The 72089-nt window shown below is 38.5% G+C and overlaps 2 protein-coding genes across 3 annotated transcripts in view; both read left to right on the top strand.

Moving 5' to 3' along the window:
* The first annotated feature begins 29072 nt into the window (after positions 1-29072).
* TUT7 (terminal uridylyl transferase 7) lies at positions 29073-66360 on the top strand. 2 transcript variants are annotated; one of them, XM_026703876.2, is made up of 29 exons: positions 29073-29264; positions 32163-32669; positions 34004-34182; positions 35164-35280; positions 38477-38654; positions 38958-39046; positions 40447-40498; positions 42624-42693; positions 45192-45318; positions 46591-46710; positions 48144-48275; positions 50988-51168; positions 52124-53223; positions 53957-54107; positions 54503-54589; positions 54817-54917; positions 55897-55954; positions 58599-58702; positions 59202-59291; positions 59371-59484; positions 59581-59658; positions 60044-60221; positions 61222-61269; positions 61369-61460; positions 62097-62212; positions 62703-63028; positions 63957-64030; positions 64215-64278; positions 65371-66360. In XM_026703876.2, exons 2-29 carry the CDS (start codon positions 32186-32188, stop codon positions 65436-65438), a joined length of 4578 nt encoding a protein of 1525 aa, XP_026559661.2. In that variant the 5' UTR covers positions 29073-29264; positions 32163-32185; the 3' UTR covers positions 65439-66360. The 2 variants fall into 2 exon arrangements, with proteins under 2 accessions (XP_026559661.2, XP_087782927.1); XM_087926801.1 differs by lacking the exon at positions 64215-64278 and having other exon boundaries at positions 29074-29264.
* A 3172-nt stretch (positions 66361-69532) lies between these two features.
* Positions 69533-72089, top strand: part of ISCA1 (iron-sulfur cluster assembly 1) — a 6759-nt gene continuing 4202 nt past the window's right edge. Inside the window, exon 1 of the mRNA XM_026703875.2 lies at positions 69533-69724. Coding sequence (XP_026559660.1) covers positions 69644-69724 — 81 coding nt within the window. The 5' untranslated portion in view covers positions 69533-69643. The remainder of the gene's footprint in view (positions 69725-72089) is intronic.

The following is a 72089-nucleotide window of genomic DNA, read 5'->3' as shown; positions in this document are numbered from 1 at the left end:
AACGTATGAGAAAGAAACCGAAGAAGGAGCCTAGAGGTGATTGACATTGTCTTGCAGCTAGACTCAAGCCATTCCTGCTGCAGTGCTGCAATCCATGGATTATTTTCTACCAGCTGGTGGCGGCCAGAAAGGGAAGGACAGCAAAACCAACTGCTTTGCTTATAAAACTGCACATGTACAGTATAATTAGAATGGCATCATTTGGCAGTGGCCTGGAATAAAGGGCAAGACAGGGATGAACTATAAGAGTGCTAACAACCAGATGACTGCAAGCAATATAAATCCTTCCATCCTCCACCATTCAGACCAGTGGTGGGATTCAAAAAATTTTACTACCGGTTTTGTGGGCGTGGCTTGGTGGGTGTGGCAGGGGAAGGATACTGTAAGATCTCCAGTCACAGGTGGTATTTGCCGGTTCTCCAAACTATTCAAAATTTCTGCTACCGGTTCTCCAGAACTAGTCAGAACCTGCTGAATACCATCTCTGATTCAGACAGATCTGAAGAAGTTTCTTGGATGAGAAGTGAAATGACTTCAAGGAAAAACAGTTGCCTCTCGAAAAAACACCTTTGAGATCTTTTCTCTATAGTATAAATCAGCAATTTGAGGGATTTGTTCTGTCTAAGATATTTGAAACCACTGATAATTCAGGAAACTGTAATCTCATAGATGTGGAAGGTATCAAGATGAGATAGACTATTAAAGAGTACATACTACCAAAGAGATTCTCAAGTGCAATTAGTCTCAGGTAAAAGCAGGTGCCATCATTTAACATCCCAGCAGAATAGAATAGAATAGAATAGAATAGAATAGAATAGAATAGAATAGAATAGAATAGAATTCTTTACTGGCCAAGAGTGATTGGACACACAAGGAATTTGTCTTCAGTGCATAAGCTCTCAGTGTACATAAAACTACATTCATAAAGAATCATAAGATACATCACTTAGTGATAGTCATAGGATACTAAAAAAGCAATCAAATCATATGAGGAAACTAAATAAAACAATATAAATTGTGAAGATACAAGCAACAAGGTTATAGTGATAAGTAGGAGACAGATAATAAGAAGGATGAGAAGAGCAATAGTAATACAGTCTTAGTAAATAGTTTGACAGTGTTGTGGGAATTAGTTGTTTAGCACCGTGATTGCATGCAGGGGAAAACTCTGCTTGTGCAACTGGTACCTTACTATGCGCTACTGGTAGAGTATAAAGCATGTTCATATAGTAGCTAGTTTGATAGAAGCTATGTGGCTTTTCATAGCATCCAGTTTCATCCTGGACACCCCACAGACTGGAAACCATTACTAATAAAATCAGCTACAGTACAATTATAGACATTTAAGTTTACTTTCCTGCTGTTTACCCAGGACAATAATTCCTCCCACTTTCAGTCATTTCTGCCTAGTTAATTGCTTGTTAGATTTCTTGTAAACTTAGAAAATATTACTATCTGCCACATGTCATCTGACTTGGAATTTTCTTGACAATCAACAAATGAAAACTAGATCTTTCAGAAATAAGTTTTTAATCAAGACACAAGCATAGAGGGGAAATGGCTATTTACTTTGACCAGGAATTCAGCCCATATTCCAAGCATGTCAATATCATAAACAGGGAAAAAAAACCACAAAAATCCTTAGTCTAATTGCAGATTATACTTAAGGTTGCTGTGAAAATGTATTTGCTTGTGGCTACATACACAAACATAAGTTATTGGCCTGGGCCCTGGGCATTAGAATTTGGTGCCAGAAAAATATGAAGTGACTGCCAAAGTCAGTGCAATACTTTTTCATTAAGCTACCCAGGGTTAAAAGCTCCTATGCATATTTCATTACATAGTTAAACACAGGCTACTTTTAAAAGGCACAAATTCAGATCAGTTTTAGCTGATCATGATATTGAATCAGCCGCAGAGTGCAATAGATTTAATTCTTGCTTAGCAAGTCATCTGCTTGGCTGAAAAACCTTGACAGTTTTCTTATTGTTCTCTAAGAAATGAGACAAAAAACCCCCAGAATACTTCTCATGGCACTTTGCCACACATGCTTAGGGTAACTGCTCAGTCCCCTTGCCTTCCATGTTTATGGATGCAGAATGTTGGGTTTTCATTGTTACAGAATTAGGTGCTGTAGTAGATGTTGGAAGATCAAACATCATTCCTCTTCCTCTACTCTATAAAAATGTTTAATCCATTGAAAAGTTGATAACATAGAAGTTGGTTTGGCTCAGGAGTCTCTTACTTTCTTTAGCAAGACCAAAATCATTGGAATGAAGTGACATCTAGTTCTGAGTTCAAGTTCTGCCTTAGTCATAAAAGCCATCTGGCTGATATTGGGCCAGTCACACTCTCACAGGCCAATCCACCTCATAGGGTTGTTGTTGTAGGAAAAATAGGAGCAAGGTATGTTGCATATGTTTATTTCTTGAGTTATTTGTAAAAATAATAAAGGCAGGATATAAACCTTGGATTAACTGGTATTCCAGTCATCTTTTTTGAGAAGTGAACCTAAAATTTAAGAGACTGCAATGACACAATGCATTTACTAGAGGAATAAAAGCTTCTAAAAGAGGATTGGGCACTTAATACACCTGACCACTAGATGTAGGTATTGGAGGATAAATCAAATAGACCAATGAGACATGAAAGGTGTTAACTATCTGGCTTGAAGGGAAAAAAGCACAAATTCTGTTAGCGTTTGAAGGGAATAGATCCTATGACTTCATGTTGGTGGGCAAAATCTGAAACTGATGGCTTTGGCAGAAGTGGTTTAATTGACGTGGGTGAACATGGTACTTCAGGAAGGAGGTCATGTTACCGTGTGCATAATTCAAGACCCAATAAAGTGGCAGAATTCAAGAGGAATGTGTGTAAGGGCAGAATGCATAATGATTTCCCTCATTAAACATTGGGCTATCCTAAACGTGATGAATTTCCCTATCAGGTCATTGGTGCCCAACACACCATTGACTTACACTTAAAAAGCAGGACAGCAAAAAAAATGTCTATCGAAGAAATACTACCTTTAAAGAAATTGGTAGCAGTGAAATTAGAGATGGTTGTTGGGTAGAGAGAAAATTGAGATGTTGCAGCTAAAATTGGAGCGTTTATCTTTGTTTTTTATTTGGTTGAAATCAGCAAGCTTCTTAAAAGATTGAACTTGTAACTGTGTTAATAATCATATAGCAGAGAGCTGAGGATTAATTAAAATTTTTGGAGAATTTGACTGATCCCTTAAAGATAAATTAACTTAAATTCAAATAGCCATTGTTTAATTTGGGTTTATGATAGGAGACTTTGAAGAAGATGAGAGGGGACATAAAGTCCAACATCTTTAGAGATTGCTTTCAAAAGAGTGGTTTGCAAACAAAAACAATTGTGTCAAGTCTGTTTAGTATAGTCCTGAATGATAATGTTTACAAGAACTGATTGTGTAAACTTCACTACAGCCAATAAAACAATAGTGGTGATTTGCCCAAGGCTATCAGTTAACTTCATGTCTCAGCAAGGATATGAACCAATTTTATTTTCTGGGCTAAAGACCAACAATCTGACAGCTACAATACACTGACTCTCAATTATAGATTGATTAACAGTGATGGATTATTTACCAACTATTTCTACCTTATATAGTAATGAGTCATTAAATGTTTATTAATTATTAATGGTACCATTAATAAATGCAGAAATGGAATGCAAAATAGGTGAGGAACAAAATTATCTACCGGCTGCCTAAACTATTTAGTTATTACTCTTACAAACCCTTGAAAATAATAGCAAGTGAAGAATAGTCCTTCAGTTTCTATGTCTAAAGTGACAACATAATTGTGTGAAATAATGAGAATGTTTTTCTAAATATTCTTTTCTTTACAATTATTGAGTTACATTAGAAAAATTTGCTGAAAAGGGTTCTTTGCCACATACCCCAAATATGAAGCTCATAGGGAATTGCTTGACTTCATTTTAAACTCTGCCAAACCACAAATTGTGTGAAGGTTCCATTTGAAGCCATGAACCAGTCCTGGTTTGTTCAAAATTACTCCTAATATCCCTTACAACATTTTTCAAGATTTAACCTTTCAACAAATTTTTTATAAATCTTGCATCTCTTACAAAATATAAAGTCATATACGTAACAGATGGATTAAGCTTTTTTGCTTGCAGTATTTCCTAATAGTTGAGGAGTATAGGTAATTCTTGCCTTAGAGCCATTCATTTAGTGACCATTTGAAGTCACAATGGCACTAAAAGAATTGACTTATGAACATTTTTCACACTGTTGTGGCATCTCCATCAAGTGATCAAAATTAGGCAACGAGCATGTATTTATGATTGTTGCAGTATCCGATCATCTTTTGCAATGTTCTCCAAATGCTTCAACAGATTGCCTGTACGAGAGTGACAATAAGTAATAAGCTAAACATGATATATGGAAGTAAAAGTTTTATGGTCGGCTTCCAAGTAAGATTCAGCTATTCTATTGCATATACAATTTGAAGTAGTCAATAAGGAATATTTATCTTTGTGAGATACACACACACACACACACACACACACATACACACACACATACACACAATTATTGAAAAGAAGGTTAAGCAAGTTAAAAAGAGGTGAAGAGGTGAAACTAGTTTGTGGCTATTATACTTCTAAAACGCAGCACTTATGTCCAGAATACTGAACGGAGAATTTTGAACAGGCTCTAATTCCCAACAGCATTTACTACCAATGCCACTTTTTAATATACTTACTAAAGTCTGCACCAACCTATAAAATCACTTTGACCACAATGGGATAAGAGTCACTCTGCAGATATCAGGTATGCAATTACATCCAAAAACTGCCTCTAATGATCTGAGAAGATATAATTTGCAAACATTAAAATGTGCAATTCTGGTACTGCTGCTACTAATAGTAATATTATAGAAATTATATAGAAATATAGAATTTTATATATATATAATAGTAATATTATAGAAAAATATTATACAAAGAGTCATCAAACTATATGTACCAATAACAACTCCAAAAAACAGAAAAAAACCCCAGATTACCCATAACAATAAGGAAGCTTCAATTCAAAAAGAAATCACTTTGGCAGAAAAACAAATCTGGTCACGTTGCCAACTTCAAAAGCCAATACAAAAATGTATGCCAGATAAAGACTGAATGCACCAATTATCACATTAAACAAGAAGAAAACCTTCTACGCACCAATTCCACCCGCGCTTTCTACAATTTTGTAAACAACAAACTAAAAGACTCAAGGTCCATCCCATCCCTGAAAGGACCTAATGGTAAAGACTGCAATGACGACACTATTAAAGCCAACCTCTTTAACACATTCTTTGGCTCAGTATTTGTAAACAGCAATGGATCAAGCCCAGTATTTCCTAGTCGAACCACAGACAACTACAATGATATAATACATATCAATTTTACAGTAGACAATGTTGAAAAAGCACTACGCAATCTAAAACCAGACGGAATACGTGCCTACTTCTTAAAAAAGCTATCCACTGCCATAGCCGAACCTCTAACCATAATCTTTGAAAAATCTTTCAGGACCAGCTCCTTGCCTAACCTATGGTCACAAGCCACGGTCATCCCCATCTTCAAAAAGGAAGACCCCAGCCTAGTTGAAAATTACAGACCAATCTCTTTATGCTGCATCATCTGTAAAGTCATGGAATCAATTATTAACCAATCCATTATCCTCCACTTAGAGACAAACAACCTACTCTCTAATAAACAATTTGGGTTCAGAAAAAAACTATCCTGCAATCTGCAACTCTTACACTGCAAAAACATATGGACTACACAACTTGATCAGGGCAAAGCAATAGATACAATCTACACAGACTTCTGTAAAGCCTTTGATTCAGTGGTACATGACAAACTACTCCTAAAACTAAAATCTTATGGTATCTCTGGACACCTGCAAAACTGGATAGAAGCATTCCTGTCAAACAGACAACAAATGGTCAAAATTGGGAGTGTCCTATCAAATTCTGTACCTGTCAACAGTGATGTCCCCCAAGGCAGTGTTCTAGGACCAACTCTCTTCATACTCTACATAAATGACCTCTGTGATCATATTAAGAGCAACTGCGTTCTCTTCGCTGACGGTGTAAAGCTATTCAATACCACAGACAATACTGCTACCCTTCAAAAAGACCTCAGCTATATATCAGAATGGTCAAACAAATGGCAACTTCAAATCTCAACAAATAAATGCTCTGCCTTACATATTGGCAAAAAAAAAATCAGAAAATAAAATACAGTCTGAATAGCCAAGACCTTGTTGATGATCCAAACTCTGTCAAGGATCTTGGAGTACTCATCTCTAATGATCTAAGTGCTAGAGCCCACTGTAACTACATAGCCAAAAAGGCATTAAGAGTTGTTAACCTAATCTTATGTAGCTTTTTCTCTGGTAATATTACACTACTAACTAGAGGATACAAAACATTTGCTAGACCAATACTCGAATACAGCTCATCAGTCTAGAACCCACATCACATATCTGATATTAACACAGTTGAGAAAGTCCAGAAATATTTCACAAGAAGAGTTCTCTACTCCTCTACTCGTTGCAGAGTATCTTATGCCACCAGACTTGAAATTCTAGACCTAGAAAACTAGAACTACGCCACCTTTAGTCCGTATACTATAGTATAGAATATAAAATATAGTATAGTATATAAAATCATACATTGCAATCTCCTACCTGTCAATGAATACTTCAGTTTCAGTCATAACAACACTAGAGCAAACAATACTCAAGGTTAATCGCACCAAACTTGATTGCAGGAAATACGACTTCAGCAGCAGAGTGGTCAATATCTAGAATCTTCTACCTGACTCTATGGTTTCTTCCCCAAACCCCAAAAACTTTACCCTTAGACTGTCTACTATTGACCTCACCCCTTTCCTAAGAGGTCTGTGGGGGCGTGCATAAGCGCACCAATGTGCCTACTATCCCTGTCCTATTGTTTCTTTTATTTTTCTTACATGTATCCATGTATTCAGAACTATGTTTTTACTTATACCTATTATCTTATAAGCAATTGACAAACCAAATAAAATAAAAAATAAATAAAATATATTTACATTTAGTATCACAAAAAACAAACAGCAAAATTCCAGATCAATTCTCAACGTGCTTAAGTCAATGTCCTGAGGAAACACTAGGTAAACAAGCTGCTATTTCAAAAATGACCTTATGTCTTAAAAATAAAAAGTATCATTAGGTTTAATTTACCAGAATTTCCATTGCTACCATGGAAATGAATTACATTAGCACATGGCATAAAATGCTTTGCTCTTTGTGTTCAGCTTGATTTTCTGAGCTCTCTAAAGCATACACATTAAAATTTTATTGGGTTTTAGTTTCATATACTTAGTCTATAGAACCAAACCCAGATTTCCTCATGTTACATACCACACCAGAAAGCATGTGGGCTAAAATATATCTGCAGTACACAATCCCCAAAGAGGTCTAAATTTACTCTTTTTCCCCAGATGTCTAGTCCATTTTTTTTTCTTTTTCCACTTACATTCAGACCATTTCTTAATTTACTTGTCAGAGTATTGAATTAGAATGTAAAGAAAAACTCTCAAAGGGTAGCTTAATATTTTTGATGGCCAGTGAAAAACAGAAGGGTGACAAACAGATTTAACAGATAATCAGAGTTGGAAGGGACCTTGTAGGTCATCTAGTCCAACCCCCCCGCCCAAGCAGGAAACCCTACACCATTTCTGACAAAGGGCAGTCCAATCTCTTCTTGAAAGTCTCAAGTGATGGCACTCCCACAACTTCCAAGGGCAAACTGTTCCATTGGTTGATTGTTCTCACTGTCAGAAAGTTTCTCCTTATTTCCAGGTTAAATCTCTCCTTGTTCAGTTTCCATCCATTATTCCGTGTCTGGCTTACAGGAGCTTTAGAAAATAGGTTGACCCCTTCCTCCTCCCTGTGGCAGCCCCTCAAATATTGGAAGACCACTATCATGTCTCCCCTGGTTCTTCTCTTTACTAGACTAGCCAAGACCAGTTCCTGCAACCATTCATTGTATGTTTTAGCCTCCAGTCCCCTAATCATCCTGGTTGCTCTTCTCTGTACTTTTTCTGGAGTCTCAACATCTTTTTTATAATGTGGTGACCAAAACTGGATGCAGTACTCTAGGTGTGGTCTTACTAAGGCTTTATAGAGTGGTATTAGTACTTCCCTTGATCTTGATTGTATCCCTCTGTTAATACAATTTAGGATTGCATTAGCTTTTTTGGCTGCTGCTGCACACTGCTGGCTCATATTTAGCTGGTTGTCCACTAAGACTCCAAGATCCCTCTCACAGTTACTGCTATTGAGCCTGGTTTCACCCAATCTATATGTGTACTTTTGGTTTTTCTTGCCTAAGTGTAGGACTTTACTTTTCTCTACATTGAATTTCATTTTGTTAGATATGGCCCAGTGTTCTAGTCTGTCAAGATCCATCTGGATCTTGAGCCTATCTTCTTGGGTGTTAGCTATTCTTGCCAGCTTAGTATCATCTGCAAATTTGGTAAGTTTCCCTTCTATTCCCTCATCTAAGTTGTTAATGAAAATATTGAAGACTACTGGGCCTAAGAAAGAACTTTGTGGCACCCCACTGCTTACTTCCCTCAATGTAGACTTAGACTCATTAAGGACTACTTGTTGAGTATGTTTTGCCAGCCAGTTGCAAGTCCATCTAGTGGTGGTGCTATCTATTCCACTTTTTTCTAGCTTACTAAGAAGTAGGTTCTGGTCTACTTTGTCAAATGCTTTGCTGAAATCTAAATATATTATGTCCACAGTATTTTGGTGGTCTACTAATTTAGTCACTGTGTTGAAGAATGAAATAAGATTGGTTTGTCATGATCTGTTGTTCTTAACAAACCAGTGCTGACTGCTAGTTATTACTTGACTTGTTTCTAGATGTTGGCAGATCTGTTTTTTATTATCTTTTCCAGTATCTTCCTGGGTATTGATGTTAGGCTGATTGGTCTATAGTTTCCTGGGTCTGTTTTTTTCCTTTTTTGAAGATGGGAACCACATCAGCTCTTTTCTCTTTTCGTCTGGTAGTTCCCCCGTGTTTCAGGATTTTTGAAAGATATGGTGCAGTGGTTCTGAGATGTCCTCTGCCAGCTCCTTTAAAACTCTGGGATGTAATCAATAAGGCCCTGGTGATTTGTTTTCATCAAGATCAGACAGGTGTTCTCTTACTAACATACATACACGATATACAGTTTCAAAGCTAGTTGCTTATCTATTACCAAAAATGATAATAAAGGTTTACATAATATATATATCAATTAATTGATACACAAACATTAATCTTTATAATTTAAATAGATTAATTCCATTGTTATATTTTTAATGACAAATTAATAGTTTTAATAATATCTCTCCAATGTAAAGATTATAGGAAACATGAAGCAGGAATAACCAAATGCCAGTGTAGCACTTTCATATACAGAAAAAAATATGTAAAAATAAGTCAAAATAATAGAGGACATTCTAGAGGAAGTCTAAGGAATAACCTCAGGCACTTGTCTTCTAATAAATGTTTTGTGATATTCCACCATAGCCATTTCTTGGAAAGGGCCGACAAGATGGTTTCAGAGATGCCCATCCTTGCAAAAAATTGAGCATCCCAGTTATGGAAGAAACACTGAAACACCCTTAATCTGAAGGAGCGCTCCCAATCTGGTGCTTGTTTTGAAGAACGATGGAACATTATGGATTCTTTCATGGAAACTTTTTCCTCCATATCACTGTTTCTGGTAAAATTCTTGTAGAAAACACTATGCAATGACTTGTCATTTACACAGCCTTTTGTGGAGAAAACATTTTAAAAGGTGTTCTAGACTAGGGGTGTCAAACTAGATTTCTTCGAGGGCCGGATCAGCACTGTAGTTATCCTCCATGGGCCTGCTGGTGGGGGGAGGAGATGGGGCCTGTGCCCCTTTTTGGCCGCCAGGCTGCTGCAGTAGGCCATCCAGGCTGAAAATGGGACACATGGGGGCCTCCCACAGCCCCTTGTGGCCCATTTTCGCTAGCAGAGGTACCACAGGCCAATCCTTTGCTATTTCCAGGCCAGCCCATGGACTGGATCTAAGCACCCCACAGGCCTTGAGTTTGACACCCCTGTTCTTGACAGAGCTTCCTATCTGGTAATGCATGCTCTAATGCCTGATATCATTTAGCAACTAACAAGAAAGTATAGTCTGGTCTGTGTGGTAGAAATATAGTCCAGCTAAATCTCAATCTGCGTAATGGTACAGATGGCATCAATGTTTACAATCTCTATAGGCCATCAAAGACCTGTGAAACAAGAAAAGTAATAGAACATGAAACTCATGAAGCAGAGGTGCTAATTCTATCCAGGAGAGCAATTTAGCAAGAGCAGCAAAAAAAAATCACCTGGTTTTTTTTTTCTTTTAAGCACCTTTCAATAATTGGACTGATACATTGCAATCAACCACTGTCTGTTTAATCAAAGTTTGTTATAAAACATCTGATTGGATGGGTACATACATTTCACAAAGAGTTTATAGTTGGATTCTTACAACTTGCTAAGCAAAAACAATATACATTACAATCATAACTATAGCTTACAACCATAAAAAGCCTGTAATGAATATATCAATTACTTTATACAGTATTATTTAATGTTATACTGTTTCTTATATTAAGAAAAACAGATTGTAGTGAACAATAAATAATATCAGTGCTAGTGTTGTTTATTAACACATGTACTATAGATCAGGGCTTATTCATAGGACAATGAGTACCAAATTATAATATGAATTGTCTAAAAATTTCCCAAAACAGGTGTACATCCAGCTAAATATTAAAGATGACAAGCATCATTACAAAAAAAAAATCATTCACGTACATTTTCAAAAATGAAAGTCTTGGTGTCCTTGTTTCAGAAATATTGTTTTATTTATGTGAAACAGAAGTTCATATCAATAAAATGGTTAAGGTTATTTAATTGAGTTATAGCTCTAGGTTTAGATTCATTATGAGGGACACAGAACACAGAATCTTAAAGCTAAGTGGGTGGATAATGGAAGGTTCCAAACAGCTGACACAATATTTATTTCCAGCTTAGAAGAAATTAGATGCAAACTAAAATGAAAAATAAATGTGTTATGAAATATAATCCTTTCCATGCTTACTCAGGACTAAATCTATCAAAAACCAGTAAAGGTTTCTCTCAAAATTGTCTGCATAAATTTCAGGCTCAATGTACTTTTTAAAACTAACTTTGATCTTAGTGGAGCATAAGTCAAAGTAATATGTATAACTATCTTCCCCTACTCTCTTCAAACCATGCTGATTGCAAGTTCTGGGAATTAGAGTTCAAACACATTAGCAATCTTCCACTAAATTTTTCAAAAGTCTTATGTTTAACTGCTATAGTTTGGGGGAGAACTAGGTAGCCTAGCAACTAGCAGAAAACTCAAGGGCTGTGAATAATTGTAAGAAAATAAAATAGTAATAAATTATGACATCTAACTTACGCATGTGGGTTTAAATCAGATGGGTGGATGGAACTGTTACTGTAAGTTTTCCATAACAGATTCAACGTCTCTTAAATATGATGGCTGCTACAAGAGGAACAAGCTAGCTTTTAATAGAAAGAACATGTATCTTGAAATTTATATCATTGGCACGGTTAAAAAAAACCTTCAATCTCTGTGTTAATCAAAAATCATCGCCTGTTTGTTCAGCATATGGAACAATATAAACTTTGACATATACAGGTAGTCCTCAATTTACAATAGTTCATTTAGTGACCATTCAAAGTTACAACAGCATTGAAAAAAGTGACTTATAACCGTTTTTCAGACTTATGACCGTTACAGCAACCCCACGGTCATGTGAGCAAAACTCAGGTGCTTGGCAACTGACTCACAATGACTGCTGTGTCCTGGAGTCATGTGATCGCCTTTTGCAACCTTCTGACAAGCAAAGTCAATGAAGAAGCCAGATTCATTTTACAACTAGGTTATTAAACTGAACAACTGTACTAATTCATTTAACAACTGTGGCAAGAAAGGTTGTAAAATGGGGCAAAACTCACTAACCAATTTCTTGCTTAGCAAAAGGAATTTTTTAGCTGCAATTGTGGTAGTAAGTCAAGAACTACCTGTACACTACTGTGCTGTTTCATAAAGCACAATCCAGACCAGTGGTGGTATTCTACCGGTTTGGCCTGGTTCTGCTGAACATATAGCTCCAAGGATCATCTGTGAGCAAACCAATTTGCTCCGACGATCAGCTGCTGGGCCCGCCCACCTGCCCCGGCTCTATACTGATCTTTATTTCCTGGTTTTGAAGTTCAGCTGCTTTGCGTGGCACAGCGGATTGCCGCATGTCAGCTGCTGAAGACAAAGGGAGAGTGCAGGATTGCAGGTCAGTAGAAACCCTCTGTGCATGCACAAAGCATGCCCACCAAGCCACACCCACAGAACCGGTGGTATAAAAAAACCTGAAACCCAACATTGATCCAGACTGACTACATCTCAATACATTGTATGAATATTAGTTGACCAGTAACATTCCGAGTATGTCATTCTCTCCTTTAAGTAAGATCCCCTGTCCTGAATAAAAATAATAATAAACTCATATCAATCCATCACCCATGACATGATGAGCATTTCTGTATTTTGTTTTACTGATTTTGAGGTGTTAAACCAGGATGTGAGCTGAAATTAAAGAGCCTTAACTGACCAAAAATAGAATCTGTTGCATGAATAATGGGGCAGACTAATTCAGTACAGCACCCCAAGATTTGGCTGGGTTAATCAATTCTGGGTACCCATGGAAAGATTTGAGGAACTACAACAGAGCAGAGGAAAAAGCAATACTCTTGAAGTTGATCCCACGCAACTGCTTGGGATAAAACTTGAATAAAATATTACAAGTTATCTCTATCATCAAATACCCTATTTATTTTGTATTAGTTTAGATGTGTGAAAGTAGAAATGTATTTACAACAGAAATACAAGCTTGGGTTGCAAAGCCAATTCTCCTGATGCATTATTTTGTATCAACTGCCATCTAGTGAAAAAGATTGGTTAATTTAAAAGGCAGATTTATTCCAATATTAAACCAATTACATTTATCAATAACATCACTTGTAGGTCAATACTGTGCTTATTGAGAAGGCAAAAGCTTTAGTGAGTGTAGCATTCAGTATAGACACTTTGAACCATTTTTAGAGATGTCCTTATGATGCAGCCTTTGTTTCATTCCAAGTCCACTATGGACTAAATTCATTCTTAGTTCTCCCAGTTTTAAAATAATATTTGCCATTTTCTCCTGACATATATCTTGTTGTACAGATAAATCTACAGTGCTTCAGTCAGGAACTTAGACATTGATAAAATCAGGGATCATATCTGTCAAACTCCTACTGGCTCATATATTTATTTCTGGGGCCATGCCATTTCAATTGGCATCAATCTAACTGGTTTACAAGAAAAACACCAATAACATCAGCGTATCATATAAACAACAAATAAAAAGATCAGTGGGTAACTGTATCTGAACACTGGTCCTTGCTTAATGACCACTCATTCACCAACTGTTCAAACTTACAGCTGTGTTAAATAGCTGGTAATTATGACCAGTACTTGTACTTGTGACAGTTATCTCTACAGTTGTACATGTAACATCTCTACTACACGAGTTACTTTGATTGCCAATTCATTCTGTATCTAATTTAAGATGTTGCTATTACCTTTAAAGCCCTTCATTGCATGGGATTAGGTTACTGAAAAACCATCTCCTCTTAATTACATCAATATTTATTTATTTTTATTAAAATTTAATCACAATAAACTCATAGTAAAAATTCAGGTTATAACTAAAAGATAGAAAGGAAGACAGCACACTAAACAAGGGGAGGTGGGATCTGCTATTGGTCCATTAACCATCTCTGGTGGGATTCTCCCCCATTGGGGCCCCAGGCCAAGGGGCAGAGTCAGGTTCTTGTGGAAGGTCAGGAGGGTGGGAGCCAATCTCATCTCAGGGGCCAAAATGTTCCAAAGTGCTGGAGCCATGGCAAAAACATTCTTCTCCTGGATCCCACCATCAGGAATTATCTGGCCAATGGGATCCGTAGCCTGCCTCCTCTGCTGGCATGGGTGGAGCGAGCCACCCCCATTGGAGTGAGATGATCCCTGAAGTAGCCTAGACCCATGTCATGTAGGGCTTCAGGGGTGATAACCAACACCTTGAATTTCATCCAGAAGCAAACCGATAGCCAGTGCAGCTCACAGAAAAACGGTGTAATATGGGCCATTCTAGAGCAGGGGTCCCCAACCTATGGGCCACAATCCACTACCAGACTGTGGCCTATTCACAACCAGGCTGTGTGAGTGGTGGCTGGCGCACGTGCTCAATCCCACTCACACAAGCAGCAAGCACCAGCCATGATGTTCACAGCCCTACTCGCGCCAGCGGTGTGCACGCACGCACACACCATTCACACAAATGAAGTTGTACACGTGCATGCATGTTTGCACTTACCCCTTACAAAACCATCCTCTCTTTTCCTCCTTCCCACTAGCACTGGGCCACTGACCCAAAAAGGTTGGGGAAATGCTGCTCTAGGGGCCTCCAAATCTGCCCATGCTGCCACACTGCATCAGTTATAATTTCCAAATGTTTTTTCAAGGATTGCCCCAACCTATTCCACCTGGTCAGGAAAGAGGAATTGTTGCAGATCCCATCTATTATAAAATATTAACTGGCAGGATCCAGGAAGAGATTTTACTCAGCTGTTGCTCCCACCCTTTGGAACACCTTACCCCCAGAGGTGAGGAGCCCTCCCTGCCATTCTTCTGGCCTTCCCAAACAGTGTACAAACCCGTCTCTATTATTGGCATGAGAATCTAAGAGGGATATGTAACATGGGGAGACACTGGTAATAAGAGGGTTCTCCCTCCATCTGTTGAACTTTTTAATGGCTCCGTTTTTAATTTTGCTCTTAATTCTGGTTTTATTTAAGCTTTCTATACTAGAGTGTTTTTTACTGTCAATTGTCCAGTCACTTAGATGAACTAGGTGGTGTAGAAATGTGATCAGTATCTGATGATAGGATATCCTGCAGTTTCTGCAGGTCCAGTAGCTCCTGTAGAAAATGATCACTTCCAAATACCCTCCTGTTGTACTTCACATGGAATGGGAACTCTTTATAGACATTTGCTGTAAACATGCCTTGAATAGATGGACTCTGTTTGGAGTGAGTGGTACTAAAAATAATCAGGCCTCAACCCATGAAGTACTTTTAAATAATGATATCCCAATCTTTAGTCAAATATAAGCTTAACTGAACAGTTTAATAAACTTGTAAAATTTAAGACTGGTATTGCATGTGTTATAAATGTACCTGCTTGCCAGACATTCACAATACTACATTTTATTTTGTATGTTTCTTTTAAACAGCTGTTTTACTGTGATCTGGACAATTCAAATTTATCCTCTTCATCTTTGAAAATCTGCATTGTAATACATCAAATTAATAAAAGCTTTTATCTTCTATCTGAAATACCTTGTTATATTCTTTTTAAATAAATATTCATTTATTTGTGGTGAGACTGGTCTAGTTTTTAGGGAGGGACAACTAAATCATTTAGCCCTACACCTTTACCTTATATGGCCAGGAAACTGCAATACTGAAATTATTTAACTTTTTGTGTGTTTATTTTTTAATTGCCTGAAAGGCAGCACAGATTGTAATATCTATAACTCTCCCACATATAAGGTTTATAGGTATTCTAAACATTCTATCCCACTCTTATTGAAAATAGCTGACTGTTGCATACAAGAACATAAAGAGGCTTTTGCCGTGCAAATTGCCATACCATTAATTACATTAATTAACCAAGAACATTTGTGTAGTCTTGTTTGAATAATGTTCTCTACTTTGTTCCAGTTTGCACCATTGTATCATATTTCTATCCCATCACACATGCCATGACAGTAGAGAGGGAAAGAGAGAAATAAAATATGGATGCATTTGAGCAGCGATGTTTTGGAAACAATTTTATATGAAAGAAGCAATTGCTGTATAAAAGGGTACCACACATTGATTTAATCTGTCTGTAATACAAGGAATAGTATTATAGTACAATTCCTGTTATTGTTAGCTTATGTTACAGTGCTAGTATGTAAAGAAGGGCTATATTATGGAGGGTTATCATACCATTTCTATTTCAACATTTGTTTAAAAAATGCATTTAGATATCCATCTTGGAGTGCAACTCTGGGTGGTTCACTAAAACAAAACAAAAAAAAATCACAAAAACAATTTAAAAAACATACAAACAAAAATGAAACTTGGTGCTTCAGCCAACCTCCTGAGATGCTCTCAACAAATATCCCCAAGCTCTACCCTAGCACAGTAAAGCATTAAGGGAAGAAACGTGGATCATGATCACTTATCCACTGGTGAGTAATCACATAAAGAGCATTTTGCAAGTCTGAGAAGTGACCAAATCATGAATGCCCTGAACCTCAATAGGATCACCTGACCAGCTAGGATTGGAGATATGCAACTGAGTATCATCGGTGTACTGATACAGTACCCGATACTGGCAAATGATTTCCGTTTGTATACAGCAGGGGTGTCAAACTCAAGGCCCACAGGCCAGATCCAACCAGACCCAGATTTAAGCACCCCGCAGGCTGGATGTGGCCTGCGGTCCTTGAGTTTGACACCCTTGCTATATACAAACGGAAATCATTTGTCAGTATTGGGTATGGTATCAGTATAGCAGTGGTGGGATTCAAATTTTTTTACTATCGGTTCTGTGGGCATGGCTTAGTGGGAGTGGCAGGGAAAGGATACTGTAAAATCTCCAGTCAGAGGTGGTATTTATCAGTTCTCTGAACTATTCAAAATTTCCGCTACTGGTTCTCCAGAACTGGCAGAACCTGCTGAGTACCACTTCTCGTACACAGATGATACTCAGTTGCACATCTCAGTTGAAATATCAAAGGACCAGCCTGCGGTGCCACTGGCAACTAAAACAGGCTACTTGCTGGCCCCCTGCACCTCATTTTTACCCTCCATGGTTTCCTGCATCATTCTGCCGGCTGAAAATGGCGCCAAAAACAGCCTGAAAATTGCCCCAAAACAGGCCAAAAAAGCCCCCCAAACAGCCCTGAAAATGGGCCAAAAAACCAGGCTCAAAATTATGATTTATAGCCATGCAACTGTGTTAATTTTATCCTTATAGAACAAAACTTCACAGATAAATAGTTTATAGTTAATAGTTTTTTAACTATTAATAACAATTATGCCATCTTGCAAATACAAGATTGTATATTAAGAATGGACAAGCAGGCTTTTAAAGCAGTGTAAATTCTAACCCGCCCACTTTGGTAACATACTTCCAATTGACCTGCACTGAAGGAAAACAATGATTTTCTACAGAAATAACTATTTCCTAATGTTATGTCCAGAGGACTCTAGGAGTTCTCACTCAGGTCCACTCACTTTGTGTGGGCGTTCTTCCCCCTTTCCTCATTGGTTGACCCTCTCCAGCAGCCAGCTATAAAAGCAGGCTGCGGGGTCCAACCAGTTGCTGATTGCTGCGAGCCAGTTCCAGGCGTGGCAAGCACGGTCAGCCCTTTATTGTTATAATAAAGTATTGTTGCTCTCATGCTCTGGTTCAGCCTCTCATTGCTCAAACTTAACACTGGCGACGAGGATGGGATGGCTACCAGAAGCACCATGCAACCGCTGAGTCACTAGTCACCGATCCGCAACCCAGAGAGAGCGATCGGCCGACTACAAGAGAAACGCTGACCGCAGCCAGAGAGAGCGGCCAGCCGACAAAAAGAGCGACGTTGATCCGCAGCCAGAGAGAGCGGTCTGGTTCAAAAGTTAGAAGCGTCTGTAGCCGCTTGTTAGCCCAGCTACGGGTAAGCGGCGCTGCGAGCCGCAGTCGCTCAGTATTAGGTGCGAAATTCAAACGGGTGTCATTTGAATTTCAAACCAAGAGAGACACAGCACAGCGCTGTAGTAAGTCACTAACGCCCACGCTGGCGCGAATCTAGACACCTCCAACGGCTAACAGCCAACGTGGTTAACCCAGAGAGAAAGAGAGGATAGCAAAAAAACCCTCTCCAGAGCTGATTTCACTTGCAACCCACGAGCGCCCGTTGTCCCCAGAGAGATTTTTTTCCACAGGTAGCCCAGCCGCTCCCAGCACCATGAGTTCCAACCCAGTATTCCTGGCGTTCAAGCCAGACGAAGAGAAGTGGGAATCGTATAAGAACCGCTTCAACCATTACATCGATGCGGTCGGCCTGGCAGATGCGGGAGAGCATCGGAAAAAATCCTATTTCCTAATCTACTGCGGAGCCACCGTTTACGATACTGCCGCAGCACTCGTAGCTCCTAGAGAGTTGAAAAACGTCCCGTGGTCCGAGTTGCTTGAGATCCTCACTAACCACTACGCTCCCAGGCCTTCACAGATCGCCAGGAGGTTCACGTTTCGTATGAGGAAGCAATCGAGTAAGGAGACCATCAATCAATATATGGCCGCCCTCAGAACAGCAGCTCTGCACTGCGGGTTTGGAACATACCTGGAGGACATGCTCCTCGATCAATTAGTTTGTGGGGTCAAGGACCTCAACCTACAGAGGCGCCTTCTAGCAAAAAAAGACCTCAACCTCGCACAAGCGGTCGAGGAGTCCCTGGCAGCCGAGCTGGCAACAAACTCAGCCACCGAAATACAGGGCCCAAGCGCCAAGCTGGCATCGTTCCCAGTCCATTCCGAGGAGGTGGTAGCAGAGGAAACCCTCAACGACGAAAATGATGTACACCGCCTCACCTACGACAAACGGCCGCAGGTAGGGGCCAAACAAGAAAACACCGGTCCACCCAAGCACATCACACTGTGCCTATCCTGTGGGGGATCGCATCAAAGGGCCACCTGCAAGTTTAAAGGAGCCACCTGTAACAACTGCCATAAAAGGGGGCACATCGCGAGAGTCTGCCAAACCCCCCATAGCGCTGCACACAGACTCCCTCCCTCGCACTCGGGACCTCAGAGGCAAGTATTAAACTGTCGCACGCACCGCCTTGCCAAGCGTACTTGCCACACTGTTAGTAAAATTTCTCTCTCCGTTTCCCTAGAAGGTAAACCGTGCCACATGGAGGTTGACACAGGGTCAGCGCTCTCAATAATTTCGTGGAACACCCTCAAGAGACTCCACCCAAGCCTATCTACCACTCGGCTTCAAAGATGCGAGTTCGGCCTGAAGGACTACCAGGGGAAGACCATTCCTGTGATCGGCAGAGGCAGGTTTTTTGTCAGTTTTAGAACTTTTAAAGGTCACCTACCTCTAGTGGTAGTTAACGGCAATTTACCCACCTTATTGGGGCTCGATTGGTTTCCCCACCTCGGCCTAGGGCTAACAGGAGTCCATGCTGTCTCAACCTTAGACACTGACTCCTTATTCGCTGATTTCGCAGATGTGTTCAGCGAAGAGCTGGGGTGTTATAACGGAACCCCCATCTCATTCACAGTGGACCCCCAGGCAGTCCCAATCAGACTAAAACCGCGTAGAGTTCCATTTGCTATTCGACCAAAACTAGACGCTGAATTAGATAAACTATTAAAACAAGGGGTCATTGAGCCAACAGATTTCGCCAAGTGGGAGACGCCCATCGTCACACCCCTCAAAAAAGATGGTAGCCTGAGAATTTGCTCGGACTACAAGACAACAATCAATAAATATTTACAAGTTAGCGCCTACCCTGTGCCCGTCATTCAGCACTTATTGCACACATTCGAGCCGGGCAGTATTTTCGCTAAATTGGACATGTCTCAAGCGTATCAGCAGTTCCCTGTTGATAACCAAACAGCGGAACTCCAGACCATCGTCACGCACAAGGGTGCCTTCCGATGTAAGCGTCTCCAATTTGGCGTAAGTGTGGCCCCAGGGATTTTTCAGTCCCTCATGGAACGGATTTTACAGGGCCTCCCTGGTGTAGTACCCTACTTCGACGACATCTTGGTCTCGGCCAGGGACAGACCCCAACTTTTCCAGAGAGTGCGAGCTGTGTTAGAGAGGTTCAGACAGCATGGCCTCAAGTTAAAAAAAGAAAAATGCGCCATTGCCACTAGACAGGTGGACTTTCTGGGTTATAAAATTGACACCTCTGGCATTCACCCCCTGGAGTCCAAGGTCAGGGCAATCCACGAGGCTCCCACTCCAACCTCCAAAACGGAGCTGCAAGCCTTCTTGGGGCTGCTGAACTTTTACGCATCCTTCTTGCCCCACAAAGCCTCAGTAGCCGAACCCCTTCACAGATTATTGGACAAACAGTCACCATGGCACTGGGGGCACAAAGAAGACCAGGCGTTTAACGCCATCAAATCGCTACTCACGTCAGAGGCGGTGCTTATCCAATTCGACCCTAACCTTCCTTTAGTACTGGCAGCAGACGCATCCCCTTTTGGAATTGGGGCGGTCCTTAGTCACAGACTTCCCAATGGCGCCGAGGCTCCCATTGCCTTTTTCTCAAGAACGCTCTCGGCCACGGAACGCAATTACAGCCAGATCGACAAGGAAGCCCTAGCAGCTGTTGCGGCCGTGAAAAGTTTCACGAATTCCTTTTTGGCCATTCTTTCGAACTGGTTACGGACCATAAGCCCCTCCTGGGCCTACTGGCCGGGACAAACAGACCCCTCAGGTCCTTTCCCCTAGAATGACAAGGTGGACACTCTTCCTAGCGGCCTACTCCTACAAACTTATTCACCGCCCAGGCAAAACACTGTCCCATGCCGACGCTCTCAGTCGCTGCCCCTTACCCGCTCCGGCTGAAGACCCCGCTCCTGTCAACGCCATTTCGAGATCACCCAGTTGGACCTGCCCATCACCGCTCTTGACATCGCCGCCAAAACCAAGGCAGACCAAACGCTCGCCCAGGTGCTCGACTGGGTGAGGAGGGGGGCCAGGTGGCATCGTTGATAACAAATTAACTCCATTTAAGACTCGAATGCAGGAGCTGTCCAGTTTGCAGGGTTGTCTACTATGGGGCACTCGAGTGGTCATTCCGACCTCGCTGCGTACCCGAGTCCTGGAGGCGTTGCACGAAGGACACTGTCAGCCTCAAGATCTCTTCGGTACCCCAACTATTATCCTTTATTTCTCCCTTAGTATCTCTACTACTACTAGGCTTACTTCTTTCGGCTGTCATTAGCAACGGGGGGGAGGGGTAATTGTGGGGGGGAAGAGAGCTGGAGGTGTTTTGCATTCTTTTACTGTGGGCAGAAGAAGGGGGGGGATTTCTTCTTTCCAATTTTCCATTTCTTTCCTAGCCTCTATCCTTTTGCGCAGCTGCGAGGTCTTATCAAAATATGTCAAGGTCAACGGACAGAGGCCTCATCACTACCTGAAGATGCTCACATGATCATATTCGGAACTTTTAATTGGCAGAGACTTCTGGACTTTGGGGGGTGGGAACAATTCCATTTCTTTGTATGTGTGATCTGCGCGCCAAATTCTCACTTTCGGAATTCCATTTGTAGCTTCCTTTTCATCTTCCAGTAAAAGAAGAACTTTGCTCTGAACCATGGAGTCTGAGTATTTCTTTCTTGGATTTTGAAAGGAGCACATACCGACATTATTCCGAAAGTCCCCATCAGCCCACCCGGAGAAAACACCAATTTTTCTTCCGAGGGGGTTTTCACATCATGTCATCTCCAGCCAGCGAGGAGGATGAGCAGGGAGCTGTGGGGGGGCAGCAAATGCTGTTACCAGAGATGCCAGCCACCGATTTGTTAGCTGACCTTACACTGGAAGAAACTCCAACCGAGATGCCCAGATGGTCGTTAGGAGTTGGATGGAAAAATCCGGAAGACCCCCTCCTGGAATCACTGTAAGTCGAAGAGGTGCGAGGAACGGCTGTGGCAGGGGGGAGGAGATGGAATGCAGGCTGGACTGCCGGGAAAAGCTTTAAGGATGCTTCTGAGAAACCCGGCAGGGCTCCAACATATGAGGGGGAAGAGAGAGCGAGTTCAGCCTGGGGAAGTCGGGCTGCCACCACCCCCCTGGCCCATCCCACGCCGGCGCAACCACCAGCTCCCGTCTGGGGAGCCCCAGCAGCGGGGGTAATGCCTAGAAGACGCCACCCGCCCTCCTTAGATGTGAAGTTTGGAGGAAATCCCAAGGACTTGGGGTTTTTCCTGGTGCAGGTTGGAAGCTATATGGCAGAATATGAAAGGGAGTTCACCTCTGAAGCAGCCAAAGTAAGATGTGTTACCAGAACCCTGGAGGGGATGGCAGCTGACTGGGTGGTGACTCTGTATAATGATAACTCCCCCAACTGCGAAGCCTTGATGTTTTTATGACTGCCTTGAGGAGGAGGTTTGAAGACCCTCTGGCAGAGAGAAGGGCCAGGATCAGGATGAAAACCATAACTCAAGGGGGAAGATCAGTTGCTGACTACACCCAAGAGTTCAGACAGCTGGCATATCGCATTCGAGGCTGGTCCCAGGAAGCTCTAATAGAAGCCTACAAAGATGGCCTAAATGAAGAGGTATACCACATGTGCATCTCCAGAAGGGATCCCCATGACTTGCAGTTGTGGTACCTGTTAGCGGAAGAGGTGGAAATAGATCTAGCCCGAAGTAGACGCAGAGGAGGCTCCGCATGGAGCACCATGCTCCCTCCTCGGCTCCGAGAGATCCCTAAGCCCCGGAAGGGAGGGGTGATGACAAGGGCCAAATCCACTGCCTGTTTCGTTGTGGGAAGGAAGGCCACCGAATTGCGGATTGTCGAGTCAAACCAGATCCAAAAAGGACGGGCCCTGGAAGGAAGCCCGAATCCTCCCCAACCAGGCCTCGCGAAACCGGCTAACAATAGGGGAGGTTGTAGAAGTCACTCCCCCAGCGGAAAAAGAGCTGGGACCCCGACTCCTCCCGACGAGAGTGAGACCGACTGGAAGATGACGTCTCGGTAAGTCCCAACCGGGCCCCCTTACCATTCCAATTAAATTAAGGGTGCCCACCTCGGGTACTGAGGGGAAATGCTGGCCTTATTGGACTCGGGTGCACGAGGTGCCTAATTAGCATGAAAGTAGTTAAAGGCATGGGCATTGGACTGAGAAATTTGAAAACGCCCATATCCTTTTACCAATTAGATGGGTCTGAAGCGGGGTTGCCCTGCACGGTTTATAACGGAGCCCTTAGAGATGACCATGGGAACCCACAGCGAGACCTTGTGCTTTATTGTGGCTCCCGGATGGAACACTCCCTAATCTTGGGATTGCCCTGGCTTCGGAAATGGAATCCCCAAGTAAACTGGAGAAAGGGGTGGATACGGATTCGTACTGACCAACCTCCAGGGAGAGAGGAGCAAACCCCCTTAAACCGGGGGAGAATCCCCATCCCAAGCCCCAAACCCCTGCTGAGACAGCTTCCACAGGGGCCGAACGCATAGAAGGGGAGGAGAAAATCCCGAAAGAGTACTGGGACCTAAGAGAAGTTTTAGCGAAGAGGCCTCCGATGAGCTCCTCCCCATCGGTCAACCGATTGCAGCATTGAATTTCTACCGGGGTGACACTACCGAAACCAAAGATGTATTCGATGACCCCAAAGGAGTTAGAGGAATTGAGATCGCTTATCGACAAGAATTTGAAACGAGGGTTCATCCAACCTGCCAGACCTCGAGTGGCGGCCCCTGTGATGTTCCGCGAGAAGAAAGATGGCTCCAAGCGCTTGGTGGTGGACTACCGAAATTTGAACGCGGTATCCGTGGAAAATGTGTACCCTCTCCTCTAATGAAGGACATGTTGGCTCACCTGGCCAAGGGGAAGATCTTCACGAAACTGGACTTGAGGGAGGCCTATTACCGAATCCGAATTAAAGAGGGAGACGAGTGGAAAACTGCATTCAATTGCCCAATAGGTTGCTTCCAATTCAATGTTCTCCCGTTTGGCCTACAGGGGGCACCAGCTGTCTTCATGCAATTGATCAACCAAGTGCTCCACGAACATTTATACAAGGGGGTTTTGGTCTACCTTGACGATATCCTTATCTACTCGGAGACCAGAGACCAACATGTGAAACTGGTACGGTCCGTGCTGCACAAATTGCGCTGCCAAATTGTACGCCAAATTGTCCAAATGTGAGTTCCATCAAGAAAAGATTGACTACCTGGGATATCGTATCTCACCCGAGGGTCTTGAGATGGACCCGGAGAAGGTACGAGCCGTATTAGAGTGGGCCCCACCAAGAACCCGAAAACAACTTCAAAGTTTCCTTGGATTTGCTAACTTTTACCGGCAATTCATCCCATGTTTTGCTAAAATAGCCATGCCTATCACCAACCTCCTAAAAACAAAGGGAGAAGCGAAGCCAAAGCCTAGCCAGCCGTTGAATTGGTCTATGGAGTGCCAAGCCGCTTTTGAGAAGCTAAAAGACTATTTGCTGCCGAGCCAGTGCTAAAGCATCCGGACATGGATGTCCCCTTCGTGATCCAAGCTGATGCAAGTGATGTAGCGGTAGGAGCGGTCTTACTTCAATTAAACGAGAAGGGGACACTACAACCGTGTGCCTACACATCCCGTAAATTAACTGACACTGAACGTAGATGGGCTGTCTGGGAGAAAGAAGCTTTTGCAGTCTGCTGGGCTCTAATGACCTGGAGGCATTTTCTGGAAGGCGCGAGGTACCCATTTGAGGTTTGGACTGATCATAAAAACCTGGAGGCCTTAAAACGCCTCGGAAACTATCTCCTAAGCAAGTTAGGTGGGCCCAGTACTTCAAACGATTCAATTTCTTTCTGAAGTACATCCCAGGAGGAAAGAATTTTATGGCGGATGCTTTATCTAGGATGCCACAATACAACAGTGTTCGAAAAGAAGTGATAAGTCCGATTGTGCCCACCACACAGCTGGCAGCACCAGTGGTCACCAGGGCGCAAAAGAAGAAACAAGAGGCAGATCTGTCCAATGATTTGATCGAACAATTTAAAGAAGCTTTGAAAACAGATGAATGGTTCCAGGCAAATGCAAATAACTGCACTGTTAGAGATGGGTTAGCCTGGATGGGAGCGCGAAGCTGTATGTACCTAAAACACTGAGGAGCCAAGTATTACAACAAACTCATGATTCCAAGGCAGCGGGTCACTTTGGTTTCGTGAAGACCTTACACCTAGTGAAACGGCAGTTCTGGTGGCCCTCTTTGAAAAAAGACATTGAAACTTATGTAGCAAGCTGCCCAGTTTGCGCCTCAGCTAAGAGACCTCCCGGTAAGCCGCCAGGTCTGTTGCAAAATGTGGCCAGGCCAACTGCCCCTTGGAAGGAAATCTCTATGGACTTTATAGTAGATTTACCTGAGAGTGCTGGGCACACGGTGATCTGGGTGGTGACCGACTTGTTTTCCAAACAGGCACATTTCATACCTTGCACCAAGATTCCCTCGGCGAAGTCGTTAGCCAAACTGTTCATTATACACGTCTACAGACTGCATGGTGTTCCTGAACGTATAATATCAGATCGAGGAGTTCAATTTACCTCGAACTTCTGGAGGGAATTTTTGAAGTTGATAGGCTCCACCCAAGGGTTAAGCTCCGCCCACCACCCCCAAACTAATGGGGCCTGCGAGAGGACTAACGGGGTGCTAGAGCAATATCTCCATGTTACATAAATTATCAGCAAGACAACTGGGTGGACCTGCTACCTTTTGCCAAGTAGCGTATAACAACTCCGTTCACAGCAGCACTGGTTTTACCCCGTTCAAAGTGGCCACGGGACAAGATTTTGTACCCATACCTGAACTTCCTCGCGAGAAACCCAATATCCAGTCATTGGATGACTGGATATCTCAACTACAACGCAATTGGCCAGTCGCTCGCAAAGCTCTGGACGAAGCGCATCAATCCCATAAGAAGTTTGCAGACAAGAAAAGAGCCCCACAACAGTCGTATCAAGTAGGCGACAAAGTATTCCTCTCAACCAAGTATCTGCAAACCACTCAGAGATCAAAAAGTTAGGCCCTAAGTATGTGGGGCCCTTCCTATTGAGCGGTTGTGAATCCCGTGACAGTTCAATTGACGCTACCAAAGACTCTTCGTCGCATTCATCCTGTTTTCCATGTCAGCCTGCTAAAACCCGAACACACCTGTACATTGAGACCGACCCAGACTGATCCCCCCGTCCCATTGTTGATTGAGGGTGAACAACATTTTGAAGTTAAAGAGATTTTAGACTCTCGAAAAAGGAGGGGTCGCCTACAATATCTTGTAGCCTGGAAACATTTCCCCTCTCATGCTGAGTGGGTGAACGAAAAGACGTTAGGGCTCCTGACCTGCTAAAGAAATTTTATACTAAGTATCCTGATAAACCATAAGAATGTATGCAATGCTTAACATATCTTTTTATTCTCTCTTACAGGGACTAATGTCCTTTTTCTAGGGGGTCCGAATGTCAGCCTCAAGATCTCTTCGGTACCCCAACTATTATCCTTTATTTCTCCCTTAGTATCTCTACTACTAGGCTTACTTCTTTCGGCTGTCATTAGCAACGGGGGAGGGGGTAATTGTGGGGGAAGAGAGCTGGAGGTGTTTTGCATTCTTTTACTGTGGGCAGAAGAAGGGGGATTTCTTCTTTCCAATTTTCCATTTCTTTCCTAGCCTCTATCCTTTTTCGCAGCTGCGAGGTCTTATCAAAATATGTCAAGGTCAACGGACAGAGGCCTCATCACTACCTGAAGATGCTCACATGATCATATTCGAACTTTTAATTGGCAGAGACTTCTGGACTTTGGGGGTGGGAACAATTCCATTTCTTTGTATGTGTGATCTGCGCGCCAAATTCTCACTTTCGGAATTCCATTTGTAGCTTCCTTTTCATCTTCCAGTAAAAGAAGAACTTTGCTCTGAACCATGGAGTCTGAGTATTTCTTTCTTGGATTTTGAAAGGAGCACATACCGACAGACACCCTGGCATCGTGAGAATGAAAGCATTAGCACGCAGCTACGTGTGGTGGCCGGGTCTAGACGAGGACATTGTCAATTGGGTAAGTTCCTGCAACATCTGTCAGGAATCCCGTCCTGCTCCCCCCATTGCCACCCCTACCAGATGGGAGAGCGCCTGCGGCCCTTGGTCTAGAATCCATATCGATCTGGCCGGCCCCTTGCATGGGAAGATGTTCCTAGTGGTCGTGGACGCTTATTCCAAATGGATGTAGCACAGCTATCCACGACCACCACACTAGCAATCACCAACGTGTTAACGCGCCTGTTCGTTACGCACGGGCTACCCGACTCCATCGTCTCCGATAATGGCCCACAGTTCGCATCAATAGAGTTCAGCCGTTTTGCTGCCAACCTGGGCATCCGCCACATTTTCACAGCCCCATTTCACCCTGCCAGTAATGGGTTGGCGGAAAGAGCCGTCAGGACCACCAAAGAAGCCCTCGCCAGGTTCAGCAGGGATGACTGGCACCACAAACTCTCACGGTTCCTGATGAGCCAGCACTCAACCCCCTGTTCAGTCACCAATAAGTCCCCAGCGGAGCTCCTGATGGGCCGGCGCCTGAGGACTGTATTGGACAGACTTCACCCCAATTACTGCCCTGACTCTCCCCTCGCTTCCACTTCGGGGTTAGACATTTTATGTTACAGGAGCCTGTATTCGCGAGGAATTTCGCGGGGACCCACTATGGATGCCAGGCGAGGTCATCGCCATCACCGGGCCGAGATCGTATAGGGTCAGGCTGGAGGATGGCCGCGTCTGGAGGAGGCACATAGACCAACTACGGAGCGCCACAGCACCCTTGCCAGCAGAAATCCAGAATCACCAGACGAAAGGGAACCGCCTCATCCGCCTCTCAGCCTCATCGCACCCGACGTCCAGTCCGCACCAACAGCCGTTCCGGTCAGCCCGAACTCGGACAACAGCGCCCCGAGAGTTGACCAGCCTGATCCAGCCCACGGGAATTCGGTCCCAGCATCCAACCCTGTGAGTCCTGAGGATGCCCAATCCGGAGAGCGCGTTGGCGACACGCTGCCGGCTCAACCGTCACAGACTGATTCTGAACGGACAGACAATGCTCCCGAGCTGCGCCGTTCCGGGCGCCAACACAACCCCCCCCCGTCTACCTCAAGGACTATGCATGTTCGCATCTGGGGGAAGGGGTGTTATGTCCAGAGGACTCTAGGAGTTCTCACTCAGGTCCACTCACTTTGTGTGGGCGTTCTTCCCCCTTTCCTCATTGGTTGACCCTCTCTAGCAGCCAGCTATAAAAGCAGGCTGCGGGGTCCAACCAGTTGCTGATTGCTGCGAGCCAGTTCCAGGCGTGGCAAGCACCGTCAGCCCTTTATTGTTATAATAAAGTATTGTTGCTCTCATGCTCTGGTTCAGCCTCTCATTGCTCAAACTTAACACCTAACTTCAGAATCAACGGAGATTAGGCCTTCTTAAATAAAATCTAAAGGAAAGATTTTACTGTTCTAACTAGAAACCTGTGGTCAGGAAAAAAAACCCCCACATATTCAGAAGTTATCTTTGCTTCAGTTGCATTCTGGAAAATCAACATGGCAAATAGGATTGGAAAGGGAGACCTTAAACCCTTTGTCACTCGTGTTAACATTTCTGCTGCGGAGCGGTTGGTTCTCCCTCTGCTTAATCTACCTCAGAGTAAATGAAAGAATAGAGGCAGGCTCTACTAGGAGCATACAGGCTTCCTGTGTTTGTAGTTTTTTTGTAGGCCAAGGTAGGATAAATTTACCATGCAAAATTGCTTTAAGCTTAGATCCTAAACTTTGCAACTACGCGTTAAAAAACAGTAGGGTTTTTTTGGGGGGTGGGGTGGGGGGAAGCGTCTTCACGTTTTCCCTAAGTTTTCACACCAGGAGCTACTTGTGCTCCTTTGCAATGATGATGATGACGCGCTGTGGGGTGGGGGAGAGCCGCGGGTCTTCTTCTACCTCTCGTGTCATGGCGCCGGCACCCCGTGAGGTAAACAGAATGTGCCGGATGGAGAGAGGCCGGCGCGACCGAGAGTGGGCGGAGGAAGGCGCTGAGACGGTTTTGTTGTGCGACTGCGGCTGCTGCGGGCTTCCGCCTTGGCACAATGGACGGAGAGCAGTAACCGAAGGAAGGGCAGGAGCCGGCAAGCGGGCGGGGCAAGGGGCGAGAAGGCACGACCGGCGAGAGCCTGTGGCCCGAAGAAGAGCTGCTGTTATTCCCGTCGAAGTGAGTTCCGCCTTGTCCCCTGTCGACCCGTCTCTCCCGCCCCCTTGGGCGGAGTATAGGGGGACACAGCCTGACGCCCTCGGCCCCACCCACCTCCCTAGCTACCCACCCGCAGCCCCGCTCGGTGGGATTCCCTCTGGGGGAGGGGGGGTTTCCCCGATGCCAGCGTAAAAGCACTGTACTAGATGATGGAGGCGGACGTTAAGAGCTTGGAGCTCTGTCATCCTTGGGGCCTAAGTCATTACCTCGGTTAGAACTCCTCCTCCAGCTGTGGCTGATGATGCAACTGTTCCCTTGGGAAGGAGGACTCCCAAGTTGCCCCTGCTGTCATAGACGTTTTCGCGAATCTATTGTGTACTTCCTTTATCGTCTGTTTACCCTATTACCTATAACTATATAGCCTTCTGCGATCTGTTTTGGACGGCGACCTCCTTTCTCCTTAACTAGATGGGCTTGAAGCGTAGCTGGAGGGAGGAAGATCAGATTCGATTATTTGATCCATATTTGGCTCAGAATTAATGTTCAGATGTGGCAAGAACAGGTGTTTCATGTGCGGTCATTCATTCACTTGAGAAGGTTCATATCGGCTTAGGAAATATATGCTTTCTCAGCAGCAGTGAATGCATATACCCATTTTATTAAACGATGGCCTTTATTGTCTACCTGTCTTAACAATGCAATGTGAATGTGAAATGAAAAAAAAATCAGATGTCATTTTAGCATGGTGCTTGTAGATTTAGAAGCATTCCTGAAGATGCAATAATAAGGATGATGATGATGATGGTGATGATGCAGTAATTACAGAAATAAATCACAGTAATTTATCTGCAGGAATCTGTACCTGCAGGAACACTTCCTAATCTATAAACACATGATGCTAAAATGACATCTGATTTTTTTTTCCATGTCAGACTTTAATGTTAAGACTGGACTGATTACTTCTTTCTAGAAATATACTATATAGCTACCCTCGTGGGACATTTATGTGATTTCTTTGGGTGGAAAGAAAAATGTGGGAACACAGTGACATTATACATACTCTGGTAATGCTGTTTGTATTTGTTCAGGTGAATGCAGCCTTGACAGTTAGATGGAATTTGTTCTGCCCTGTCGCTTTGCCATATAAAGAGTGCAATGGAGCCTGTCAAGTGGCTTGTTTGCTAGTCTGTTGTCACCAGAGGGGAAGGAAGTTATTGGGTTTTTTATTCTTTTATACGTTTTTTGGTTGTTCTTAAGCCACCTAGAGTCAGTGAGTGGGTGGCCATATAAATCTAACAAATAGCTATTCTGAAAAATGTTTTAGTAAATCACATGGCTTCCTCATAGGCTTTGGGTGTTTCTAATAGGCACTGTTTTTACTACATAAACATACAGTACTTAGTAATGTATTCTGTAAATAGGCGTATCTGTGCTCAATAGGGTTCAATTTTCTTGTAAGATTTGGGTTTCTATGCATCTTTATACTTAAAGCTGTATTATAACAGCTTGGAAAAAACTTATAATCAAGCTCTTTTTAAAAAATTATTGTGTTCAAAGTAGCTACCTTGATTTATTAGAATAAAGTGATACAGAAATCAAATTTTCATGTTAAATAAAATTTATAGCATAACAGCTTGTTTTTATTTTGTCAGATTAAAATTTAGTATGTTTTATGTGGCATGCCTAGTAAATTATTTAATGGATTAACTTTTTTCAAGAAAACTTATCTTGGTTCCTCAAGAATTAATGAACAGAGTAGAATTGAAATATGTCCTCTTATAATTTGCCTACAATTATTGATTTATTTTTTTAGCTGGTCATATCTACTTGCATTTCTAATTGCCATTGATTCAACAATCTCAGAGCATTGCACTATGGAGATATATAAGCCCCTTTCTGAAGGTTGTCAAATGGGGAGACAATGACTTAATTTAAGTCTGAAAATGGGTGATTCCCTTCCTGGTGATGAAGGCCTCATTTTTAAAATCAGATTGCTGATTGGCAGTTGCATAAGGAGAGGATGTCATTTTAATGATCTACCATACGAGTCACTGAAATGACTGGGCTGGGATGGTTTGCTTTTGGAGGCAATTGAGCTACACATTGCATTTATATTATTTTTGCCTGAAATTAATGAGAAATGTCTCATTTTTTCTTAACCTGCTTCTGAAATTTGAGACTGCCAAAATGAGCACTGAGGGCACATCAACATATAGTCAATTTGTAAAATTTTAAGACTGGTACCATTTCTCTCTAAATTTCTGTCTCTTGGGAATAAATTTAGAATGTTACTTTAAAATACCACTGCATATTGCCACTTACCCTCTTATTTACTATATAGTCTTTGGAGCTTAGTGATTTTTTTAGGTACTGGGGGGACTTTAATGATCATTATTGGAATAACAGGCATTGTAGAATGCTAGGTATGTATGAAACAGATATTCAAATAAATTCCTAAAACATATAGGTTTCCTGGAACATTTATTCAGCCTTCAACCTGGTACTATTCAGTTGCTATACTTATCCTTCCCTGAATCCCCAGCCAACATGATACTCACACGTGAAACTATCAGGCTGGAGAACTTTGATTTAATTTGTTCTAGTTTGTATAGCTAAAATAGCATCCATCAATATTAGAACATTTAGTAATACATTTATTGTGTTTGGATGATAATCTTAGTTTTATAACATGATGTATTCTGTTGTGTATTATGTTAAACTTGAAAGAAACAGTACAGACCTCATACTGAAAATGTCCTATATAAGTGGCTTAGTTGTCGTTTGCTTCAGGTGCCTTGTGTCTTGATATATGGGACTGACAATTTGAACTGTCACATATGTTCCCATAACTATCCCATACTCTTGCAAGCACCTGATCTTATTTTGAAATTTTATTTTAGTTTTTTCCATCATCCACAGGGAAAGAGTAAACAGTTATTACAATGGGCGATGCTGCAAAATCTTGCTATACAAGACGTAATAAGGACTGGGGACTTACAAATGAGGAGGATTTCCAGAAATGTGCTTCACGTCAAGTGATGGACGATTGTGGAAATGGACACAGTAGCAAAGTGGACACCAGGTTTGAAAAAAGAAAGGGAACATCAAATGATTATGGAACAAGTCCTAGAAAGGGAGCACATGCTGCTTTGAGTAGTCCAAATTCTTCAAAAAACATTGTTTACAATCAAGGGGCAAGAATAAATGATTCTTCAAAAGACCAAATTAAGAAATGGGTGTCTGACAACCATCAAGCTAATTCCAGCAATTGGAGAGAATTCAAATCCACAGCCCGGATACCTGTGATTATCAGACCACAGAAAGAGTTTCCTCATGAATGTGAGAGTTTAGGAGGCAGAAGTGGGAGAAGGCAGCTCTTTAGAGACCTCACAAGTGAAGATTTATCTGATAGAAAAGGAAATTCTGGTAATACAACTTCTGTAGATCATCACTCTTCCATATTTTTCTGCAGTCATTACTAACTATTGAAACTATTCACACTATTAAATATTGAATAATTTGAACCATTAAACTATTGAATAGTTTGATATAAACTATTGAATATTGGCTACATCATTTAGAGTTGGAAGTTACCTTCTAATCCTTGAAAATATTAAAGTAGACTTGTTACAATGTTGTGAGGATTGAATGATTGAAATGTATTTGAATATTAGTAGCTCACGTTGATAGTTGCGCTGTTGATTTGAGCTCCCAGCTTGGCAATTTGGTTGCAAATGTTTCATCACCATTTGATGAGACATCGTCAGTGCACTTTGCATCACAGGCCAGTGCTCGGACAGACAAGCACAATTCAAAGCACACTGACAATGTTGCCTCGAATGGTAACAAAACGTTTGTAACCAAATTGCCAAGCTTGGAGCTCAAATCAACAGCCCAGGATTGAATGATATGTAATATTAACATCGGCACAGTTTTAGGTGGTTTAGTACACCTTCAGCTTTTCCTCTGGCAAATCTAGAAGTTTCTTTGCAGAGAATATAATAGTGAATTCTGTGAGGTAAGTGGTTGAATACTGCTGACCTCCCATAATATATCAGTTAAAACCATTATAAGCATTACTTTAAATATTTTAGGAATGACATAATTTCCATAGGTTCAGGTTGTTGCCAAAAAGTTTAAGTTTCAGTGTAACAGCACCAGTGGAATAAGCTGTACCACTCCTACTAAAATGACAATATGTGAAAGTTGCATAGTACTGTATTTTGTACAGGATCCATTCCTTTCAGTGGACATAAGTTTGCTGAATTCTGCTTTGTGTGCCATATGTAAATACACATCTGAGAGCTTTTTATAGGACTCTGCCTCTTCCAAATATTGCAGTGGTTCTTTTTAAGAACTGACATTTGTTTTTAAGTAAAAATTTAAGTATTACCATGCTTTTCCTTTTTCATGTTATACGCAGTATTATTCAACTTAACCTGATGTTAAGAATAGAATAGAATTCTTTATTGGCCAAATGTGATTGGACACACAGGGAAAACATGAGTTTAAAAGTACACGTTATTTTCAAACTGATGTACTAGAAATTTAAAATTGCACCCATATGCTAGAGACATGTAAATAAACCTGCACAGGACTATGCTGTACTTTTATTTATTTTCTGAATATCTTTTCTGTATTGTATGCTCTCTGGTTGGGTCTACTTCCAGAGTTTTTAAACCATTACTTTCAAAACTTCATTACTTAATATTCCTCAGCAAAGTTTTAAGATAATTCTTTTTCTGATAACCACAAAAAAGAAATGAAGAAACATAGGAAACCAAGGAGATCAAGAAGAATAAAAAAAGAAGACAATGATCAGGATGATGAAATGGATGGCCCTGTTATAGATGAGTCTTTACTGACAGCAGAAGAATTACTGGGGTTGCAGCAGGCTGAAAAACAACTTAAGAGATACTACATTTATAGACTGAGGAAGGTAATGTTTCTACCACATATATGCTTATTTCAACATGTGAACCAGGGTTGGGTAAAAGCAGAAATAAACAAGTTTGGGAAAGCGTAAGAATTGTCTATTTGAGAATTACAGGGATTTGCTTTCTTATACTAAGTAGCAATGGTTTCCGTGAATCTATTATAAATTGTTACAAGTTTTTATTCAAATGCCCAGCGGGTATATTAGAGTAACATTTGAACATGTGTTTTTAAATGTGCAGTAAAGTATCTAAAAAGTAAAAAAAACTAATGAGCAACCCACTGTAGTGGAATCACCCTCAATACAATTTTGCAGTTGTAGCATATGAATACTATTCTGAATACGTAAAATATAAATGTTATATGCCAATTTTTACACTTAAAATTAGCCTTATCCCAGATCAGTTCCTTCAAGATCTCCAAATTTTCCAGATTATGAGAAGCGACAGTTGCTATCTAACACAAATGGGAAGCTCCAGACTGGAGAAGGATGTTACAAACTACCTACAGAGCACAGAATTTCAGATATACCCAATATACAGTGGTAGAATGACAAGCCATATTTTTTTTAAAAAACCTAAACAATTCTAAGTTTTTAGGAGTACAGAAAAGTAAGGACTTCAGTTCTGACAAAGTATTGTAGAACAAGCCAGACATAGCTGCAGGAAACCAGTAAATGCAGTTGAATATAGTATGCCTCAATATATAACAACATTGGTTAGTATCTGGTAGCATTCTGAAGTTCCTGGTTTACTATCTTTGACTTTGCCAGTATTTGCAGTTAAAATTCTCTAATTCAACAGAGAGTGAAGATGAATTACACGAACTGTGTGCAGACCACATGGGAAAGATGAAGTCATTAAATAAACTAGAAACTGGAATCTGCCCAGCTTTAATTGGGCAAGATAGTTCCCAATATATCTTATGACCATATATTTTTTCTTGACAAATATAATTTAAAAAATCATAATTTATTTTTCTCTAGCGACCTCGAAGCTACCCAACAGCTAAATATGCTTGCAAGTTATGTGACGTATTGATTGAGTCAGTGGCATTTGCTCATAAGCATATCAAGGAAAAAAGACACAAGAAAAACACAAAGGTAAGTTAATGACAGTAAAAGAACAGCAATATTCAATTTCATGATGTAAAAAGGGAGAAGAAGAATACAGATGTGGTCTTATTTGTGTTTTGTGCCTGTGTACACTAAAATATATTGATTTCTGACTAGCTCTTCTTATTAACTTTGCTTTGGATTCTGTGGGCATATAATTGTGGAATGTGATATGGCACATAAAGCCCAAGTAATTATCAAGACAACAGAAATTGTGTACCATGTTCAAGAGATATAACATTACAGTAGCAGTTAAGAGCAGCAACTCATTTTCACGATAGAGCTAGGCAGCAATCCATTTAGCAAGCTTAGGGCCTCCTAGAAAAGTCAGTGTAGAAAAAAGATAGTTGTTTAAAGGAGACTTTCAGACTGGAGATTGAAGCAGGCAAGCAGGTATTCATTACAGGTAGTCATCGATTTGCAGCCACAATTGAGCCCAAAATTTCTGTAGTTAAGTGAGAATTTGTTAAGTGAATTTTGTCCTATTTAAAGACATTTCTTGCCACGGTTGTTAAGTATATCACTGCAGTTTATAAATTAGTAACCAGTTGGTAAGTGAACCTGGCTTCACCATTGACTTTGCTTGTCAGATGGTTGCAAAAGGGGATCACATGACCCTGTGATGCTGCAAAAGTCAGAAGTATGAGTCAGTTGCCAAGCATGTGAATTTTGATCACATGATCATGGGGATGCTTCAAAGGTGGTAACCGTGAAAAATGGTCATGTCACTTTTTTCAGTGCCATTGTAACTTTGAGCTGTCACTAAATGAAGTGTTGTAAGCCAAGGACTACCTGTAATTGGGACACTTATTTGCATTGGATCAGAAACTGTTTCTCAAATTCTTTGCCTACAGGTAGTCCTTACATCCTTACTGCTAAATGAATGCCTTACAACCATTTATTTAACCATTCAATGTTACAACAGCACTAAAAATAGTGATTTACATTGCAGCATCCTCAATGTCACATGATCAGAATTCAGGTATTTAGCAACCTGCACATGTTTATGACGGTTGCACATCCTGGTTCATGGGATCACCGTTTGTGACCTTCCCAGCTGGCTTCTATCAAGCAAAATGTATGGGGAAGCTGGATTCACTTAACAACCATGTGATTTACTTAACTGAGATGATTTGCTTAGCAACCATAAGAAAAAGGGTTATAGAATAAGGCACTATTCACTTAATAACCACCTTGCTTAGCAATGGAAATTCTGGTCCCTACTGTGGTTCCAAAGTTATATTTCACCATTTCATGAAGATTATTATTTTATCATAATTGGTTTGCTGCCTTGGCAGCTATTTGTTGTTGTTGTTTGTTCGTTTACAATGCTTTTATTTTTCTTTGGTGTGGAATTTTATATTGTAAGCTTCTTGAGATAGACATCTGTATTTTATGTTGTTACTCTTCCAGCTGTCATTCATGTGGGCACAATGGGTTGGATCTTAATGTAATGAAACTTAGAATTAAACCACTGAACTCAATAAACTTAGAATTAATTCTGAATTGAAATGCATAATTTCACTAGATTTAATGTTATTGGAATCGAGTTGAAAATCAGTTCTGAATTGATATCATTGATTAGCTATAGTTACAACTAAAATTAGATCTAATCTTCTGTATGTATTAGTAATATTTTATGTGTGCTCTCTTGCTTGCAAAAGCAATATTTTTGTGATTTAATTGGGATTTCTATATTCTGATAATAATCTATTATCTATTGAAGAAATAAATTATAATGCCCTTTGAAGGTACATTTGAATTTATTGGTTTTTTGTTTTTTTTAACCAAGATATGAAGGAAAATCAGATAGTCTTTTTTAAAAAATATTTTATTTTTTAAAAACAAAAATACAAATCTCTATTCACATTAACAGGTTTGGGTCATTATTAATACATACCTCTCCTTTTATATGAAACATCAACTCTTATTTCTATCCTCCACCCATTTGTACCACCTATCCCAAACTGCATAATGGTCCGAATCATCTTTGCCTCTTAATTCCATTGTGAATTTATCCAGTTCCTCACAATCCATTATTTTTTGTGTCAAGTCTTCTTCAGATGGTATCTTTTCCTTCTTCCATCCCTGTGCGAAGGCTATTCTCGCTGCAGTTATGATATGTATAATGATGTATCGGATGACCTTGCTTAATTTTCCCTTAATTATTCCTAATAAGAATATTTCCAGTTTGAGTTCTAATTTGTGATCTGTAATTTCTAATAACCATCTTTGTACCCTCATCCAATATTTTTTAGCCTCTGGACATTGCCACCACATATGGAAGAACATTCCTTCTTTGTGTTTACACTTCCCACATTCTGCTTTTGTGTTTGGATACATTTTGGCCAGTCTTACCAGGGCTAGGTGCTACCTATAAAATGTTTTATATTGATTTTCTTTCAATGCTGTTGACAATGTCAATTTACAGTTATTAATCCACATTTTCCCCAAACCTCTAAATTTATATTATGTCCTACATTTTTTGCCCAGGCAATCATTGATCCTTTTACTATTTTCTCTTCTAATTCTACTTCCAACAAATAGTTATACATTCTTGTTATAAATTTTATCTCTTGCCTGTCAAAATTTGGTCCAGTTGTTGTAAGTCCTTTTCTATCCCTGTTCTTCTAAGTCTTTCCTAAATTTTGTCTGAATTTGTAAGTTTGACCACCAATCTATAATTATATCTTGTTCTTTTAATTTATCAATCATTTTTAACTTCCCCTGGTTATCTAATAGTTCTTCATATCTGACCATTTTCTTTGTATCTCTCATATTTGGGTGTAATATTGCTTCCATTGGTGAGGCCCATTTTGGTATCTTCAAATAATGTTTTCTTTTAACCTTTTCCCAAGTCTGCAGTAGTGATTCTCTTATCAAATGTCTATGGAAGTATGAATGTGTCTTGTTTTGTTTTTTTATTCCATAGGAAGGCATGCCACCCTGCTTGGAGGTTGTGGCCCTCAATTGCCAAAATTCTTTTATTTTTCAAATTTATCCACTCCCTCACCCATAATAGTATTGCTGCTTGGTAATAGAGTTCCCATTTTGGGAGTCCAAGTCCGCCTCTACTTCTACTCAGATAGTCTTATTGTTTAAGTGATTTGTGCGTTAGCATTGATATTCTTAAATTGTTAAAATATCTGACATATTTAGATTGCTTTTCATTTTATCTTTAAAGGAAAAACAAGAACAACAACTGCTGAATGCACTTCCTCCACCAACAGTTTTGCAAATTGAAGCTATTGGTATAGCCGTTCAAAAAGTAGTAGAAGAGTTTGGATTAAATAATGAAGATGTAGAACAAAGGCTTGGAATCAAAACTACTATGGAGAATATATTTCAACCAAAACTGCCAGGTTATTATGATTATACATAGATTTTTATTTTAATAACTTTTAACATGTCATTGCTTGTGAACATTTTCCCTGCGTCTTAGCAGCATAATGTAAAATATGTGCCTAAAACAGTAAAATTTAAATATTAGTGAAAAAAGTCACAAAATGAATTGATGTAAAGACTTTGATGAGCTACCTTCAGATGGTTTTGAAAGTTGAGCCTCTTAATAGCTCCTTTTAAAGTTCTCGATTAGACTGTTTTGGACAGCTCTGGGCTTTTCTTGGTTTTCAGTTTGATTTTAACATTATTTTCTTTCATTGTAGATTGTTCTCTAAGGTTGTATGGTTCTTCCTGGAGCAGATTTGGCTTTAAAAATTCTGATATAAATCTGGATATCCAGTTTCCACCCAGTGTAAGCATGTTAATCTTACTAACAAATACAGAATAAATTGGATTGTAGCAGCCTGACTCTTAAATCTAAATTTGTGCCATGTTGATATTGTAAACTGTTGGATTAAAATAACACCTTTGGGGAATGTGTTTATTTGAGACATTTATTTGATTTTTGAGAAATAACATTCCTATTTGTTTAACAGAAGTTTGTATCAGTAATTTTGAATCTAAATATAAAAGCAAAATACCACTCACACATCATCACAAAATCTCCAGAATTGTAAAGCCTACAAACTTGAATTTGGCACCTTGGCTTTTAGGTGCTCACTAAGAAAGGATTTTTCTAAATGACCATCAGAGCATTAGTATTTTGTATATTATTAATATGCTCTGATGCTAAGGAGTTCTATTCTCCCTCCCCACCTGAACAGAAATCTGTCCCAAATGCAAAACATAAGCAGAGGAGAGGAGTTTCAGTTTTAGTTTCACAGCAGCAGCCAGCTCTGGTACAGAACAGTTGAGCTAAGCCACACCCAGGCTCCTTGCTATCTCCTTGGTCACACAGCAAATACTGTTTCAGTTTCCAAACTGCCCTCAACTCTCACACACTGGACAGGACGCTAGCCAGATGAATGCCGATGGATGCTGGTAGGCAGGCAGAATTTTGTCCTCTTATTTTCCTCCCCAAAAACTAAGCCCGACCACATAGTTTTCCGCCGAAGCACGGATATCGAGCTAGTCTGCATATACTTATGGATTGAATGTAATAGTATTGTTCTGTTGATATAAAATTTTTATATTTCTTCTGAAATGAGTTCTTCACATGATCTGTGGTAGAATCTAGTGTAGATGGCTGAAGTACGCTTTGGAACCTATTTGATCTGCAAGGAAAAGGATAAGATGCTATATGAGTGGGAAACTGTTCATGTTAGCTTAAATCCAGCCCTATTGGCATAAACTTATACATTTATGTATTAAAAATTCATGGGCCACCCTCCATACTACAGAATAACTTTCCCCCTTTAATGTATTAATCAGCACTGTGAACACTTTGAGAATAAAATTTTTCAGCTCTCATGCAATACTGACAGGTATTCATTAAAGCAAACACCTCTTTTAAGACACTGCATGAGCCTAAAAAGGTGATGTTTAAAGAAGTCACAACATTTTTTGGGTTCATGTAGATCTTTGGCAGAAGACAGGTCACAATGGACAGTTATATTAGAGCAGCTGTAACATTTGAAGAAAGTAATTTTATACTATTCCTAATATTTTCAAACAGGACCCCATTAATTGGATAGTTTAACTGAAAAGAGATTAGAATATCAATTATTCTGCTTGACTGATATTTTGAAATAATGAAATAATGCTTAGGAAAATATTACATTTATGTAACTTTTGTTCTGCTCTTCTTCATAGATGTCCCAACCAGATGTTCTCTTACTTGGACAAGAAAGCTTAAAGAGCAGTGGTAAGAGTTCAGTCTATAATTAATTTTTTTCCTCCTCTGACATGAAAAAATAGCATTCTTTTGCACTCATAAAAATTTAGTTGTGGCTAGATGGAAGACCAGAAGAATTAGATTGGATCAGAATTTCTCTCCATCAATGAAAAACTTCCTCCGTTGCCCTTATATTTAAGGAAGGTGATTATTGCTAGGAGGAAAGGAGCAGAATGGTAATTTGTGCTCATTTCTTCTTTTCCTATAACCCCTAGCCTGCTGTGATATATTATTTTGAAGGGTTCCCAAACTTTCAGGAGAAAATATTCAGGAAGAATAAGAGCATCAGAAAATAAGGGAATTGGTTCTTTCTTCTTTCCTCCAATCCTTTTCTACCATTGGGAACATCCAGTGCATGGAGTTCACACAGCTATTACGTCCATCTCTGTTTTTCTCAGGGATAGATGTAATTATCCATTTCTGTATACAGCAATTAAAAAGAAGAGACATTAGTGCAGGGACACCAGATTGAAACGTTGGGTTGGAATGGGGAATGCTTGAGGTCAGGCCTGTAATTTGATTGTTGAGCTGTGATTTTCACTCAAAAATATTTTAAAATGAAGTATGAATGAATCATTGCTCATAAATTCTTCAGAGATTATGGTGATGGGAAGACATAATGCCAAAATATCGGATTAGAGATATGTACTAATGGGGATCTTTTAGCAGCCCAAAGGGAAATGCCTTTCCTGTACTAGATTGCCATAGGGAATTCCAATTTATGAGTTCATTAAGACTAATGAACACTAGTTCTTCTAGTTTGCTGGTTTATAAGGCTAGTGTATCAAGAATAAAATATATACTTAAACACATATTAAATTGGAAACAAAATACTACTGAAACCATTTCTTTCAGAACAGAGTTTCACTAAAGACACAATATTTAAGTATTGTAAGTCAGAACAAAAAAAAAAAGCTTCTAGTAGAAGAGAGCCTGCAGTAGTTAGGTAATATTCAGAATATTTGGTTGACATACCTCATTCTATAACAATTGTTCATGCATTAATTATAACCAGTTTGCCATTCAATCCAAGTGTATTTTCATAGGAATGAATGAAAAAAATAGAACTTAAAGTCAAATTTTTGCTAGTCAAGCTCAATTTATATATGTTGCTTATATGATATGTCCATCTAGCTAGTTTCATGTTTTAATGAAGATACAATTTGGCCAGCTTACTGAGGCCTCTAATGAACGCTTGCTGCTGAAAGAAATCTTCAGATGTTCAATATAATATGTAGTACATGAATTAATATCAAGAAATATGCTTTAGGTTTTGTTTCATTTCCACAAAATCATATACATAGTACTAAACATCTCCTTGATGATTATGTAATCTTAATTGGGCAAAATGTGTATTTTGTAGGGCAACAATTTTTGAATCAAGATAACTCATATGGGCTTAGTTACAGAATGTGTCCAAAATCTGCATTTATGATATAATACAAATTGTCCTATTACATTTTCTGTGATAAACTCCTGATGTTTGACCATGCTATAAAGTTCAACATGGGCTATTTTCAGAACAAATACAACCCTGAATACCTCCCCAACTTTTAAAGAACTTTTCCAGTAAAGATATTACATTAGGAGCTGTGTCACTGTTGAAGGCATTGAAAATCTGGGTAGGAAACAGCTCTGAGATGCTGACCCAATGGGTCATGGGTTGTCTAATCATAGCTAAAGTTTGAAGGCAGTTTGCAGAAATTTAAGACCAAGCATGTATTTTACATAACTGGACAGAATATTTCTTTTAAAAAAACTAAACATTTGAAAACATATTCTATTTCATTTTCTTATAATCTGAAATAGATTTGTATTGCTATTGCAACTGAAGTTCAGTTGTTAAGATTTATTTAACAAGTGCAATAAACTATACTAGTAATTACCTTCTGGTATACCCACACCTGATAATTTCAAATAGCAATTCTATACTGTGATTTCACTTGTTTCATGCAAATTACATCAATGTGAGTCCACCAATAAACTACAGAAATGAAATATACATTTTCTGTTTCATTTTTTCTTCAGGAGAGACACATTGGTAGACATGTTTCTTTTGGTACCATGATTAATGTGGCTTTCTTTTTTCCCTTAGAATCTTTTATTGATGTTGATGCAGATTTCCATGCTAAAGTGCCTGTGGTGGTGTGCAAAGAAAAACAAAGGTCTCAGTTAGCAAATTTGTGTGTTCCTATAATATATCATAATATAAATTATATATGGCCACACCTAAATTACCATTTTTATTAAAAAAATTCAAAGAGCTCTACTTATAGAGCAACAATAAAAGTGAATTCCAATCCATAAAAGCCATTGGATCAAATGAAAAGCCTATTTAGTCTAGCATCTTGATCCTGCAGTCTCATTTGGAAGTTTTGGGGAAGCTATAAGCAGGTGCAATAGCATTTTGCTGCTGGTGTCCTCAGCAAGAGCTATTACTAGTGGAATATAGCAACCATGATTCTTTCATATCTTAGAATCATAATTACTAACTATGAACAGTCTTAACATCCATGGTTATCTAATCTCCTTTAAAGCTGAGTCAGCAGCCTTCTTATATTTTGTGGTAGCAGTTTCCTATTGAACGAAACATTTCTTTCATTTATTACAAACTATTTAACAATACATTCCACTCAAATTAAACTCATTTGCTTGTAACGGCAGCTATGTATTTTTCTTAGCAATGTTGTATTAGTGTTTCTTCATTGATGTGCCTTTGATTTCATACTTCAGCCCTAGAGTAGCCTGGTGGTGTCTCCTTTCTTCATCTCATTAGTTGTATTTTCTTCCAATTGGCATGTTTTACATTATGCAGGATTTCTACCCAAAAGTGTTAAGGTTGGGATACTGGAATATTACTGTGATTATATAATGGCTGCAATCCTAACCCCAACAGTATTTTTTTTTCAATAGGCAACTGGAATTTAATTAGAACTAGAATTTGAGTTAGAACTGAAGAAACTTCTTGGATGAGAAGTAAAACATTTTCAAGGAAAAGAAACAAGAATGTCCAGTTGCCTTTTGAAAAAAACAACCTGGATGTTTGAGAAGCTCCATAAACATCTGCAATCCTAACTTACATATGCTGAAATCAGGGGTGGGCTTCAAAAATTTCAGTAACCGGTTCTCTGCCCGGTTGCTGGGTGGGCGTGGCCTAGTCAGCCTCGTGCGCCATAGCACAGGGGGCACTTTTGCCCTCCCTGGGCTCCAGAGGCTTTCGTCGAGCCACTGGGAAGGTGAAAACAGCCTCCCCGGGTTCTGGAGACCCTCCAGAAGCCGGAAATGGGCCCATTTCTGGAACCTCCTGGAGGCCCATTTTGCGCCCTCCCTGAGCCTCCACTCAGGCCCTGCGCTTACCTTGCATCCAAAATGGGCCACATGGAGAATCCTGGGATGGGTAGAGCGGGGAAGGAAGGACGGGACCAGCCAGGGGTGGGATTTGCTGGTTCGCTGAACTGGCCATAACATTAGCTACATGTTCACCCAAATCCCTGGCTGAAATAAGTCTCAATGAATGGATTATACTATAAAAATGAGCAAAAAGTTCCATAGTTTTAGTATTCATTTTGATTATGTGCCATCAAGTCATTTTCAACACCTAATAACCACATAGATTTTTTTTCCTATGATAACCTGTCCCTTGCCTAGTCCTTCAGGTTTTCCAGCACTGGGAATCCAATCTGGAAAAGGAGGATTTATTATCCTGAAGTAAATAGTGAAATATAACTATTTCATTACCTTTATAAATTTTACTTGCCTAAAATTTCATTTTTCATCATTATAATAACGGAGGTTTCCTAGCCTCTTACTCTCTTTAGTTGCAATTTATATGCAACTAAATACATTAAAATTACTTGCACTGGGTAATCACCATATTAGCACTGTTTCAAATCAATGGTCTTCACTGCTAATGGAAAATACAGTAGATATGCAATTTAGTTAATTCAGGCCCTAATCATTCCTAAATTCTTCTACATGTCTTTAATTGAATGCCATTTCACAGACCTGTTCTAACAAAAACCCTAATTAATAATGTACATGTAAGCTTGTGTACTTATTCAAACAACAGAAGTAAGTATCAAATAATTTCAAAGAACTATCATTGTAATTGCTTGTCTGTATAATGAATCTCTGGATATACTTCCAGCGTATGTTAATATAGTTGTCCCATTTAGGTTGAAATAAAAAGTGCTATTTTCATTCAAGGGTCTTGCCCAGAAGCTAGCTTAAATGCACAAAGAAAATTTCAAATGACTATTTTTTTAAACCTCAATGTAGTTAAATGATTCAATATTCAATATTTTTCAATATTAGATTGTAAGTACTTTTTAAATTACTACTTCTTGTTAGCTGACTTGAGTCTGGTGTGGGCAGGAAGGTGGAATTTTTAGCAGTAACATCAGCAATAACGACAGGGGTAGCAGCAGATGAAGTTCTTTTTAATGCCCTGGGGAAAATCAGTACTTGTTGGCATTGAATAGAGAGTTCTGCTCGTGATACTGCATCACCTTGATTTCTACCAGAAATTTTATCGCAGAAAAAAGATGGAGAGAATGTAGCATTATTCTTTTCCACCACAGCCACTCCTTTCCAGTTGTGTATTGCTCTTCTTCATTTTGCATATCCCAGAAAAACATTAACATTTCTGTGTTTATTATTTTAGTGGCCTTGTTTGCAGAGTAAGTGCAGGAAATGATAATGCTTGTCTGACGACCAATCACTTGGCTATGCTTGGAAGATTAGAGCCTCATCTTGTGTCCTTGGTCATTGCTTTCAGACACTGGGCCAAGGTAGGTTTGGTTTAGTAGCAAAGCATGTTTATTAATATATAATCAAATATATAGTCCATGTGTACTCAGTTTCTTTTGAAAAAAGTAAGGAGATGCATCTTGTAAATGTTGGGCAATATTTCTATTACTGCAAAGGGATTTACCCTTTCTTTAGCCACCCTCCCCTCACTGCAGCCAACTCACCATGGCCAGCTTGCTGCAGCCAACTCACCATGGCCAATTCTCTGTGGGACAACTCACCACAACCACTTATTGTGGGGCAATTTGCTGTGGCATAATTTAACAATCTAATTTAAAATAAATATTTTTAAAAATTGTTGCCATTCACATTTCATTCTGTCTGTCTTTTTGCATCCTTTCTTTAATGATTCTATTCCACAATTTCTCGAAATATTTAGTAGTTTTCTTTATTAATCATTAAATAGTAAATACATCCATAAGAATGATATATCAGTGATCCTAAAGTAGTTTAGAAAAGGTTAGTATTTGTGGCTATCCCAGATTTTGAATTTTCTTCCCAAAAGTAAAGATGACTTTGTTAATCAGCAGAAGTTTTTATTGAAATAGATTACTATGATAAGCTCACTTTTATATTATTATGCGTCTGAATTGTAACAGAGTAAAAGAATACGGAGGTAATAAATAAAATTAATAAAACCAATTTGTTGAAATTATGGTTAAGTTATATCAAGTTATAGTATAAAGTTAAGCACATTGACTTTTTGGATTGTGCAGCTTTGCCAGAGTGTGACACACACATACCCCTTTCATTCATTTCCTAATCATTGTCATTGGATCTCTTAATATTCTTTGATCCCACTCTACAGTAGTTTGTTTCAGTTTCTGTAGTATTTTCTTCTTTAAGAGTAGCTTTAAATATACACTACGTAGTAGAAAGAGTACAGCATTTCTACTGCAAATGAATACACCCTTCAGCTGTTCCTTACATTAAGCTTATAAGCCTTAGTCATATAGCCTGGTGAAAAGGAGTGGCCATGTCTGCCATGATTATATATCCAGCTTTATTAGATGTCGTCATATGATGGTAATTAGGTACTGTGTCATGGCCCAGTCTATAAAATTGCTGTAGCTGCATGTCAGTGTATAACTCAAAAGTAGAAGTATAGAACTATCTTTTTAGTTTGCCTAGGCCCTAGGAGTATATTTAAATATTTTATAGTAAAAGTGTGATTAGTTTCTTCAAATACATGAACTGTCAAGTGGACACATTTGATAATGCTATTTTAATAAATATTTTTCTTTCTGTTTTAGCTATGTTGTATAGATCATCCTGAAGAAGGTGGTTTACCATCTTATGTATTTGCTCTAATGGTTATTTTCTTTCTGCAACAAAGGAAGGAACCTTTTCTGCCTGTCTATTTAGGTTCATGGGTATGTGTCTATAAAAATTCTTAAATGCAGATAAAATGTTTTCAGTTTGTGTTTATGTAGCTTTGAGATTATAAATTTCTACTTTTTTCCAAAAAGAGGGAGAAAATTACATATTTATTATTGCTTGTACGGTACATATTACATTAATACAGTTCAAAATCGATGAAATAAATTAACATAATTGTAACACTTCATTGGTCTGGCTGATTGACTGCTCATGGGCCACACTGGCAGTATATATAATGCCCTCCCCTCCAAAAGCTCTTTGAAATGACACAATCTTAATTGCTTTTCTGAATGATAGCAGAGTAAGAGTCAGTTTTTGAGCAGGGAATTTGTGTTCTGAATTATCATTTCTCTCAATTCTGGATGAAATGAGACCCATATCATGCCTTCTTTGACTGCATGCATTGAGAGCAGATTCTGCCTTGATCAATAGTCCTATGAATAACAAAGATACAAGCTATAATGGCTTTTATTGGTTATAAGCAGTTATTAAATGTCCTTAAGTTGGGAATGAGTAGCAGATAATAAGCAGTGGTAAAATCTCATAATAGGTTCAGAAAATTAATCTAGATATTAGCTGCGATCTATTATAATGATGACAGTTTGTTCGCTTTTAAAGTTCTGTGCTGGATCCAGAATTAACAGAGTAGGATTATGGCATCTTAAGTTATCAGGGCCAAGTTTAACTCAATTATTGCCATCTTCCATCTGATCATGCTAATCTATTAAAATATTAAAATAAGGTCCACTTTTGTATGTGTCAGATTTATACATTAAAACATGCACCCTAGAAAAAATATCTTCAGGAAGATAATTTCCTAATTGTGGAATTTATTTTCAGGTCAGGTGTTTTAGTGCTGACACCATGTTTAATATACAAAGAAAAAGCTAGTCTAGTCATTATTCTTTAGCTGTTGCTTTTATGTATTTAAATAGTTCATAATATTTGTTGAGTTGAATGCTGTTTTGAGAAAAAAATAGCCCTTTTTCCAAATTCTTAATGAAGAAAGAATATCTTTAATAGCATAAAGAACAGCCAATGAGACTAACTGTTAATGAAAATAATGAATTGTAGAAGACAAACCATGGCTTCTCATAGATATCAACAGTCTAAATTAGCTATGATCACAGAAGGAATATTTGATTAATACTGGAAAACATGTACAGTGTATGTTAAAATACAAAGCCAGATGTAAAAAAAAACCCAGGACTTAGAAACAATAGTATCTTTACATTACATAATTCTCTGGTATTACCTCATCCAAAACATCACATCCAGATGTTTTTAAAATGACACTCGCAAAAAAACAGAATCGACCAAAATAGTATCTTTGAGAGAAGTGAAATCTTTTAAAAATTTCTGTCTTTAATGTTGATTTTTTTTCCTGAGGTAATTGTTTCTAATGGTTTTTTCCCCCTTACATTAGATTGGAGGATTTTCGTTAAACAAATTAGTGAATTTTAATCTTAAAGAAGTTGAAAATAATACTGTGGTCTGGGAATACAGCCCTGGTATTGATCCCAGTTCTTCAAAGGAATCTTCTCCTAAAAGGGGAAAGGTATGTTAACAAATAAATTATAGGGATATAATGCTTTAAATATACATTTTCAAAAACGCTTGTGTTGCTAATTTATAATGAAGTAGGTTTCAATAAACTGATAGCAATTGTCAGAATTTTAAAAATGCCATCAAATAAATGTGGGTATTATTTAAAAAGGAAGCCTTACTGTAGAACATTTCCATTAATTACAGTAAACAAATCTTGATGACCAGTATAGTATGAAAGTTCTCTATTCAGGACCAGAGAATTAAAAAACCATGGAATCTATAAATTAGCATGGGAAACAAATATTGTATTTAACAAATGTAATATTCGTTTAAAAATAAATTAATTGATATATTTAGTATGTTCTATAATGGTTTGTATGGTTTCAGAGCTAAGTACATAACAAAGATACAGAAACTAGAATCCACCAGGTTATAGTTAAAATAGAAGTATACCAATGAACTGTAATAATATGACTACCATATTTTTCACCTTTCAATTTTGAATAGAAATTGAATGATTTTGAATAATTTTAAGTGTTAGCTAAATCATAGTTATCTTGAGGGGCAGAATAGAATATCAGTCATTAGTAAAAGCCACCTTTTTTAGAGGAACTACTAATTGGTATACTTCCTGTAGGACAGATGATGACCAGTGATGATGTCTGATGGGGCAATCAGCTGGAGTTGGCTTGAGGAGGGCATTTGTCAGCCTGTCTTCTTTCTGTTCTAGAATTATTTCCCTACAGCAGCTAATGATAAGGATCCTATGAGGAGGAGGAATTGTCCTAATGGAAAAGCCTTTGGAATAATCTTTGCCTTTCTTATCATCTGCTTATAAGTGTAGAATAAATCATTGCGCCATTCTGCTAATTTTTTTGAGTACAGGTTGTTCTCGGCTTCCAACAATTTATTCAGTGACTGTTCAAAATTACAACAACACTGAAAAAACTGACTTATGACCATTTTTCACACTGGTGACATTTATAGCAGCCCCATGATCATGTGATCAATATTTGAATGCTTGGCAATCGGTTCATACTTATGACCATTGCTGTGTCCCAAGATCATGTGATCATCTTTTGCAATCTTTGGCCAGGCAAAATCAATGGGGAAGCCAGATTTACTTAACAACCATGTTACTAACTTGTTAACTGCAGTGATTTACTTAACGACTGTGGCAAGAAAGGTCATAAAATGGGGCAAAACTCATTTAACAAATGTCTCACTTAATAACAGAAATGTTGGACTCAATTGTGGTAAGTCGAGGACTCCTATACACTTGGAATATATATATATATATGTTTTCTGAGGTTCTCGCGGGTATTAGTATGTGGATCTTTGGTTATTCGGGTTTTCTCCCGCGTAAGATTGGAAGTATCTAGACAACGTTTCGATGAAGTCTCATTCATCATCTTCAGGCTTGTGTCTTCGATAAATATTTCAAGAAATTGTGGAATAGAATCATTAAAGAAAGGATGCAAAAAGAGAGACAGAATGAAATGTGAATGGCAACAACCCCTCCGAGCTATACATGAAGCAAACTGACACCCACCATGAAGATGCAGCACGACCACGAACTCGAAGCCAAACAGCAGAATCACAGCTCACCAGCTCAAATCCCCCAGCAACTAAGACTAACCTGAGCACAACCAAGCCCCCACCTGAACAGAACACCCCTCCAGCCAATCAGAACACAGCCAATCCCCCAACCAATGAGAACACAGCCAAGCCCCCACCCAATCAAGTCACACCCCCACTAGCAGTTAAAAAGAAGAAGCAGCTGCAAAGGAAGAAGCAGTTAAAAGGAAGAAGCTCACATTACTCCGAGAAGCACAAAGCCGAAGACACAAGCCTGAAGATGATGAATGAGACTTCATCGAAACATTGCCTAGATACTTCCAATTTTACGCAGAAGAAAACCCAAATAACCAAAGATAGATAGATAGATAGATAGATAGATAGATAGATAGATAGATAGATAGATAGATATGGCATTCAGCTTTGTTCGGGTATTTTCCCACGTCATTGTAGTTGTGCTTTTAAAATTGTAGCAACGTTTCAGCAGAATCTCATCTGCAAAGCTGAATGCCATACATGTAAGTACCTGCGAAAACTTAAGAAAACATATATATATGTGTGTGTGTGTGTGTGTGTGTGTGTGTGTGTGTGTGTGTGTATATCCCATATCCATTTAAACAAGTTAAATGTTTAAAAAGAAATTCATGATATATTGTTTCCGAGGTCAAGCTTGTGCTCTTGACAGAATCATATATTTTAACCATAACAATCTAGTTTCACAACAGAGCTTTTATCAGAGCTCAGGTATTGAAAGAAATCTAATCTAATCACATGACTACTTTCCTAATTTGTCTGCAACATTTTATACTTTATATAAATACTTAGAATAGTGTTTAGCCTATTCAAAGAGCAAGTTTGGTATAGTGGTGAAGGTGCTGGCCTAAAAAGTAGGGCACTGGAAGATGCCTTAGGCATGATAATTGGAGTGGTGACTTGGTCATTCAGTTTCAGCTCAACCCTCCACACAAGGCATTGTTCTATTTACCTTTGTTTTATTAGACTCCCTTTGTTTCATTCATTAGATGTTTTAGTCATTACCTTGCACTTGTTCTTTAAAAGAATTAACAATAGTACAGTCATATTTGTCAGCTTCCAAATATGGCTTCTGGGTGAACACTGACTCAATTTTTGTTTTGATTGACAGGTTCCTTTAGTATTTGATTCAGATCAACAGTGTTCAGTTCCAATTGGACAGCTGTGGGTTGAACTGCTTCGTTTTTATGCCTTGGAGTTTAATCTGTCTGACTTGGTGATAAGCATACGGCTCAAAGAAAAAGTAGCTCGTGAATCCAAGGACTGGCCTAAAAAAAGAATTGCTGTGGAAGGTATATTATATAGATTGGCTTGCCAGTGCTTAGTTATGTTCAGTATAGGAGAAACTTATATCACTATATATTATGATTTAAAAGATAAAATCCAGTACTAACTCTGGTCAGCAGAGATGATTTTTACTGATGAAACAGGAAGGTGCAGTTTCCTAACATTCTCAAAATATATTGTGCAGAATCTCAACTAGAGCATATTTTGAAGGCAGACTTCTTTTTTGACTTAACGGGGCTCAGTAAAATAAAATGTGAAAATTCAGAACTTGTGATCTATTGAACAATGGTTAAATTGGTTCTCACGCTCATTGTATTCATGTTGCAAGTCTTAAATGTTCATTTCTTAATCATGTGGATTGGGTAATACACAGGTTGACCTTGAGGTACAACTGCTCATCACAGTCATAACTTGTGGCAGTTTGTAAAACGGGCAGTCATGTTACCTATCTGATTTTATTAACTTTTTTGCAGCGGTTGTTAAGTAAACTATCGTGGTCATTAAGCTTATCCACAGTCATTACATAATATCATGGTTGTTAAGTGAACCAATGGTTAGCCATGGACATGGTTTTGCTAAAAACTGGAAGTAAGTGCCTGTTTTTAGCAACTGTCATAAAACACAGTCAACTGTAAGACAGTACAAATAGATGTAAATGTGGCCCAGTTATGTAGGCCTGAAGTGTAGTCATGTGACTGGAGGAAACCTGTGATTTCTGGTCATTGAATCTAGCTCATAAGTACCCCCAAATAGGTCCATTAGAACTTTGAAAGGTCACTAAGCAACCAATAATAAAATGAGTTCTACTTATATTTCTATAGGTTTCTCAGCCTAATGATTGATTGAAAGGCTTGAGGTAAATTAGTGCCTATTCTTGTTTGGTTAATACATTTAAAGAATGAAAACATGAGCATAATATTTAATCCTCCGTAATACTTTTTACCTTTTTTCTCTCCTCAGATCCTTATTCCGTAAAGAGGAATGTGGCAAGAACTCTTAATAGTCAGTTAGTATATGAGTATATACTTCATTGTTTACGGTCAACTTACAAGTATTTTGCCTTGCCTCATAAACAGAATGCAAAAAACAACCAAATAAAATCTGTAGAGGGCTCAATACCTCTAGAACCTGAGAAGAATGCCTTTAAGCAAACAGTCCCTGATATTAAAAATGTCCATAATGAAATGGAGAATACTGTAATAGACAGCTGTATAACTTCTACCAAGAAAAGTTCATATTTTCCTGAAGAACATATGTGTGAGCCTTCTCAGGTATTTATTGATGAAAACTTTGTGGAAGAACAGTTGGCAGATGGTGAACATTTAGGAATGTCTTATGAGGACTCAGATTGCATAATTGAAGAATTCATTTCGGGTGACAATGAGGAATTTAAACCAAGCTGTGAAGAGACTGAGAGTGGAAATGAAGAGGAGGAAGAGAAAGAGGGGCACGAGCAGGAACATTTGGATAGTAACCAAGACAGTGAAAGTGGAGATCTTGCTATTCCAATTAGTGAGCATGATGTTGAAACAGACAGCATTTCTGATTTGGAAAATTTTCAAAATGTAATAACTGCCCTTGAGGAGTTTGGTTTAGAAGACAGTGGTATTCCAAATGATAAACTTGACATTAATGAAGAGAGCACAGAAGGTACTGATGAACTGGATGATTCCCTGTTCAAACTGGAACCGCCAACTCAGGAACAAGTATCTGAAATGGATAACTCGGAAGAAGATGAGGAGGAAGAAACAGAGGAAGAAGACGAAGAGCATAGTATTAAAAACCAAGGGCAACATGAGAACATAATCAATACCGAAGATGAGCTGGACAATACATACACTGGATCTGGTGTTGAAGAACCTCTTTCCGAAGAGGAATTGCTTATTGCTCATGGGGACATTGCGCTAAAGAAGAGAGTAGATGAAGTTTCAAGTGTAGATTTGAACAAAGAAGATGATCCTGAAAAAGAAGTCCTTACTGAAAGCACCAAGCCAGTAGACCAGAGTAATAAACTTGAATTCTTCTATGAATTTAATAAAACTGCTTTCACAAAAGGCAAGGTAATAGCACCTACATATCAAAGTATTACTAATCATAAAATGCTTTAATTCCAGGACAGACTTATCTGTAGAAGTAGGACTTAACATCCACACTGATAAAATTTGACCTACAAATTCTACATATAAGAATCTGGATTCAAATGTTTTTTAAAGCGATTTCCATCCATGATTGTACCCAACTGAATCCTGAAATATTAATTCCTGCCAGTTTGTATTCACAGACAAATTATCTGTGAGCTTCTGTCTCCTGTTAAAGTAAATAGAAGATCATAGCAAACTTCTAGTTTAAGTATTTATAATGTGAAGTTAAATTTCATCTTTGATTAGAGTAGTGTGGTGTGATGCATATCCTATTCATAATATACTCCATCACTGATTTCCTAAGTAGCTGAGAAACATCGTTCATGTGGGAATTAAGAACATTCTTGTCCTAATTGCAATATATTATAGCGCATTTTGGCTGTTTCAGAATATGAAGCAAAAGTATTAGACCAAATTGAGATATGAAGATATTAAATATTTGCTCTGAAAGGTTAGAAGATTGAAAAATATTTGGATGATGGGAAAATGATATCCTCAGATCTACTAAAGTCACTGGGAGTACATTGGATTTCACCCATCATCAATATATATCCAAGCCTGAACAATGGTTGCTCTTTAATTTTGGGAGCTAGGTGGTCTAATAAAGTTGAGAGAAGAGACATTTTCAGATAAATATTTTCTTTTGATCTAGACTCCTACAGTTGTATGCAGTTTATGTAAGCGAGAAGGTCATCTAAAGAGGGACTGTCCAGAAGACTTTAAAAAAATTGAACTGGATCCTTTGCCACCATTAACATCCAAGTTTTCTAGTATTCTGGATCAAGTGTGCATTCAATGTTACAGTAAGTTGGAAGAACTGTATTTTAATAATTTGTTAATAGTTAGCAGAAAAAGTATTAATAGTTTCCTGCAACTATATTCTACTTGTAATATAGGGGTTTATTATCAGAAGAGAAAGATGTTGACCCATTTTTTGTTACCAGTTATGTGATCCTCCATTTTTTAATTTAAATTTTCCTACCAAACTTTGCCCTACTATAACCGGTTGTACCTGGATCTGTGTTGCTACTCCTATCTGGTCTCATAATGGCTATAACTGATTTACTGTTAACATTTTTTATTTGTAATACTAAAACTAAAACTCAAGCAAAAGAAAAACAGCTTGTTTTGTGTGTCTCTTACTTTCTGCCACAGTTCCATTTGTAAATGAATGTAAATTGGATTCTGTTTTCAACAGAAGATTTTGCTCCAAACGTTATAGAAGACCAGGCTCGGGAATATATAAGACAAAATCTTGAAGGTTTCATCCGACAAGAATTTCCAGGTGCCTCCTGTAGTTAATTTTTTTTTTATTTTAAATTCAGAGATTTAAAGTGATTTTTATTATTTTCATCAAAATCTTGTTCAAACAAAATGCCTTATTGATAGAAAAATATTGTATGCTGAACCCAATTTTCTTATATTTTTAAGTAATCTGATGTTAAAGCATGTATTGCTAACTATGCTAAAAGTTTGTGTGAATTAGTCATAGATATATATCCTTCTTTATAGGCACAAAATTAAACTTGTTTGGATCTTCAAAGAATGGATTTGGCTTCAAGCAAAGCGATCTTGATATTTGTATGACAATTGATGGTCTGGAAACTGCTGAGGTACCTGGTCGATATAGACAATTTGATGAACATAAATATGTGTTGTATGTGTCTTTTTTGTTTTGTAAACTGCTAAGGTTCTAGATGTGTGTGCACAGATGTGTTTGGTTACCCATCATTATAGTTTTGGTATACAGACTGGACACCAAACTACAAACTACTAAAATAGTCTCAGCAGGGTTCTATTCTGTTATTCGAAATCCATAGTGAGGTACTGTAAGAAAATAAAAGCTAATAAACCAGACTCCACTCATATCAATTCAGAAAAACTGGGTTTTCATTCAGAGTAGGCATAACACTGCTGTAGCTACTGTTATATCAATCTAAAATCAGTAAACTGCTTAAGAAATGTTAGGAAAATACCATTATTCAAACCATATTGATTGTTCGTTATTGTTTTGATGGCTTGTATTGTCCTTGGTAGTTATGAGATATGAGTGGAAGATAAGTCTCATTGCAGTAATTTGCACTCAGAAATAAATGTATAAATTAAGCTGAATTTGGAAAACAGCACCTGCCGTTTGAAAGAGAAAAATAATCTATATTCAACTGTTTAAACTGTATAATGTTTTGAAACCCTCACCAAATAATACACAATACAGGCACTATTTCTACTTTTACATCTCTCGCAACTGAAAAAAAAGAACTGCATGCTTGCATTCTTTTTTCCTTTCCTTACTAAGTTTAACAAGTCCTTGGCAATTTAAATATTTGCAACATTTGGGTCATGACTGCAAGATGCTTCCATTTTCTGATGCGAATATTTCTGTGAGTTAGCATACGCTTGCAGTTTCAAAATCAAAAATGGATTAGACATAGTATAGAAGCCAGTACCTAGTATTACAAAGACATGCTTCAAAATAGCATCAAGTACTTAAATTAAACCTGTGTATGCTGCAAAGAGGCTGGAGACCTATTAAATGGATAAGGGTTTTTTAATATAAATACTGTCACTATACTAACATTTTTCCTATCATAGGGACTTGATTGTATAAGAATTATTAAAGAACTTGCAAGAGTGTTGAAGAAACATTCAGGTAAATATCCGAGTCTTCAAAATTAAAAAGCTGTGTTGCCTTATGAAATGTTGAATCAGGTCCTCATATTTGATGTAGTGTTACTTTGTTTACATAACTATTTGGCTTAATTGTCTTTGGAGATTCTCAGTCATCCAGGTCATGATTGTCCCAAAGGTGTTTTTTCAAGAGGCAACTGGACTTTTTGAAAACATTTTGCTTCTCATCCAAGAAGCTTCTTCAGCTCAAAGCTGAAAAACCAGAAGGTACAGTTGCCTCTTGAAAAAGCATCTTTGGGGTTTGGCTTAATTATTTTTTAAATAGCAAAAATGTTGGCCAACAGCAGTATCCCAAACTGTTCACTTTTTCATTATTCAGAAATCAAAATGCATTCAACTGGTTTCTGATGCAGTTATGTATATAATATTTATATAATATTTTGACAATCTCAACTGGAAAAAAAGTAACACTTTATGGGTTGCATATTGTTCTTATTTTTCAAAAGCCAGTATTGAGAGAGTATATTATATGTGTCTTTCATGAATGCCTGTAATCTTTATTCAGATAATTTGCTAAAGTTTAAACCAAGTTTTGCCAATGTTGTTACAGCTAATATATTGATTGTTTGATTATTTATTTATTTAATTTATATTGCAGCCTATTCGCCCATAGTGACTCAAGGCGGCTTACACAATGTAAAACCATATTTAAAACAAAAAATAAAAATAAAAAACAATAAAAACTAACAAAAAGAATCAAATAAATTATAAAGTACAATAGAACAAAATTCGGGAAAACAAAAACTAACTCCTATCTCCGCGTCCCAACGACAGCAGATTACACTAGCCATTTGATGGGCTCCATCCCTCTCTGGGTTCCCCAGGCCCGCTGGCAAAATCAGGTCTTCAGTGCCTTTTGGAAGAGTGATAGAGTGCTAGAGTGGGGGCCATTCTAATCTCTGGGGGATGATATTCCAGAGAGAGGGAGCCATCATGGAGAAAACCCTTCTTCTGGTCCCTCAGGGGTGGGACCCACAACATTCCCTGCCTTCCTGCTCTAATGGGTCGGGTAGATGTGACTGGCAAGAGATGTTTCCTCAGATAACCTGGACCCAAGCCATGAAGGGCTTTGAAGGTGATAACCAGCAGCTTGAATTGCACCCAGGAGCAAATCGGCAACCAATGCAGCTCCTGCAGGAGAGGTGACATGTACACACTGGGGTCTGCCCAAAACCATGCGGGCCGCTGCATTTTGCATCGACTGGAGCTTCTGGATCCTCTTCAAAGGCAGCCCCATATAGAGCATGTTGCAATAATCAAGACAGGAAGTGACCAGGGCACGAGGGGCTATGAATAGGAACCGCTGATCCAGGAATGGGCATGTGGTGCATAACCCGCAATTGCGCAAAGGCCCTCCTGGTCCTCCTGGCCACAACTGCCACCTGCTCTTCAAACAGGAGTCGTGAATCTAGGAAAACCCCTAGATTACACACAGGGTCTGTTTGGGGTAGTGCCACCCCATCCAAGACTAAAGGTAATTCTCCCTTAGCCAACAAACCCCAAACCCAGGACCACTTGGTCTTGCAAGGGTTTAGTTTCAACCCGTTGCTCACCATCCAGACCCTAACAGCCTCCAGGCACTGCGAGAGGGAGGATACAGCAACATTTAACTCACCCTGGGCCGAGACATACAGCTGAGTATCATCAGCATATTGGTGATACCTCAGTCCATGGTGATGGATGATCTCACCCAGTGGCTTCATATAAATGTTGAACAGGAGTGGAGAGAGTACTGAGCCCCGCGGAACCACATAAAGCAGTGGGTGAGGGTTGGATCTTTCCCCTCCTATCAACATAGACTGAGAGCGGCTGCAGAGGAAGGAAGTGAACCAAGACAGCACAAGGTCTCCCATCCCCCGAAGCCGCCCCAGGAGAATCCCATCGAGAGGTCAAGTAGAGCAAGGATAGATGCACTACCCCCATCCCGCTCCCACCAGAGATCATCCAAAAGCGCAACCAATGCTGTTTCTGTCCCAAATCCAGGCCTGAATCCAGACTGGTAGGGGTCGAGATAATCCATTTCATCCAGAAACCTCTGGAGCTGTTGCGCGACCACCTGCTCAACAACCTTCCCCCAAAAGGGAAGATTGGAGACAGGTCAGAAATTATCCAACCGGGTGGAGTCCAGTGATGGTTTCTTGGGGGCGGACCATAGCCTCCTTAAAGTGCTATTTCATAGTAGAATTTTTATTAGCTTTCCAGTAAAACTTGATTCACTAAAACATCTTGCCCTATATACTTTTTTTTATATCAACATCTTTTATAGTTCTGTCTTTTGTCTGATTTCTGGTTCCCATTCTGTTTACATATGCTGACACAATCTTTTCCTATAACTGAGTGTACTGAATGCATTTTTTGTTATTATGAAATACAGAAAAGCCTGAAATAACTCTGCCGTTGCTTAGTGATTTTTGTAGTGAAGCATCTTGATAATTTTCCAAAAGACTTTTGACTAAAATAAGGACTGTGGAATTAACTGAGACTTGCCCTGAAATAAGTATGTATGTTTTTGTTGCTTAAGCTTCATGTTTTATTTAGTCTACTGGATTGTAAGTCTAATATTGTCACTAAGTTCATTTGAAGTAAGTATTTTTGTATTTGCATAGGTTTAAGAAATATCTTACCCATAACAACTGCTAAAGTGCCGATTGTCAAGTTTTTTCATATCCGAAGTGGCCTTGAAGTAGACATCAGTCTGTATAACACATTGGTAAGAGCATTTAACTGTTTGAAATGTGAATATTTATTCAAATATTTGGAAGTATTTGGAAATATTTCATTAGGAAGTTTTTATAAATAGGAATGGCTCCAGGGAGAAATAATTTTTCAATTTATATTTGAATCATCATCATATGGACCAAAAACAAAATAGCAAGCAATGATATGGGCAGTTGACTAAAATTGAGAAGTCAGAAGATAAATACATCAACCCTGTCTTTACAATATTTTGTTTCAAAATAGTCTGTGAAAATAGCTTAATATATCAGTCCCAAAAAAGCATATGATTTCCTGAAATGACTAATTTTAATGATATATTTTAAAAATGAAGCTTTTCTTACTTGAAAAGAGAAACGAAATTCTACCATGTATTAGTCTAAAACTTGATAAACTTCTGAACAGCTTTCCATGCCTGAATTTCTCATTTTACCTTTCCAAATCTTTCTGTAAAAGAAAATGAGACTTTTACTTTGTCTTTTTGTTTTTTACAGGCTTTGCATAACACAAGGCTCTTGTCTTGTTATGCCACAATTGATCCCAGAGTAAAATATCTTTGCTACACAATGAAAGTATTTACAAAGGTAAGGCAATGTCCAGGTCTTATGGGGGAAACTTCAAGAGCAACCAAGTCTTAAAGCTAATTTTTCTCTCTCATTCCAGATGTGCGACATTGGTGATGCATCCAGAGGCAGCTTATCTTCCTATGCATATACTCTAATGGTGCTCTATTTTCTTCAGCAGAGAAGTCCACCTGTTATTCCAGTTCTTCAAGAGGTATAGTACATAATTGTTGTTTGTACATGTCTACTTAAAATAATTCAAAGGCTACCAATTTAATGCTAACCTAATATTTAATACTTCTTTGTTTAGATCTGTACAGAGCCAAAGAAACCTGAAATTCTAGTTGATGGCTGGAATGTTTATTTCTTTGACAGAATAAATGAACTGGTGAGAATCTGACTGATTCAGGGGGAAATGTTGTATGTATTCTTAAATTTTACATTCCTAACATTTGCTGAGTAAAACAAGGACAATCTCTGCCTATATTATTAAACCCAGGAATCAGCTTCTGTATGGCGAAAGGGAATTAGTTAATAAACATATTATTTCAGATTATCAGATTTTATATTCAGTGAAGTCAGACATGTTTCTTATGCTTTTATAGGACTTTAACTTTTATCCTAGAATAATCAAAAAAACAGAAGAATATGTTTCGTTTGCACACAGGTTAAAATGTTCGTCTGTGCATAATAATTAAATTACATTTCCATTTTAAAATTTTACCCCCTAAAAAAATGATCAAAAAAGGTTTCTCCCCGCCCTCTCTTTTCAGTCAGATGTTTGGTCAGATTTTGGTAAAAATAAAGAATCCATTGGTGAATTATGGCTAGGACTTCTACGTTTTTATACTGAGGAATTTGATTTTAAAGAGCATGTTATCTGCATCCGAAGAAAAAATTTGCTTACAACGTTCAAGAAACAGTGGACTTCGAAATACATAGTCATTGAAGGTATCTACTTTATGAACATTTTATTGACATTTTAACATATATTTTTTTTATTGCAAGGGCTTTATTGGGTGACTAGCTGCTAAGTGCATAACAGTGTCTGGCACTGGAATGAATTATACTACTATTATTCATTGAAGAAAGATAGCAAACGTAACATTCTTCTGCATGATGCCTCTCTTGATGTCCTTTCACTATGGCCACGGCTGACAGTCTACACAGGAGCTACTGGTCCACTGCCATTTCTCTGTATGTTACATTAAACAAAGAGCACAGAAAAGAAATGGTCTCTAACGAAATAAGATGGGAATACAGCACACACCAGAATTGTTTTGTAATATAGAATGGTTTTGTAGAGTACTTTCTGTAGATTCTGAACTAACCTTATGGTCTCTCTTATTCTTTCTGTGTCTCATAATGTACTTCGTGTTGTGCAGAACGCTCGAAATCATTTAGTTCTTTTGAATGTTACAGATGAAATCACGGGGATATGATATTGACCCTGGCATCCTTTTTTGTAGCTTTATCTGCATAGCATTCTTCTTTCCATCCAACCTTATTCTGTGTTTCTGAGGGCAGATCCTAAAGGACATTTCACTGCTTTCTCCTCCTTGCACTGGAATTTTCCCTTTACTCCGTGACTGTATTGAATTCTAGTTCTAATGAAGTTTGTATTGGTAAAAAGATTGACTGAATGTTATGATCCTCAACACTTCACTCGAGTTTTTTCGTTTATATAATCTAGAACTTAACTATCACTCTTCTTTTTTAGGACTGAGTGCATCTGCCACACTATGCCATACTGTGGCCTGTGAACAATTGCTTATAACTCATAGGAACCAGATCATTATAGCTTGTTAAATAAATTAGTATTTAATACAGTATGTGAACTCTACCTATGTGTCAAAGAGATATAAACTTGTTTTGAAATAGCCATTCTGTTGATAAGGCTTGTTTAATGTTTTTCTATGGATTTTGCTAATGTCTAATACTTGCTTTGCAGATCCTTTTGATCTGAATCATAATCTTGGAGCTGGATTATCAAGAAAAAGTAAGATCCTTTGTCAGTTATCTTTTGTATACTTGCATCTAAATAAATATTGGTTATTTTTAATTACACCATTAATTATCTTTGTTTCCATTATTTTAGTGACAAATTTTATAATGAAGGCTTTTATAAATGGCAGGAGGGTATTTGGCACTCCAATAAGAGGATTTCCAAAAGAATATCCTTCAAAAATGGTGAGTGTTAGAAAATTCATGACCCAGTTGCCTTTCAAGTATTTCATTAATGATGCTTTTTCTTAGTCAGTTTGTATATTTTTATTGATGGGAGAAAATAAATACATATTTTAAATTAATAGATGGTTACTTAAAAGTATGACCATTATGATATAGTTTATAAATGAAATTACTGAAGAAATCTATGATGGTATTTTTGATAATGGAACTGCAATCTATATACAAGATATTTTAGGTACTCTAGAAACTAACATATCTTTACAAAGTTATTGAAAGCTCTTACTCATCAAAGCATATGTTCAAATGTTTCCATGTCATAAATAGTGGATCTGTAACTAAATATTGCAGTTTTGTTTCATTTAATACAATTTGCCCTTCAACATTTAATCAGACTTTCAAATTAACTTGAATCTATATTCACTTTAATTAACTATTTCAAATTAACTTGAACCTATATATGAATTGGATTCAAAGTTGTAATTTTGTAGGTTTTTACATGTTTTCTAGAGTTCTTACTGAAATAAACAATCTTACTTAAATACTAGGACAATCAGACTTAGGAAGTAGCTTTTACTTATTGTGCTTTAGGGACAATCTTCAGATCTTAAAAGTTTACTATGCTTAATGCTTTGCTAGGAATATTTTTTTGATCCAGAAGTGCTTACAGAAGGAGAATTGGCCCCAAATGACAGATGTTGCAGAATTTGTGGTAAAATTGGACATTTCATGAAAGACTGCCCGATGAGGAGAAAGTAAGTTTGTTTTTGCTCAAGTGCAGAAATGATCTAAGTATTAGAAATTTAAAAATATTTCCTCTTTATTTTAGTGCTGCATACAGAAGATAGGTGGTTTAAAACACGTATAGTATTCTGAAACTATGAATCCTCATAATTTGAAATTATTAGTCTGTTACTGAAAATATGGCATTAGATTGACCTAATGAAGTATTGTATGTTGTATACAGTTGTTTTCATCAATGCCTTTAGTTTTGATTGAGAATCTTCCAAGTAAATTTGTTTTGACATTTGAAAATACAAGCAGTACAGAAATAATATACAGTATTAAAAACTTTAAAAATGCGAAATGCAATTGCAAAAGACTAGTAAATGTATTTTACTGTTAGCTCCAAGATGTGCAGTAGGAGAAAGGAATCCAGCACATTTTAAAGTGATTTTGCTATAGTACAATTCTCAGGCTTAAATTGCATAAAAGAAAAAAATATTTCAATTAATACTGTTATAGACTCCGCAGACGGCATGATAGTGAAGATCCTAAAAACCAAAGATACACAGAAAATAAAGAAAAAAGAAGTAAAGATGAACAAGAGACCCCAATTAAAACTTCAGAAAGAGAAGTGTTGTTAAAGGATGGGAAGCTGCAAATATGTGCGCCTAAGAAAAATAAATCAGGAAGAGGAGGAATGGAAACTGGAAAAGAGAAATCTCCCAAGCCAATGGGAGAGAAATGGAAGCGGCAAGAAGACAGAGATTTAAGAGAAAAACGTTGTTTTATTTGTGGAAGGGAAGGACACATGAAAAAAGAATGTCCACAGCACAAAGGAGCTGCAGGTATGAACTCTAGCTCCAGTCCAATGCTGCTAATGGATGTTTTACTCTACATTCATCAGGTTTAAACTGATGGCCTCAGCGTTGATCTTAGTTTTCTAAAGCTATGATTTAGATCTACAGCAGTGCAGATATTAACAATCAGCATGAGAGTTTGGGATTGAGAGCTACAGTCACTGAAAATTGCTTCCTAGCCTGTCAGCTGGAAGAAATGCCTAGTCAGCAAATTAAGTATGCTTTGCTGTACAAAAGTTAGTGTAAGGAATGGAAATGATGAAATTTGTTTCCATTTATGAAATAAGAGCTCTGGATATAATCCTTGATGCTTGTTTGGGGTAGACATAAGATACATTTCAGTAAATTGTGCAGACAGAGAGTTTATTTCAGGGGTATTGTGTCTATGCAAATGTTCACTTGTGTAGTGAAATGGAGGATATTAAATCAAGATTTTTCCTTCCCTGGTAACTTTAAATTTTTCACTTTGCTAGTTGAGACTTTTACCCTCACCCCAAAAAAGTGCTTAATCTCTGGATTGAGGAAAGAGGGAGTAGTGAAAGGGAGGGAAATTTTCATTAGAAAAATTGCAACTCTGCCCTCCCCACTTTACTTCGAATTGTAACCTTAGCAATTTCTTCAGATGAACCAAACAAAAACCAGTAAACCTCTTTTGAGAGATAGCCTTCCAAAAGTTTCTCTTTATTTGTTTATTTTTGCCTTAACATGTTGCATGAATGCAATTATGAGTTATAAGCATCTCATTAAAGACAAGGCAGTGCATAAATTCAGACAATTATGATGTATTTAACAAACCATGGTTTAACAATGAATCAGGTCTTGAGAGCTAGCTGATTTTTGACTGAGGTCAAAAGTATTTGGAAAGTTGATGCAGACATGTAAACTTTTTCACAAACTATAATTTTAACTTTCTAAGGTGTTCTGATGTTAGAAAATCCATGTGGGACCCCTATATCCAGTGCTGTTAAACACTCTGGTCAATTAAATCAGGTAAATCATGTATTGTGTTTTTTTTAAATAAGATTAGCTTTTATCTTAATACATGATAAAATTCATAGTACATCATTTCAAATAGATACCTGTTAAGATATTGCAGGGTTATATTTCTGTTATCACATTATTTATTAGCTATCTCCAACTGTTCATTCATGCTTTTTCTTATCTATTTTTTAAGGGACTATCTCCACAGGAAGAAAAAAAGAAACAGAAAGGGAAACTACTTTTGAGTCCCCAGTCAGGTTGTAAATTAAGCTTTTTTTAATGCAAACCTTACTGTTTAAGAAATGATATAGATAGATAGATAGATAGATAGATAGATAGATAGATAGATAGATAGATAGATAGATAGATAGATAGACAGATAGAGAGAAAATGATATATAGATATATATTGAAATAGATAAAAAATATCACTACTTTTTTTTTCTCACAATGATTTATATAAGCACCTTGCCTTTCTGAATGGCTAAAAATTTAGGATTGGTGTTTTCAATAGCATCCCTCTACCCAATTCTTCGTGTCAGATGGAGGGTGGGGGTGTTGTTCCAGGTCTCAGGAGGTTTGGAGACCAATATGGGGGCTGCAGCATGGGGAAAGAACAAGAGCATCTATTTCTGTCCTTTCTCCTACATGAATAGTGTTTAGGATCTAACCCAATAGCCCGAGCAAAATTGTGCATCATGTAGTCAGTATACAGATATTGTCATTGATATTTTCTTATAGCAATGAAAAGAGGCAGTGCTTTTCAAGATACAATTGTCATTTGCTGATCTGCATTTAAAGCAATACATTTTCTTTTGCCTTATCTTTTCTATTTTTTCTTTTATGTATACTGGGAGTATTTACACCAAGACAAATTCCTTGTGTGTCCAATCACTCTTGGCCAATAAAGAATTCTACTTCTTAATGCAGAGATACACTATGTATGTATGGGATTGAAACTCCAATCAGTTCCAGTCTAGGGGTGAGGGGTGATAAGAATTGCAGCCTACCATCTCAGTCACATTGCCTACACTACATTTTAGTATGTAGGTGCTTCCCAATTATACATCCTTGAGCTTGGCTCTCCAAATCAAACTGTTGAGATTTTTTTTCCTTCAGAGTCTGGATGGGAAGAACAGGTTTGAAGTTTGAGATTACAAAAGAGCTATTGTGAATAGTGTAGAATGGATTTAGTGATTTGAAAAAGGGTATTTATGTAAGCTTTACCAATGTGCCATTTCTCCTCATGAAGAACTGTCTTACCCTTGGAGAAAAAGTTTTTTTTAAAAAATGCTTTTGATAACTTTCTTGATGTTGTCTTCATTTCAGTCTTTTTGTCTCCATATATAGGCAGCCTTTCCAGTAAATATATGACTCAGGGAAAAGCTTCACAGAAGAGACCCCAACAAGATTCTTAAGAAACTGAAGCAATCTTTCAGTTGCAATACAGACCATCAATTTCCTTCAGAAAAGTTTATTTTCTTTTATAGGCTTTGGGTTCACAAAACAGCAGCAAAAACTGTCTTTGACATAAATCTAGAGAAAACACCTTTTATTTTAATTAAATTGCTAAAGTTACAAAGGCAATGAATTTTAATGTTTGTTCATACCATGAATCCTTGCTCTGAATAGGCTTGAGCATTTTAATAGAAAATCATGTTTGTATTTACTAGGTAAAACATGTAGATCAGGGAAATCCTTCACCCAAATCACTTCTAAGACTTTCTACATTCAGTGTGAATGTTTGAGTGCACTTAAATGATGTGCAAGCCAAATATAATGTCACCTTCAAAATATTATTTTTGAAGGGTAAAAAGGGTATTTATTAATGTTGAACATTGATTCCTTGTGTAAAAGTGTTTGGAATATTTCTGGACTGCTACTGCCATATTTGCAAATATTTTAAACTGTGGACAACTAAAACATGGACATTAAGTAAACTTTTATGTAAAAATCTTTGTTGAAAGCAGTGCCAATTTTTCCCTTCTATTTTATTATGATTGCTATGCTGCTGTCCTTTCTGTACAGAGAGTGAGAGGCAAGTTAGTTATGTTTGCTGCTGCTATGATTATTTCCCATTGTCCACAACTTGAAAAAATTCCTCTGAGGAAAAAAAAGGGAGTTAAAACAAAGGAACGTATTTCTGCTTTATTGAAAACTAAACATGAGTGTGCTGGGCAAGGATTTACTTTTATATCATCATCACCATTATCATCATCATCAAAGTTTTATGTCAGACTTTTTTGCAGATGATGCGGTACAGCCTTTCCAGGAGAAAATATACAGCAAAAACATAAGAAACTGTTATTTATGACCTTGGAAATAAAACAGTCAAAAGAATACTTTAAATTTCTACATTTTTTGTGTTGCGTGATTGGGTAACTACTGTTCAGAATTTTACTGTTATATGTGCATAAAAACCTTTCATCCCTTTTTCATTCATAATTTCACTTAAGGCATCTAACAAGTGAATTTTTTAAAAAAATATTGACAAACATATTTTAAAACATACAACATAAAATAATATATTAAAGTTGGCATACAGCTTTGTTGAAAACCTCTGTTCTAATAAGAAATCTCGAAAGAAAAGCAGCTTGTTTTTTTTTTTTAAAAATCCATGTAAGTACACTTTACATAGATAAATTGCTTTAATTTTGCATACCAAAATTTAAAATAAGTATAATTGGGTGCATGTTGAAGATTAAAATGCACATGAAAGCAAACAGGATATAAACATCAATTATTTTTATTAATTTTCAAAATGATGAAATAATGTCAATAAAATGCCATTTTCTTAAGGACTTTTACTAAAACAAAATACCATTGGATAAGCTGAAGGCTGAGTTGGATTTCGCTTACCAGGGAAGATGAAGACATCCCAGGATATTTAAAAGGTTTTATTTTAAAACTATAGCAAATAAAAAGTATCATCAGGGACCTAATTACAATGATTGCATGATCAAAAACAAGAGACTGGAAAGTACATGCTGTTTTGATATTATCTTAAAAGTAACTTATCCCAGATCCAACAGCGATACTACAAAGAAGTCTACAGATAGAAGAAACACTTAAAACCTCTAGCATTGCACAGTGAGATAATCCATCACCAAATGCAATGCAACAGATTAAAGAATGCCTCATGAATTTTCAGGATTTGGATCAGTTGACAATTAACTGAAGAGGAAGAAATGTTTATCAAGTCCAAAGCTCTAACAAAATTTGGATGCAAGTACATGTTATCTCTCAAATAAGATAACATATTACTCCAGTTGGTTAAAGACAACACCCCAAAAGACTGAAACATGAGGAAACTAAACTATTTTTTGGAGTGAGATCAGGGATAAGGAAGCAGTGTTTGAAATAAACCAATATGCCTGAAAATATAGAATGCAAGTTATATGCTGGAAACTATCTTGAATAAAAATGCTTTCCATTATAAAGGTGCAGATGTGAGCTTCTAGAGGAAACCTGGCATCTGCCTTCTAACCTAGCACCTCTTCCCAAGTTACAAAGTGGAACTTTCCTACTATTTAATTGGTTACAAACCAGCTAGTATTCTGAAGATTCCAGGTAGAAGGAGTCAGCCAGTCAGCCAGCTATTCCCTATTTGACGCAAGTTTCCTGAAATCTTGGATCACCCTCCTGGAATCAGAAATGACCCATCCAGCACAATTAATTGGCTTTCCAATCTGTGCCTTTCAGTAGGACTTTGATAGTACATTTGTATACAGTGACTCAATTGTCCCTTTGGAATACAAACCCCTTCATGGCCTGCAAACTATACTTGGGAAGTTTCCCCTTAGAAAGTTACAGAATTTTGTAACTGGTAATTATTCCTCTCAGGATAGTAAGAAACAGCAATTAAGATCAAAGGAACAAAAACAAGGGAATTTTTTGGGAGTCATTTATTAAAAATAAATGTATGTTCATGAAAGGTGTGAGCCCAAGAGAAATACAGAGGTATAATTTCCTTTAATTATGTTTGACTTGTGGTCCCGGGGATGGGAAGTGTTTTCAGACTGCAAGCAATTTTATTCTTTTTCACCAGATGGGATTGTTTTGAATGCCAAGAAAAAAAAAAGCAGAGGAAAAATATGTCTAGAGAAGGATGGAAAGAGCTGTCTGCCTTACATGTAAATTCTCCATACAGGTAGTTCTCGAATTATGACTATAGTTGAAACCAAAATTTATGTTGTGAGAGACATTTGTTAAGTGAGTTTTGCCCCATTTTACAACCTTTCTCGTCACAGTTAAATGAATCACTGCAGTTGATAAGTTAGTCACATGGTTGTTAAGTGAATCTGGTGTCCCCACTGACTTTGCTTGCCAGGTCACAAAAAGCTGCTCATGTGACCTCGGGACACTGCAATCGGCATAAATATGAACCAGTTGTCAAGCACCTGAATTTTGATCACATTGATCATGGGGATGCTGCAAAGGTCATAACTGAAAAATGGTCATAAATCACATTTTTCAGTGCCTTTGAACGGCTTGTAACTCTGAACGGTCACTAAACAAACTATTTCAAGTCGAGGACTACCTGTCTTATGTTTCTCACTGGGAAAAAGGGTTCATAAAACCCACCTTCGGGTGACATTTTCTGGATTTTATTTCCAGCTGAAAAGTGAGGCCTCTACAAGATTAAACTGAATAAATATAAGTTGATTTCAAACTGTTTTACTTTTTGCAGTTACAATGCTTTTGTTAAACTGCTGAGGCAATTTTTCATGAATACGATTCCCAGATTATGGCCAGGAGCCTCGCTGTTTGCTTGGAGTGTGGGAATCGTAATCCTTCCGGAGCTCATTCCCCTGAGGACCGACTGCCGAACCTAGTCTGCCAATTTGAAAGACATTTGTTCCCAGGGAAGTCCCAAGCGATCAGGATGATATCCTTACATCAAGACGAAGTTCAGTTCGAAAGAAACATGAGAACTTGACTAAAACAGGTGAGAAACAAATTATTCTCTTTTCATTTTTTATTTATTTAGCTCTCCTATTCCCTTAAGGTAAAGGTTCACTCTATGTACATCTGACATGCCACCGGGAGATGCTCAGTCATCCAGATCATGGTTGTCCAAAAGATGCTTTTTTTCAAGAGGCAACTGGACTTTCTGGTTTTTTTCTTTGAAGATAGATCAACAGAGTTGGAAGGGACCTTGTAGGTCATCTAGTCCAAACCCCCCCCCTCCCGCTCAAGCAGGAGACCCTACACCATTTCTGACAAATGACAATCCAATCTCTTCTTCAAAGCCTTCAAACGACGTTTCGCTTCTTAGCCAAGAATCTTCAGCGCTTCTTCAGCCCCCTCAGTTTTCCGGCGTTCTTCCGAACCCACCCACGACAAAGAAACCCCGCATGGTTGGCTCGACTCTTGTGATTGGGTGGCCTGTAGAAAAGGGAGGAGAGACCCAATCACCTCTGCCACTGACCTGCCCACCCAGACTACTGAGCGGCGCGCGATCCATCCAATAGCGGCCAAAGCCCTCGAAACAAGGACCGCCTCCTTCCCTGATGACGTTACCAACACGCCTGACTTTGCCTTGCCTTCGACCGCTGGTGTATATGGACAACATTGGAGGACGCGGCTGAGAGGTGTGGAAGCGGGGGGTGGGGTGGGCGTCATGGCTTCCTCCATGGTCCGAGCCACCGTCCGGGCTGTGAGCAAGAGGAAGATTCAAGCCACCCGAGCAGCCCTCACGCTGGTTAGTATTTAGGGAGAGGTGGAGTTGCACCGGGCAGCCTCCCGTCTCCCGCTGCAGAGCGGGGTTGAGGCTGACGGGGGGTAGCGGGGGGGGGGGGGGGGAACTACCGGCTGGTAAACAAGCGTACTGCGCAGGCGTGCACGAAAGGTGGGGGCGTAGAGGGGCCCCCCAGTGATGGTCAGGCGGAGATTGCTGCAGCCACTTTGATGTTTTGAAGGCCCCTTTGATGTTCTGCCTTTTTTTGCTCTTTTTTTTTTAACATGTCTCATCCGCTTCCCACCCCAGGCAGACATTCACTAGGGAGATGAAAGACAAGTACAGTATCGCTTCTAGTGAACTGTTAACCGTCGTGCAGCTGGTGGCATATGAGCTTTCACGACTTTTCACGATTGTGTTACGGGAGGGTTGTATGGAGGAGAGAGAGAATAACACCAGAACCCTTATAGTGACTGTTTAGGGTTTTTTTCCTGCTGTAATCCAAGGACTTGTCAGTTTATGGTATCTGCGATGAGATTCCCCAAAATCAAAAGATTGAGCTGAAAAAAAAAATACTTTATGCCCCTGTGTTTTCTGTGATTGCCCACCTCCTTTAAAAAAAAAATGAGAAAGGAATTTATATTGGGGCAAAAGCAAATGCCACCACTAGCACTGATGATGTTACCTAGTTAGGGTAATGAAATGTCTGCAAGAAAACAAGCTAGCTCAGAGACCACCAAGGACCCCCTCAAATGCCTTGTGTAATTCTGTTCTGGTGTTCAATATAAATTACCAAAAGGATTATTGTATTTTATTGCCACACTACTTTATTGTGTGTAATGATGGGCATCAACTACACTGCCGTGCATTAGGTGGTACAAGTAATCCTCAATTTACAGCCATTCATTCAGTGACTGTTCGAAATTACAAGGGCACTGAAAAAAGTGACTTGTGACTGATTGTCACACTTAACAACTGTTGCAACATCTCCATGGTCACATGATCAAAATTTGGGCAGTTGGCAACTGGCATGTATTTATGACAGTTGCACTTTCCCAGGGTCATGCAATCACCATTTGTAAACTTCCTAGGTGGCTTCTAAAGCAAAGGCAATGGAGGAAGCCAGATTCACTTAACAACTGCAATGATTAATTTAACCATGGCAAAAAGATAATAAAATTGGGTGTAACTCATTTAATTGTCTTGCATAGCAATGAAAAATATAGGTTCAATTGTAGTCATAAATTGAGGACTACTTGTATATAAGAACAAACTATTTACCTAAAAATGAACGTATACATAAGCATTGGGTGCCAAACACGTTAAAAATTTTCAGTCACCTCTCTGATGTTCAGTTTTATGGGAAGGAAATCAATGGAGAAATTATTAAATACTCTTGAGTGTATTGAGATCTGAAATAGTATGATTTATATTTTCATAAGTAAACCTAACATGAGAACATTGGGGTCATGCCCATGTAGTTTTCTTGAACAGTGTTGCCAAAGTGGTTTGCCCCTGCTTTCTTCTGGAGCAGTTTTTCAATTTCTCAACCTATCCCAAGTCCTCTAAATTGCTGGAGATCTATCTCCCTGGTACTAACCAGGCCAAGTTTGCATAGCATCTGACATTAATAAACCTCATCTGGAAATCATTAAATGGTATTTAAATATGATAACCATACATAAGAAAATCTTAGGCATTATTTTCTTAAAATACTATAAATATTGGCCATTCAGTAGCACTTTCTTTTAAAAGAAAGATGTATAATTTTGTTTTTTCATATTTTTAATGGGTTTTTTTTATTATTTTGATAAATAACTCAAGATGGTGAATGTAAATAATACTCCTTCCTCCTTCTATTTCCTCCACAACAACCTTGTGAAGTGAATTGGACTACGAGAATGTGACTGGCCCAAAGTCATCCATTCTGGTTTCATGCATAAAATTATAATGCACAAAACATAAAATTAGCATGCCAAAATATCTATCAATCAAAATATCTATCAAAATATCCTTATAGCTATTTCTGAGTTATAAACCTTGTAAGAGATTTTTTTTTTCCATGTGTCAAATCAATGTATGTTTCTAAAATGGGATTCTTCCCATAAACCTGTTTCCCCGCCTCCTCCACATTACATTGGCAACAAGAAACTCTACACATGTAGCTATACATGTAATGGGAAATTACAATCATGCCACATTTCTCAGTATACAGTCTGTACCTAAGTGCACATCTTGGTGTGCAGCAAATATGGATGCAAGAAATACTTAATAGACCATGTATAAAATGACTAGAGATTCATGAACTGGTAAGTCCGTGGGAGGGACAGTGTCATTCAAAAGAGGTGTTACTGGAATGTTGGGAAGCCTAATTATTATTATTCACACA

The sequence above is a fragment of the Pseudonaja textilis genome, chromosome 2 (genome assembly GCF_049901715.1).
Source record: "Pseudonaja textilis isolate UNSWEBS1 chromosome 2, rPseTex1.2, whole genome shotgun sequence".
Classification (NCBI taxonomy): Eukaryota; Metazoa; Chordata; class Lepidosauria; order Squamata; family Elapidae; genus Pseudonaja; species Pseudonaja textilis.
Note: the sequence above shows the minus strand (reverse complement) of the source record. Positions and strands in the feature narration are given on the sequence as shown.

What these genes read in the sequence shown, in the direction of transcription:
- TUT7 (XM_026703876.2), top strand. Translation starts at nt 32,186, where the DNA reads ATGGGCGATGCTGCAAAATCTTGCTATACAAGACGTAATAAGGACTGG. An exon ending in ATTTCAACCAAAACTGCCAG is followed by an intron (nt 38,655 to 38,957) that starts GTTATTATGATT and finishes CTTTCATTGTAG; the next exon opens with ATTGTTCTCTAAGGTTGTAT. An exon ending in AGTGTGCATTCAATGTTACA is followed by an intron (nt 54,108 to 54,502) that starts GTAAGTTGGAAG and finishes TGTTTTCAACAG; the next exon opens with AAGATTTTGCTCCAAACGTT.